The sequence below is a fragment of the Macaca mulatta genome, chromosome 9 (genome assembly GCF_049350105.2).
Source record: "Macaca mulatta isolate MMU2019108-1 chromosome 9, T2T-MMU8v2.0, whole genome shotgun sequence".
Taxonomy (NCBI): Eukaryota; Metazoa; Chordata; class Mammalia; order Primates; family Cercopithecidae; genus Macaca; species Macaca mulatta.
In genome coordinates this window covers 122567287-122638673 of record NC_133414.1, presented here as the reverse complement: position 1 = coordinate 122638673, position 71387 = coordinate 122567287, and the positions used below count along the sequence as shown (strand labels likewise).

At 48.5% G+C, this 71387-nt stretch overlaps 1 long non-coding RNA gene across 1 annotated transcript; it reads left to right on the top strand.

Annotated features, from left to right (window-relative positions):
• The first annotated feature begins 13550 nt into the window (after nucleotides 1-13550).
• On the top strand, nucleotides 13551-30786 carry LOC144331347 (uncharacterized). The gene is made up of 4 exons (XR_013398409.1): nucleotides 13551-13892; nucleotides 17386-17549; nucleotides 24427-24510; nucleotides 30614-30786. It is a non-coding gene; the product is annotated as an uncharacterized LOC144331347 (long non-coding RNA).
• The last annotated feature ends 40601 nt before the right edge of the window (nucleotides 30787-71387 follow it).

Here is a 71387-nt window from a genome sequence, read left to right as displayed (position 1 = left end):
GGGGCCCGGCCCTTTCAGGCGCTGAATGCTGGGGACTCTGTGGGGGCTTCAGGGTCTCCCCAGAAGTCATGACTGAGCTCTGCTTTTTTTGCTCCCCCTACTTTGGTATATGCATTTCCTGGGGCTCCTGTGACACAGTACTACTAACCACGTGAGTGGCTTAAAACAGATATGTCACTCTCACAGTTCTGGGGCCAGCATTGAACTCAAGGTGTCAGCAGGGCTCCCGCCGGAGGTCCTGGTGGAGGGTCTGCTCCAGGCCACGCTCCTGGCTTCTAGTGGTTGCCGGCAGCCCTGTATGTTCTCTGCTTGTAGAGGTATCACTCCTGTGTCTGCCTCCATCTTCACATGGCGTTCTCCCCTCCGTGTCTTCTGCGTCCGTTCTCCTCTCCCTCTTTTTTTTTTTTTTTTTTTTTTAGATGGAGTCTTGCTTCGTTGCCCAGGCTGGAGTGCAGTGGTGAAATCTCAGCTCACTGCAACCTCTGCCTCCCAGGTTCAAATGATTCTCCTGACTCGGCCTCCCAAGTAGTTGGGACTACAGGCGCCCGCCACCATGCCCAGCTAATTTTTTTTTTTTTTTTGAGATGGAGTCTTGCTCTGTTGCCCAGGCTGGAGTGCAGTGGTGTGAACTCAGCTCACTGCAAGCTCCGCTTCCCAGGTTCACACCATTCTCCTGCCTCAGCCTCCCTAGTAGCTGGGACTACAGGCACCTACCACCATGCCTGGCTAATTTTGTGTGTGTGTATTTTTAGTAGAGATGGGATTTCACCATATTAGCCAGGATGGTCTCGATCTCCTGACCTCGTGATCTGCCTGCCTCAGCCTCCCAAAGTGCTGGGATTACAGGCGTGAGCCTCCGCTCCCAGCCTCTACTCTCTCCTTATAAAGACTCCAGTCATACTGGATTAAAGGCCCACCCCACTCAGTATAACCTCAAATTAATCACATCTGCAATGCCCTATTTCCATATAAGGTCACATTCTGAGGTTTGGGGAAGGACATGAATGTTGGGGGGATACTGTTCCACCCAGGACACTTGGGTTGCCCATCTGCCTCACTCTTTCTCTCATCTTCAGCTTTTCCTCCCTCTTGCTCTGCCATTTAGAGAGAGGACGCCCTGAACCCAGGCCTGAGCTTTCAGGGAGGGGGAGGCCGCCATTTTCCCAAGAGCTGGCTGACTCCCAAGCATTCGACTGTAAATTAGAAAACCCAGTAAGAGGCAATCAACGTACAGCTTGGTTTTCATCCTGTATAGAGTACCAGAGGCCTATGGGAATCAAAAGGAAAGCTCTGAACTCCCGCCCAGGGTAAATGTACATGCAAACACGCACAACTCTCAGTGGTGACACAGCCCTTCCAACGCCCGTTTGTCCTGGGACTCCAGAGAGGGCCTTCTCCGGGCCAAGGAATTTCTGTCTGGAGCAAAAGGAGGCCCCAGTGCCTCAGCGCTGTGCTGCCTGTGAGGTCAGGGGTTGCCACGCTGGGTGAGGACTGGGAAGGGTTTCCTTAAACCAGACCAGCGTCAGTGTGTGTGTGCAGTCACAGGGTAGGCATGGACAGCGGATGGTGGAGGTATTCAGGAAAAGGGTGGGGTGCTCTGCTGTGGTGTTAAAATGGTTTTTTTTCTTGGCCCTGTAGCCACCGCCCTCCAGATATTGTTGAAAAGAGGCCCAGAGAGAGCCTGATGCTGGATTTCCAGGCATTTAAAGCAGAGGTTCTAAGACGTATTGTTAAAGGGAGGGAGGAGGGAGTTGCCCAACATAACCTCTTCCCATTATCCTCTTTATGTAAAAGCACCCAGACTCTGTCCTTCTGTGTGTACAAATAAATGTCCCTAAAGGTCCTGAAGGGTAAACATCAGGTGTCAGTGGCTGCTTCTGGACAGGAGTTAGCATTGAGGGCATCAAGGAAGGACTTTTCCTTGTTGCTATCTCTGTTTTGGTGTGGCTTGAATGTTTCCAATGAAAGTAGATTCAAGTGATAATTGTGTGTTAAATTAAAATCTTTTCAAAGAAAGGCTCTTGATGTTCTGGGAGTTTCAGATCCCTTTAAGAAGTTCCTGAAAACCACGGTCTATCTCTCCCCAGTGCACCTGCTCACCACAAGAATCCCCAGCCTGAGGGAGGGGCAGACCCCTGGCCCTGAAGCAGACCAGCTCCTTCTTCCGGAGAAACCCACCTGCTGCCACCAGCCAGGCTACTGGGATTCTCCTCTTCCCCTCTCCCCACTCCACATCCAGGCACGCAGAAAATTCTAGCTGAATTGTTCTCCCGACCAGTGGTTCCCAGACGGATGGCATCAGAATCATCTGGGGGCTGGTTGGAATGGCATGTTGGACCACCCCTTTACTTTTCTAAGATTTGCTTTTCTAATGAGGGTCCAGGTATCTGATATGATGGATCCTCCCACCTCACTTTGAGAACCACTGATCTAGGTAAAGGGCATTAACTGTGCCTTCCGAGGTTCACCTGGACTCTGGAGAGGGGTTCCAGCTGGGAACAAGGTTCATTCCTCTCCTGTGTGGAGGTGAGCAGAGGAGCATCCGTGGGAACCACCTGGGGATAGGGAAGAGGGAAAATCGTTCTCTTAGGAGTAAGGCTGATGAGATGCTTTGCACTGGAAGACTGCGATTGTCTCAATGAGAAGGTACCCGGGGGACCCCTCATCACCTCCCACTCCTCAGGACTGGAGGGTTAAGAGGTATGAGCAGGTCCTTCCAAGTCCCTCCCACCAGTTGTTTCCTGGGACTCTGAGCTCTGATCTGCTGTGCCCCCTCAGCTTCTCCTCACCCCTTGCCATTTTTTTTTTTCTTAGAGACAGGGTCTCACTCTGTTGCCCAAGCTGAAGTGCAGTGGTGTGATCACAGCTCACTGCAGCCTCAACCTCCTGGGCTCAGGTGATTCTCCCACCTCAGCCTCCTGCATAGCTGGAACTATAGGTGTGTGCAACCATGTCTGGCTAATTTTTTGTAATTTTGGTAGAGACAGAATTTCTTTTTTCTTTTTTAGAGATAGGGTTTTACCATGTTGCCCAGACTGGTCTTGAACTCCTGGACTCAAGAAATCTGCCTGCCTCAGCCTCCCAAAGTGCTGGGATTACAGGTGTGAGCCACCACACCCGGCCCTTCTCCTCACCATTGAGATGGAGGCTGGGCTAGCAAGGCTGGGGCTGGAGGTTAGGAAGGCCGGGGAAGGACCCTCCAGTCCCTCAGCTTCCCCGTGACTCCTTTTCAACCTCTGTAGTTCTCAGGCATGAATACACAGTCTTACATCACTCTCACCTCAAGGGACTGGATTGAACAGACTAGGTGCCCCTGGCACCTGGCTCAGCAACTGGTGTGGAATTGGCACCCAGTAAATGTTTACCAAAGAAAAGAAAGGTGGAACTCCAAAGTGTGAAGGAAGGAAGGGTTTCTGCAGTACTTTTCCACTCCCTTCCCTTTCTGCATCTCGCCCTCCAGCAAATCCCAGTCCTGTGGGTTCAAAGGGACTCAGCTCTTTTTTTTCCCTACAGTAACTGTGTTCCACCCTGGGGGAATTTTCATCTCAACTGAGGACTCCCAGTGCAGGTGACTTAAACCCCAAGGATGCAATGTCGGGCCTCAGGGCAAGTGAAGTTGTGCAAGGCCAGGATCCAGGAGAAGCAGAGTTCTAGTCCGGCCCTCCACCCCCAACTCATGTCAGATCCACCCTGCAGCATGTGCCTTAGGCCTGTGCAGGTGTCATAAAGATGCAGGTCCCTGGGGGAGGGGGACTCACTTTGGAGGAGCCTTGTATGTGTGTGGTGCTTCTGTGAATGAGCTCAGCTGCTGTGTACACCATCTTTGTCTGCCAGACTGCCCTAGGAGTGATGAAAGAGGGTCAAAATGCCAAATTCTTCCAGCAGCTTCTGAGATAAGAGCCCCTACCAAATTCAGGGGGTGGCAGAGTTGGCGAGTCTGGGCCTGAGAGAGAGAAAGAGAGGGAGCCTGTCCATTAGAAAACTCATTGAGAAATCAGCCCGATCCTCCCTGTCCCCCAATTTTTTTTCACTTGCTGGGGGGCAGGTGGTGGTGGGGAGTGACTTGTGGAGGAGACAGGGACAGCCAGAGCAGCTCTGAATCCCTGTTAACCCCTCAATGCCCAACTGCCAACAGTCACCAGGGACTTCTGATGAACAAATCCAATAATCCTCTCTCAGGCCTCTCTTCCTCCACCGCTGCAGATGTCTGCACTGGGGGAGTCCTTGCCTTCCTCTAATGATCGACAAGCACTTATGCAGTGCATGCTCTGTGCCAGGCACTGTGCCAGGCTCCTGGATACAAAGGGAATGAGTCCCAGCTCCTATTCAAGGAGCTGCCAGGGTGTGGAGAGAGCAAGGTGGCAACCAGCAGTTTCAGCACAGCACACCGTGAGTGCAGTGGCTGGAGAATTTTAGGAAGGAAGCAACTCCAAGAACTCCTCTTTCCACATCCACCCTGGGCATTCTCTCTCTCTTCTCCCGTTAGCTAATACCAGTTTATGTTCGTTGAGCTCTGGGAACTCAGATACGAGCTTGATATGTGTTCTCCATCTTCACCACAACACAGCACAGGTATTCACTGTGAACCCATTTCACAGGGAAGGAAACTGAGGGAGAGTGGCTCAGGAGCTTTCCCCAGGCCATACACATCTTCTGCCCCTTGAATGCCCTTCACTCCTAACTCTCTCATTGTGGCAAGATTCCTGCTCACCAAGGTTCTGACCTCCATTCTCTGTCCTCTTTCTGGTCACCCCTCCATGATATCATGTCCTCCCACACACTCAGCTGCCACCTCCTGTGTCTGGGTCAGAGGCTCCTGCAGCCTCCAGACTTGCACACACACTTCCTGCCAGCCTGCTGAGCAGCTCCACGTGGGCACCCTGCCAGCACCTCAGCCCTGCTGTGTCCAAGCCCACCATCTCTTCCATACTTCTCTGTGACTATGAATGGTGCCCCCTGCTCCTGGTTACCCAGGTGCCAAGCTGTCTGTCTTCTGCCTCCATCTGGAACACAGCAGACAGAAGGTATAGTGGGAGACCACTCTGAATTCTTTTGGTTGCAAGTGACAGAAAAGTCCTATTCAGACTGCCTTGATCAATAACAGATTTTTTTGAGTAGAGCTAGGTTCAGACACAGCTAAATCCAGTGGTTCAAATGGTTCTATCTATTCTTGGTCTTTTAGCTCACCTTATATTGGTTTCATGTTTAGTTCCCACGGGGTGGCAGAATGGCCATCAGTTCATACCCTCTTAAGGATAAGCAGAACAGACCGCCCTTCTTTTCCTGGTAAATCCTACACAAGTCCCGGGATTTGCCCTGTCTGCACCAACTAGAGTCTTGGGACCGGTTGCTGAGGTTAGAAGGATTCAGTTCTCTGTTTGGCCAGGCTGGGTCATGGGCTTCACCAGAACCAAATGGACAGAGAGTAGGAATGCTAATAAAGGCTTAAAGATACCCAAGGGCTCCATGAGATATATCCCTTCCGTGCTTGAGGGTGCTGGGGAAGGAGAGAAGAGGCCCGATTTGTCCTGATGATATTTGTGACCATTACTAGGTGAGATACATATCCAGAAGCTCTAAAGGTTGAACCTTAGAATCTACAGTTAAGACAGAGTGGGGTTTGAGCCTCAATTCCACTAATGTGTTAGTCAGGATAAGCTAGTAGACTGTGGTGATAGACAACCCTAAAAATTGTGATTAACACAGTAACCATTTATTTCTCCCCCATGCCACATGCCCCATGCAGGACAGTGGGGGCTCTGCTCCACACGGTCACTTAGGGATCTAGGTGGTTGGAGGCACCATTATCTTGCAACTGCACTGCCTGCACATCTCCACAGGTTCCATGCCAGGGGAAAGAAAAGACTGGAGAATTGTGCCTGGAGACTTTTCACTGCCTCAATTTGGAAGTGACAGACATTACTTCTGTTCATATTTCATTGGCTAGAACTAGTCATAGCCCAGCCTCCCAGGAAGAGGGTAGGTATGAAGGAAAGCATATGGAATAGTCAAAGAAAATTACCACTGCTGCCACACTCATTCACTAGCTGTGTGTCTGTGGCAAGATACTTAACCTCTCTGTGTCTTCATTTCCCCGTCTGTTTTGTTTGTTTTTATGGACGGAGTCTTGCTCTGTCATCCAGGCTGGAGTGCACTGGCATGATCGTAGCTTACTGCAGCCTCAACCTCCTGGGCTCAAGTGATCCTCCTACCCTAGCCTTCTGAGTAGCTAGGGCTACTAGCCTTGTTAAATTTTTTTGTTTTTTGAGGGGCTGTCTCACTATGTTGCCCAGGGTGGCCTCAAATTCCTGGCTTCAAGTGATCCTCCTGCCTAGGCTTCCCAAAGTGCTGGGATTACAGGCATGAACTACTTTGCCTGGACTCAGTTTCCCCTTTTTTGTTTGTTTGATTTTGTTTTGAGATGAAGTTTTGCTTTTGTTTCTCAAGCTAGAGTGCAGTGGTGCAATCTCGGCTCACTGTAACCTCCACCTCCTGGGTTCAAGCAATTCTCCTGCCTCAGCCTCCCGAGTAGCCAGGATTACAGGCATCTGCCACCATGCCTGGCTAATTTTATATATTTTTAGTAGAGATGGGGTTTGACCATGTTGGCCAGGCTGGTCTCGAACTTTTGACTTCAGGTGATCCACCCGCCTTGGCCTCCCAAAGTGCTGGGATTACAGGACTGAGCCACCGCGTTCGACCCCCATCTGTTAACGGAGGATTACAATAGTTCTTTTAAAAATGTTTTCTTTTTTAAAAAATGTAAATCTTTTTTGTGGGTACATAATAGCTGTGTACATTTATGGGGTACATGAGATCTTTTGATATAGGCATGTAATGTGAAATAAGCACACCATGGGGCATGGGGGTGTCTATCCCCTCAAGCATTTACCCTTTGAGTTACAAACAATCCAGCTACATTCTTTAAGTTATTTTAAAATGTACAATTAAGTTATTATTGACTATAGTCACCCTCTTGTGCTATCAAGTTGTATCAAGTGCTATCAAGCGCTATCAAGGTCTTATTCACTTTTTTTGTAGCATTAACCATCTCCAACTTCCCTCAGTCTCCCACTATCCTTCCCAACCTCCAGTAACCACCTTTCTACTCTCTGGGTCCATGAGTTCAATCATTTTGATTTAAATGTAAATTTTTTTTCTTGCCCCACCTAATGCCATCACGGTTTGATTTTTAGATCCCACAAGTAACTGAGAACGTGATGTTTGTCTTCTGTGCCTAGCTTATTTCACTTAACATAATGATCTCCAGTTCCATTCATGTTGTTGCAAATGACTGGATCTTATTCTTATTTAATAGCTGAATAGTACTCCATCATGTATATGTACCACATTTTCTTTATCTATGTTCCAGATCTTAGAGGAAAGACTTTCAGTTTTTCCCCATTCAGTATGAGACTAGCTGTGGGTCTGTCATATACGGCTGTTATTATGTTGAGGTATGTTCCTTGTATCCCCAGTTTTCTGAGGGCTTTTATCCTGAAGAGATGTTGAATTTTATCAAATGCTTTTTCAGCATCAATTGAGATGATCATAGGGTTTTGTTTGTTTTTTTTTGTTGTTGTTGTTGTTGTTTTTGAGACAGAGTCTTGCTCTGTTGCCCAGGCTGGAGTGCAGTGGTGCAATCTCAGCTCACTGCAACCTCCACCTCTCGGGTTCATGCCATTCTCCTGCCTCAGCCTCTGGAGTAGCTGGGACTACAGGTGCCCACCACCATGCCCAGCTAATTTTTTTGTATTTTTAGTAGAGACGGGGTTTCACCATGTTAGCTAGAATGGTCTCAATCTCCTGACCTCGTGATCTGCCTGCCTCAGCCTCCCAAAGTGCGGGGATTACAGGCATGAGCCACCACACCAGGCTGATCATATGGTTTTTATCCTTTATTTTGTTGATATGATGTATCACATTGATTGATCTGCATATGTTGAACCATCCTTGCATCCCAGAGATAATCTCACTTGGTCATGAGGAATGACTTTTTTCTAATGTATTGTTGAATTAGGTTTACTAGTATTTTACTGAGGGTTTTGCATCAATGTTCATCAGAGATATTGGCCTGTACTTTTCTTTTTTTGATGTGTCTGTGTCTGGTTTTAGTATCAGGGTAACATGGCCTTGTAGAATGAGTTTGGAAGTATTCCCTCCTCCTCTATTTTTATGAATACTTTGAGTAGGATTAGTATTAGTTCTTTAAGTGTTTGGTAGAATTGAGTAGTGAAACCATCAAGTCCCAGGCTTTTCTTCAACAACCAATTTATGCCTAGTGTTCCATTATTGGAACACTATGTTTGTGGCAGTTATTTATATCCTACTGCTCAAGGTCATCGTCAAGGTCTGATTTTTCACACACACAAAATTTGCAACCTCCGGCATAAATGGGTTAATGGGAGACTTTTTATTATGGCTTTGATCTCGTTACTTGTTATTGGTCTGTTCAAGTTTTGAATTTCTTCCCAATGTAATCTTGGTAGATTGTGTGTATCTAGGAGTTTGTCCATTTATTCTAGATTTTCCCATTTATTGGCATATACTTGCTCATTGTAGCCACTAATGATCCTTTGAATTTCTGAAGTATCAGTTGTAATGTCTCCTTTTTCATTTCTGATTTTATTTATTTGTATCTTCTCTCTTTTTTTCTTAGTCTGGTTAAAGATTTGTCAGTTTTGTTTAACTTTTCTCTCTTTCTTTTTTTAAATGTAACACTGTTTATTTAACTTCAAAAACATTTTAGCATTCTAAACATACAAAAAATGTTTCAAATCGTGTTTAAGTACAGAAAGCTCTTGAACTTTCACTGATGCAGTGGCTCTTCACTTTGCTGACAATGAAGAGTTCTACAGTTTATTTAAAAAGTAGTCCCAGCTACTCCGGAAGCTGAGGCAGGAGAATCACTTGAACCTGGGAGGCGGAGGTTGCAGTGAGCCGAGAGATCGCGCCACTGTGTTCCAGGCTGGGTGACAGAGCGAGACTCCGTCTCGGGAAAAACAAACAAACAAACAGCTTCTTATGCCAGCTGAACCCCACTTTGTCCACAGCTAAGATGGCAGCAAAATGCTATGTCACAATATATAGAAACCATACAACCTGAAACTAAATGGATGCCCACTGCAGAGTCAATAGGTCCAGCCTCAGTGACGCCCTGAGCTATGGCCCCTCCAAAAGGCATCTTCCCCACAGCCTCAACGCCAAGCAAAGAGCATCAAGAGTTTGTCCTGGTTGTTTTGTTCTTTTTACCAACTATAGATATATACAGTTGATAACTTAGGTTTTCCAGCCAATTACCATATAGTTAAGACCACCTTACAAATTAAAAAAAAAATGCCAGAAACATCTTTAAATGCCTTGTCACACCAACTGCAAAGCACACAGAGTGAGGAGAACACAAGAGTGCCTTTTCATTTTAAAAATGTTTGGAAATATGTACAACTTTGATACAGTTTCAGGGTGATCTGGACACCCATGGCCACTTCATGTAAACCACTGACAATTTCTAGAGCACTTTGAGAGACTACAATATGATCGTGATCAAATTTTGTAATTAAACCTAATGAGGGCAACAGACACTTCTCAAATAAGAAATGTGTCAATCACGGCCCTCCCCTACTCTAAGGTATTCACAAGGAGACAGATAAACAGGTATTTTTTGTTTGTTTGTTTGTTTGTTTGTTTTTAATTCATCCTCCTCCTCCTCTTCCTCTTCTCCCTGCTTGTCTTCTTAACCTTCCTCTTCCACATTTTTCCGGGCAACTTTAGCAGGACCCTTTGTGCCATCAAACTTTCCTTTTGACTTAGAGTCAGCAACATCCTTCTCATACTTCTCCTTCAGCTTTGCCTCCTGAGTGATGTAAGGCTGCTTTTCACTGTCATTTAAGCTACTCTACATCTCACTCAGCCTTTTTTTTGCCACGTCTCCAATAGAGATGCCAGGGTTTGTGGATATGATCGTGGAGCGGAATTCTGAACAGAACAGGAAGAATCCAGACTGGCATTTTGGGGACATTAGGATCCTTTTTCTTCTTGCCTCCCTTAGCTGGTCCATAATACTTCTTTCCGTGATCATAGTGCACTTTATCCACCTTTGCCATTTCATCAAATTTAGACTTCTCCTTCCCATACATTGTCTTCCACCCTTCAGAGTACTTCTTGGAAAATTCTGCAAAATTGACAGGGACCTCTGGGTTTTTCTTTTTATGTTCTTCTCTGCACGTCTACACAAAAAGGCATAAGCAGACATCTGCTCCTTGGTTTCTTGGGGTCACCTTTATCCATCTTGACTGTGTTGTTCACTAGTCTCAATTTTGTTTAACTTTTTGAAAAACCAACTTTTTGTTTCATTGATCTTTTGTATCTTTTTAATTTCAATTTTATTCATTTGCATTCTGATCTTTGTTATTTCTTTTCTTCTACTAATTTTGGGTTTGGTTTGCTCTTGCTTTTCTAGTTTTTTAAGCTGCATTGTTAGATTGTTCATTTGAAGTTTTTTCTCTTTTTTGATGTAGGCACTTTTAGTTATAAACTTCCTTCTTGGTACTGCTTTTGCTGTATCCCAGAGGTTTTGGCATGTTGTATTTCCCTTATCATTAGCTTCAAGAAGTTTTTTTCATTTCCTTCTTCCTTCCTTCCTTTCTTCCTTTCTTCCTTTCTTCCTTTCTTCCTTTCTTCCTTTCTTCCTTTCTTCCTTTCTTCCTTTCTTCCTTTCTTCCTTCCTTCCTTTCTTTCTTTCTTTCTTTCTTTCTTTCTTTCTTTCTTTCTTTCTTTCTTTCTTTCTTTTCTTTCTTTCGAGATAGGGTCTGGCTCTACCACCCAGGCTGGAGTATGGTGGTGTGATCTCAACTCGCTGCAACCTTGACATCCCACCTCAGCCTCCTGGGAATACAGGAGGAAATACAGGCATGTGCCATCACACCCAGCTAAGTTTTGTATTTTTTGTAGTGACAGGGTTTTGTCATGTTGCCCAGGCTGGTCTTGAACTCCCGAGCTCAAGGGCTTGGCCCACATAGGCCTCCCAGAGTGCTAGAATTACAGGTGTGAGCCACTATACCCGGCCCAATTTCCTTCTTAATTTCTTCATTGACCCTCTGGTCATTCAGCAGCAGATGGTTTAATTTCCATGTATTTGTATAGTTTCCAAAGTTCCTTTTGTTATTAGTTTCTAGTTTTATTCCACTGTGGTCAGAGTAGATGCTTGATATTATTTTAACTTTTTTGAATGTTTTAAGACTTATTTTGTGACCTAACATATGGTCTATCCTTGAGAATGATCCATGTGCTGAGGAAAAGAATGTATATTCTGCAGCTCTTGGATAAAATGTTCTGTAAATATCTCTTAGATTCATTTGGTCTATAGTGCAGTTTAAGTCTGATTTTTCTTTGTTGATTTTCTGTCTGGAAGATCTGTTCAATGCTGAAAGTGGTGTTGAGGTCTCCAGCTCTTATTGTATTGGGGTCTGTCTCTGTTTTTAGCTCTAATAATATTTCCTTTATATGTTTAGGTGCTCCAGTGTTGGGTGCATATATATTTTAAATTGTTGTATCCTCTTGCTGAATTGACCCCTGTATCATTATGTAGTGGTCTTCTTTGTCTTTTATAGTTTTTGTCTGATATAAGTATAGTGACTCCTGCTCTTTTTGGTTTCCATTGGCATGGAATATCTTTTTCCATCCCTTTATTTTCAGTCTATGTGTGTCTTTATAGGTGAAGTGTGTTTCTTGCAGGCACTAGATCAATGGGTCTTGTTTTCTCATCCATTCCGGCAGTCTATGTCTTTTGATTGGAGAGTTTAGTCCATTTACATTCAATGTTATTATCGAAAGTAGGGACTTACTCCTGCCATTTTGTTATTTACTTTCTGGTTGTTTTCTGGTTTTCTCTTCTTTCTTTCCTTCCTGTCTTCTTCTAGTGAAGGTGATTTTCTCTGGCAATATGATTTAGTTTCTTACTTTTTATTTTTTGTGTATCCATTGTATGTTTCTTGGTTTGAGGTCACCATGAGGTTGCAAATACTTTCTTGCATTATTTTTAACTTTGTTTCATCAGTTATATTTACATCTGTGAGAGCTACCACAAACTGAAGGTACTTTTTCATCAGAGTGGTTTGGTCAACCACCATGGCTCCTTGTGTTGCAACAAATGCCATTTTTCTTTTGAGCTGGTTTGTTTCTCGAGAAAAGTATCAGGTCCATGAGTTCAGTCAGCCCCGACCTCAATGGCCCAGCTCCCACAGCCCTAGCTTGTGACCCCCAGATGAGCCCTCACCTCTGTTGCTGCTCCACCGTGCACAGTCCCACCCCATACAAGAGTTCATTTCTTATAGGGACACCGCCAGGATTAAATTAGTTTCTACATTTAAGTGTCTCAGAAAAGTGCCTGACACATAGAAATAAGTCAATAAGTGTTAGATATTAACAATATTCTGCCACCCCTACTTAGGGTCTCTTCTGTACAAAGGATGTCATTGCAATATGAGTGAGGAGGTCAAACATCATTCAGTAATGTTCTGGTCTAGGACAAAATTTAGAACTGAGTAATTTTTGGCAAGTAGTTTGATATCTTTGAACCTCAACTATGTCTTCCATTAAAAACAGATTTCTGGTTACCTTTTAGGGTTCATGTGAGAGCTCAGTAAGAAAATGGTTGGTTAAGGCAATTATGCCTGCATTAAGCTATTTTGCCTACCACAATGGTAAAAATGATGTACACATTTTAAAGATTTGCATCAAGATTAAAATCAAAAAGGGGTTTCTGCAGCTCATCTCCACTTAAGCGGGAATTTCTGGGGACCAAGACCACTCTTATCCCTAGTCCCTATTTCCTGACCTCTCCAGATCTGCCCACAGGGCCTCTTTGGCATCTTGACAAAAGCACTCATTTGGATGCGGTTCTTTGTTGCAGTTGTCTGTGGGCACAGATGGTCTTTTCCAGCCAAAGAAGGACAGGAGAAGCGCAGGCCCATGTGTGACTGCATTGGTCTGCAACAAACAAGAGTCATTCATTTGGTCCTTTATGCATTCTTTTTTTTTTTTTAATAAGATAGGGATCTCACTATGTTGCCCAGGCTGGTCTCCAACTCCTGGCTCAAGTAATCCTCCTGCCTCAGTCTTTCAAAGTGCTGGGATTACAGGTGTGAGCTACTACCCCTGGCCATACATTCTTTCATTCAATAAATATTTATCAGTGGCTTACTCTGTGTCAGGCCTGTGTGAGAACCTGGGGTTCAGAGGTGAACAAGGGAGATGTGTCTAGTGAAACTTATGTTTTAATTGGGGTGGTGAGTGACAACGGTTGAGGAATCAAGTCATATCTTTGGAAACTGGTAAGTATTAAGAAGAAAAATAAGACAAGGCAATGCTGAGAAAGAGACTCTAGAGAGAGGGGAAGAGAAATGGCAACAAATTGGACAGAGTGGTCAGGGAAGGCCTCAAAGAGGAAGTGACTCAGGCAGCGCCTGCTATGAGACAGGAATCTGGCCCTGCAGCAACATGGGAACACACCATTCTTGGCACAGATGCCCTGGGATTGGAACGAGGAGACCAGGGTGCCAGGAGCTTTGTGGAAGGGGCAGGCAGAGGCTGAATCTTGGGACCATCCTTTCTTACCTTGCAGGGCCCAACACGTCCGTGTAGGGCCTTTTCCAGCAAGGCAGAGCCTACCCCCAGCTGACTCTGTGTCCCTTCCTGTGGTTGCCTCGCTGGTCCGGTCTCACTAGTCCCTCTGGCTCCCTCTGGCTACTTCCGGCTTCCTCTGGCAACAGGCTACTGGGGGAGATAAGTGAGAATTGCAACATGCCCTCTCCTTACCCTCAAGGAACTGGGAAGATAGAATCTCTATGGACCACACAAGATGACTGATACTACAGACTGGACAAGAGCGCCAGGTGAGGGCTGAGGGACAGGCAGTAAATATTTAATGAGGCTGAGTTCACATATCCTCTGCATACTGTATTAAAAGGGCAATCAGGAAAAGAAGGCCCTGCTTGTGTCCACCACTCCCAGACACTCGGTAGTAACAGTGGTCAGTGCTCTCCTTACCCTCACCCCGTTGCAGGGGAAAGGATCTCACAACCTAGCCGAAGGCTGACCACACTCCTCCGACTCCTACCTGGATGAGGGTCCCAGCTGGGGTCCAGGGACAGTGGTTGGGATCAATAGCATTTGACTACTGGTTTCTGTTAACAAGTGTTGACTGGCTACCTGCTTTGGGATCCAGTGAGCACAAACTGTCCACTAACCAATGGATTTTTTGAGCATCTCCTCTGTTCAAGCTCTGTATAAGGCACAGGGCTCAAAGTAAAATTAAATGCTTGGTTCCAGAAACCACATTAGCCTAGGTTTTTGTTTTCCATTTTTAATTATTAATGACAGTAGCTTCCGTATAGATATCAGAGAACTGTATCCTTCTAGTCATGAAAATCTTATTTTAGCCTGGTTTTTAAATATCATTGTTCCCTCCCATCTTTCCTATAAAGGGTTGTTAATTATATGAATTAATATATTTGTAAAATTTTATTGGGATTAGGTCCATAGCTTTCATTAGCTTCGTAAATTTTTTTTTAAATCATATTTTTCTTTTTTAGTTCAGAAAAAAGTCAAGAAGAAAATTAAAATGACCCGTAATCCTACTGCCCAGATAACCCCTTGTTTTCACTTTTTAAATGCATATGGAAAACAATTCATGTTCTAGAAAGATACAAAATGAGAATCAAAATTCTCTCACTGCTCCCTCCCCACTTCCGTTTCTCTTCCATAAAGGTTTCTTATATATCCCTCTAGAAAATGCTTAGTGCATTTATCAGCATTACAAATGCATTATGTACATCCTATTCTTAAAAGCTTCTCCCGGAGGTTAAGAACTATTGCTCTCTCTATGGTTGATTGTCTGTTTTTATGCTTTTTGCCCTGCTGATCTGCATTTTAAAAAATGACAGTAGGAGGAAACTGCTTTCTCTTTCTTTCTTTCTTTCTTTTTTTTCTTTCCTTCCTTCCTTCTTTCTTTATTTTCCTGTTTTTTGTTTTTTTAGAGATGAGGTCTCACTCTGTCGCCCAGGCATGCTGGAGTGAAGCGGTGCAATCATAGCTCACTGCAGCCTCAACCTCCTAGGCACAAGCAATCCTCCCATCTCAGCCTCCAGAGTAGCTTGGGACCACAGGCATGCACCACCATGCCTGGTTAATTTAAAAAAAACTTTCGTAGAGACAGGGTCTCACTGTGTTGCCCAGGCTGATCTCAAACTCCTGTACTCAAGTGATCCACCCACCTTGGCCTCCTAAAGTGCTAGGAATACAGGTATGAACCACTGTGCCTGGTCAAGGAACTCATTTTCTAATGCTCCTCTGCCTTGGACTAGTGGAGAGATGTCAGGAAGTTACTTTACCTTGCTGAGCCTCAGTTTCCTCATTCTTGTGGGGACTCAATGGCAATGTCAATGCAGAAAGGCCTGGGCACACGATAGACCTTCCATAAATGGTCAGTGCATTCCCTTAGGCCCTTTTGGAAGAAGGAGGGGCTGCCGGTTCTAAATAAATGTTACAGAAGGACCTGTCATCAGTTGCCCCTCAGAGTGACCTGTCACTTTGTTCCCAGCTACAGGAAGAAGAGTGTGGGAGTCCCCTGACTGGAGGTGACAGGGTCATACAAATTCCTCACCCTTGGTGTTGGCGCCCACCCCAGGTGCTCAGGCAATCCAGACCCTGGGAGACTGAGGCCATCTGTCCCTGGCTGGGAAGGAATCTCTGCCAACAGCTAAGACAGGCCCCTGATATACAGCCCCTGTCACCTCCCCCTCTTCTTTCTGGGAGTTGAGGCTTTAAGACCTCTGTGACCCCAGCGTCAGAGGGCAAATGGCTTACAGGAAAGGTCTCCAGTATCATCTGGGACCAGAGGCGGCTTGGCTATTGTCAAGCTGTGACCAGCCCCAGGAAGCCAGAAAGAAGGGCAGGACTCCAGTCCGAGGAGGTGGGGGCCGTGGTGATGGTAGATGATGGCAGAGGGTGGACGAAGTCCATTTGTTGTGTGCCGGGAAGCGCTGGCCACATTGCTCGGTCCTTGGCAGGCGTTACTTGCTGGGGCCTCCCGGCTGCACCCCCGCTTTGTAGATGAGGACTCTGAGACTCTGAGAGGCAAGCCACATTGCCCTTCAGGGAGGCAACGGCAGAGTCAGGACTGGCATCACCTGTGTAGTCCAGCGCTTATATTTTACTACGTTGGGCACAGGTAGACGTGAGGGAGGACACCAGACAGGACACCTAGAGCCTGGGCCACCAAGTGGCTGCCCACTCACAGGCACAGACACCCTTCTCCCAGGGTCCGCTTCTGCCAGTCCTGCTCTCTCTGTGTTCTCAGAGACTAGGTCAGCGCCTGGCGCATAGTAGGTGCTCAGGAAGTCTTTGTGGAACGAAGAAGAGAATGGACAACAAAAATGCCTTCTGGCCTAACTAGACTGGCCCACCCTAACTCTCAGGTGGACCCTCCCTAACTTGACGTGTTCTCAGGGCTCTGTGACAAGAGGTGCAAGCTTGGTACCAAGCTCCTAGGCAGACTTTGGAAAGAATCGCTGACCCAACTCTATTTGGTAGCCTCTTGCCAGGCCTCCTAGGAGGGACGGAAGCGCAGTGCCCAGCTAGGAGCGGGGCGCCAGACCCAGGCTGGTCTCTTCTTGCCAGCTGACCTTAGGGACTGACTTTGTCCCCACAGCTGCTGCGCTTTCTTCCCCGTAGCACACAGTGGGGGCTGGGAAGGCACTAAAGCCTGAAGGCTGTTGGAGGACCGCCCAGGGCTCTGGGCTGAGAGAGGAAGGGAGGAGTGGGCCAAAGGTCACAGCAGGTCTGCCTTTGTTCCCCAGTGTGGAGGTAGAGTCCCAGCTTCTGGAGGGAGTCACATGTCCATAAGGAAAGTTGGCCTGGCTGGGCACAGTGGCTCATGCTTGTAATCCCAGCACTTTGGGAGGCCGAGGCGGGTGGATCATCTGAGGTCAGGAGGTTGAGACCAGCCTGGCCAACATGGTGAAACCCCGTCTCTACTAAAAATACAAAAATTAGCTGGTCGTGGTGGCAAGTGCCTGTAGTCCCAGCTACGCGGGAGGCTGAGGCAGGAAAATCTCTTGAACCCAGGAGGTGGAGGTTGCAGCGAGCTGAGATGGTGCCACTGCACTCCAGCCTGGGTGACAAAGCGAGACTCCATCTCAAAAAAAAAAAAAAAAAAAGAAGAAGACTGGCCCAGGAGGAGCACATATTTGATAACAGTTAAGAGCAGTAATTAGGGAGCATTCGCCATGCATCAGACACAGGTGCTTTCCGTGTAATAGTCTCATTTAACTCTCACAACACACTTAGGAGATAAGTACTATAATTAGCATCTTTCTCATTTTACAGATGAGAAAATGGAGGTACCAAAAAGTGGGCTCTGAACCGTGGAGCCTGGCTCCAGAGCCCTTGTGTTTGACTACTGGGATCCACCTTCATTCTCACAGCCGCGTTTCCCGCAGGGCTGCTTTGTAAGGCCTCTTAGAAAAGTCCTCCCTGCCTCCACCATCCAGGTGGGCCAAGGTCATCTGTGAACAGCTCAAGGACAAAGCTGAGAAAGCCACCTCTGGGGGAGGGTCAGGAGGGCTGGGGGAGGAGGAGCCCCGGTGAAGATGTTGGCCTGATGGACACTGGGGGACAAGAGCAGAGTGTATGAAGGCACAGTGGCGTGGTGTGTTTTGTGGCACTCCCTTCGCTTAGGTTAGAGAGTGTTGTGTAAAGGGGAGGAGCTTTGAAAGATAAAACCGGAAGTATCATGCATAGAGAATTAGGGTTTTATCACTTGTCTGAGTGGCAGAGGCTGAGACTGGTGTTTTAGATGCAGTGATGTGACAGCTAGCTGAGAGTCACAGTGGTGGCCAGGCCCTGGGAGAAGTGCTGCACCTCCATTCTGTTGCTGCACCCTCTGAATGTCCTGTGAGACGAGGAATGGTATTCTTTCTTTCTTGTTTTTTTGAGACGGAGTCTTGCACTGTCGCCCAGGCTGGAGTGCAGTGGTGCTATCTCGGCTCACTGCAAGCTCTGCCTCCTGGGTTCACGCCATTCTCCTGCCTCAGCTTCCCGAGTAGCTGGGACTACAGGTGGCTGCCACCACACCTGGCTAATTTTTTGTATTTTTAGTAGAGACAGGGTTTCACCATTTTAGCCAGGCTGGTCTCGATCTCCTGACCTCGTGACCCGTCCGCCTTGGCCTCCCAAACTACTGGAATTACAAGTGTGAGCCACCGTGCCTGGCCAAGGACTGGTTTTCTTTCTTTCGGGAGCTCCTTAAGGCCTTGGAGCATCTTAGGAGCCCTGAACTTCCAGGTAAAAAGTCCAGTTCCTTTGCTGGAGAGGCCACGTGGAGACAGGGTGGCCCTGAAGGCTAGGAAGAGAAGCCCAGCCATCCCTGTCTTCCAGCTGAGCCCAGGCCTCTGCCAGCCACTAGCCAGCTGAGTGCAGTCATACGAGTGACCCCCAGCAAGACAAGCACAAAAACTGCCACATAAGCAGAGAAGAGCTGACCCCTGCAAGCTGAGTCCACGCTGCAGAGTCATGAACAAATAATTGTTTTAAGCCACTAAGTTTTGGGGTTTTGTTTTAACTCAGCAATAGATTTATTTTTATTTTCATATTTTTAGAGATAAGGTCTCCCTCTGTTGCCTAGGCTGGAGTGTAACGCATAATCATAGCTCACTGCAGCCTTGAACTCCTAGGCTCAAGCAATCCTCCCACCCCAGCCTCCTGAGTACAGGCACGTGCTGCCACACCCAGCTACTGTTTTTACTTTTATTTTTTTACTTTTAATAGAGATGGTGTTTTCACTGTGTTGCCCAGGCTGGACTCAAACTCCTGGCCTCAAGTGATCCTCCTGCCTCGGCCTCCCAAAGTGTTGGGATTACAGGTATGAGCTGCCACGCTTGGCCAGCAATAGATATTTGAGACAGAAATTGGGAAGGAAATTGACCTTGGAGATCCTGGATGAATGAAAACATGAAACCCTGGTGAGCCACTGACTGAGATGCTTTTTTTCCTTCTCAGGGAAGCTTTTCTAGGTGGATCAGGCCCAGCCTGGCTCACCCAGGTCACTTTGGTCACTTTTCTTTCTTCGGCCACCATTAATTACTCACATGTGTCTGTTCCCCAAGCCCTGGCAGCAGGTTCACCAGGAGAAGGGGCCTAGAGAGCTGTATTCTTTGGTCTTTGCAGAGCTTCAGCGAGAGTTCTGCAGGTAGCGGAGGCCCAGTGCTGTCTGATGCACACAAGTCAGCTTCCAGTTCAGGCCTTCATCCCAAGTGAGGTGGTAGTTGAGGCAAACCCTTTGGAGCCAAAGTGCCTGGTCCAAAGCCCAGCTCTGCCACTTGTTTGCTGTATGACCTCGGACAAGTCAGGTCACCTCTCTGAGCCTCTATCTCCTTATCCGTAAAGTGGGGAGAACAATGCCCGACCATGTGAAGGTAAATGAACTCCCATCTGTAAAGAGCCTAACACAGTTCCTGGCATAAGTGTCCCCATACATAGCCACATTCACCCCTCTTATCTACAAATCGGGTAAGCAACTTTAGGTTCCAACGTCCCCCTCCATAGGCCACCTCAAAAACCTTTTCTCCACGGGTCCAGCCTGAGCCTGAAATTCTGGCATCAATCATTGTTTTCGGTTATGCTTCTGCTCACCTGCAGGTCTGCTGGAGCGAGGCTGATGTTGGAGTGAGCTGCACTTCTCTTTTTATTTTTTTGGAGACAGGATCTCTCTCTGTCTCCCAGGCTGGAGTACCGTGGCATGATCAGGGATCACTGCAGCCTTGACTTCCTCAGTTCAAGCAATCCTCCCACCTCAACCTCCAGAGTAACTGGGACTACAGACATGTACCACTACAGCTGGCTAAATTTTTTGCTTTACTCTTTTTGTAGAGATGGGGGTCTCACCATGTTGCCCAGGCTTGTCTTGAATTCCTCGGATCAAGGGATCCTCCCGTCCCAGCCTCCCAAAGTGCTGGGATTACAGGCATGAGCAACCATGCTCAGCTCGTCTCACTTCTAGAATCAGAAGATCTGGGCTCTAGTCTCAGCCCTTGTGCCTGCTGACTGGAAGACCTTGGGCAAGTAGCTCGTCCTGTGTGCGGTGGTTCCTGCCTTGGCTTAGAGAATTGCTGGGAGGCTCCAGTGAGTACCCACAAACATGAAGGAACTTTGCCACTGGTATAGGATCAAGTGTGATCATCTCAATGATGACACTGTTTTTGGTCCTCTCAGTAGGAATTGGTTCACTAGAGCTATGCTGTGTAAAATAAAATAAAAATGAAAACACAAGTCTAGGCTGGGTGTGGTGGCTTATGCCTATAATCTCAGAACTTTGAGAGGCCAAGGATCACCTGAGTTCAGGAGTTCAAGACCAGCCTGGCCAACTTGGTGAAACCCTGTCTCCACTAAAAATACAAAAATTAGCCGGGCATGATGGTATATGCCTGTAGTCCCAGGTACATGCCTGTATTTGGGAAGCTGAGACAGGAGAATCAGTTGAACCTGGGAGTCAGATGTTGCAGTGAGGCGAGATCACATCACTGCACTCCAGCCTAGGTGACAGAGCAAGACTCCATCTCAAAAACAACAACAACAACAAACAAAACAAAACAAAAAACAAAAACCAACCAAACAAAAACCAACAAACACAAGTCTTCATTCTCATGAGCCACATTTCAAGTACTCAATAGCCACATGTGGCTGGTGTCCACCATATTGGACAGCACAAATAGAGAACATTTCCATCATTACAGAAAGTTCCATTGGTCAACACTGCCCTAGTGTTTTTCCAATAGGACAGCTGGTGACAGAAATGAGAGGGCGAGATGGGGGCAGAGGAAGCCTGAGCCCAGAAGGGTGGGCAGCATGGACATTTTGTTTGTTTTTGTAGACCCTGTTGGGCTGACTGGATTCAGGGATGGCCACTGCCCTCAACCTCCTCCCTGTTAACAGTCATCCTGGGCAGGTTCACTGGAAGCAGCATTTTCTCACTTTGAGGTCAGGGAGCCTAGGGCCACCTCCAACATGAAGTGGCCACAGTAGCCTGGGGCCAGGCTGGGCACTACATGCTGATTTATCGCCAGTCCTAGTTGTGCAGGGGTGGGCCCAAGGCTTGATGGGGCTCCTCCTGTCCCCGGTGCAGCCCGGTTGGACGGGCGTGGCAGGGAGCAGGCGCAGCAGCGCCAGGGCGATGGTACCTGAGCTCGGTGCGAAGGGACCAATTAGCGAGTCATGGGGTGCATCCCAGGACCCTGCTGCCAACCCTCGGAGGCTCTCTGAGTCCCAGATCCTCTCCCCATGCCAGGCCGAGGCACCGAAAACCCAGCCCGTTCATGGGCACTAGCATCAGCCAGTGTAGCTTGGCCAACAGGCTCTGTGGCAGGGGAGCCTGGAGAGCAGAAGGGACACATCAAAGGGCCCACTGCATGAGAGGCCCAGCTGGGAGCAGACCCCAGGGAATTCACATTTCCTGACTCATTTGATTAAGCTCTTTCCTGCCCACCCAAACAGACACGCAAATCGTATTCACATCTGTACACAAACAGACTCACATACAGGAGGCGCCCAGATATGCACCCATAGATCTGCCCAGAGATGGAGAGCAGACACACAGGCACCCAGACACACACAGCAGACGTGCCCTCATGGGTGCAGGCTCATGGCTGTACTTACACATGTGCAAGTGGGCCCAGAATTCATCCCTGTTCCCCTAAACCAAAAACACCTTCCATTAGCTGAAAGTGTAAACTGTGCGTCTTGCTGAACAAAATCAATCCCCAGGACCCCGTCTCCCTTGTGGACTACAAACTGAACCCCCTGCAGTACCGTGAGCCCCCACACCTTGCATGGAGGCTGGGGGAGGGGGCACCCAGCTGGATGCGTCACCTTCCTCTGCATTCAGCCAGAGGCTTGGTCTCTCTCAGGACAATGAGAACGTGAGAACACAACACCTGTTCTGGGGCTCTCCCAGGCATTCCTGGGAGGGCACCTTCTTCTCCCCCTCAGGCCCCCTCTCTAATCTTCACAAGAGCTTCAGTTTTCCCATGGGCCCCCCGTCCCTCCTGCCCTCTGAAGCAGTCAGGCAGCATGACAGGTGACAAATGAAAAGTCACTTTCTCGGCCAGGCATGGTGGCTCACACCTGTCATCCTAGCACTTTGAGAGGCCGAGGTGGGAGGATCGCTTGAACCCAGGAGTTCAAAAGTAGCCTGGGCCACATATCAAGATGCCATCTCTTATAAAGAAAATAAAGGCTGGGCGCGGTGGCTCAAGCCTGTAATCCCAGCACTTTGGGAGGCCGAGGCGGGCGGATCACAAGGTCAGGAGATCGAGACCACAGTGAAACCCGTCTCTACTAAAAATACAAAAAATTAGCCGGGCGCGGTGGCGGGCGCCTGTAGTCCTAGCTACTCAGGAGGCTGAGGCAGGAGAATGGCGTGAACCCAGGAGGCGGAGCTTGCAGTGAGCCGAGATCGCGCCACTGCACTCCAGCCTGGGCAACAGCATGAGACTCCGTCTCAAAAAAAAAAAAAAAGAAAAGAAAATAAAAAGTCATTTTCTCAGCTGGGCACAGTGACTCGTAACTGTAATCCCAGCACTTTGGGAGGCTGGGGTGGGAGGGTCACTTGAGCCCAGGAGTTTCTGACCAGCCTGGACAATATAATGAGACCCCATCTCTATAAAGTAAATAAGTAACTTTTTAAAAAGTCATTTTCTAATGAACAGGTGTGGACCAGGGCTGGGGCAAGCTGGGAGTGGGGCAGGTAAAGTTCCTAGAAGTCTTTGGGACTCTAGGGTGTCATGGGTTCACAGCTGAAACCCCGTTTTTGGCAGTTAGGGCTGCCAGAAGCCACGGCTGACCTCCTCCCTCCCTGCCCCAGTGCCAGGTTCACTGTCCACGTTAGCCTTTGTGAACTTTAGCCACCTGCCCAGGGCCAGGCTTTCTCTTAGAATCAGATTTTCATAAAGGAGTCTCAGAAAAAGACAGGCACCATCCTCTCAGCCCCAGTCTGGCAGACCCCCTACACTCCTTCCTGTAGTTCCTCGGTCTACTCCCAATTTTTTTTGTTGGGGGACGGAGTCTCACTCTGTTGCCCAAGCTGGAATGCCGTGGCACGATCTCACCTCACTGCAACCTCCACCTCCCAGGTTCAAGCAATTCTCCTGCCTCATCCTCCCTCCCGAGTAGCTGGGCCTACAGGTGCATGCCATCACACCCGGCTAATTTTTGTGTTTTTAGTAGAGACAGGGTTTCACCATGTTGGCCAGGCTTGTCTCAAACTCCCGACCTCAGGTAATCCACCCACCTTGGCCTCCCAAAGTACTGGGATTATAGGTGTGAGCCACTGTGCCCGGCCCACTCCCAAGTTTTTAACCCATTCTGCCTCAAAGCTGGTCAGCTATCAGTAGTATCAACTCCCATCCCCAAACCCAGGGGGAATTTAAAACCATAGGAAATATTCTTGTTGCCAACCCAGAGGGTTAAATATCTTCCTGCTTTGTGCCCTCTTAAGGCCAAGAGCAAATCTATTAAATAACAAATCACTTAAAAATAATAATTTTACCAGCCTGGGCAAGATGGCAAGATCCCATCTCTACAAAAATAAAATAAAAATAAACTAGCCGGGCACGGTGTCACATGCCTATAGTTCCAGCTACTTGGGAGGTTGAGGCAGGAGGATCAGGTGAGCCCAGAAGTTCAAGGTTGCAGTGAGCTATGACTGTGCACTGCACTACAGCCTAAGTAACAGAGTGAGACCCTGTTTCTAAAAAAAAATTAATTAATTAATAAAATAATAATTTTAAAATATGAACTAACATTACTTACATAATAATAATTCATTTTAAAATAATGGCTTGGTTACTCTGGGCTCACTGCTTATAGGGTAGCCCTGCTCTGCAAGGAGCAGTAAAAATATATAATAATAATAATAACAATAATGGCTATCACTGAAATGTAAGCAACAATATAAACTCTGCAAGGGTAGGTATTTTTCCATTTTGTTCACCAGTGGATCCCAATAACCTAGAGCAGTGCTTGGCATATTGCAGGTACTCAGTAAGTATTTGTTGACTGAAGTAGTTACTATTAGACACTATCTAAGTGCCTTTCAAGGATCAGTTTAATTAATTTTTACAACATTGTGAAGTGAGTATTATTGCACCCATTTTGCAGACTGAGGCAGAGATAAACTAAGAAATCCACCCAAAGTCACATACCTAGTAAAGGAAGACTTTGTGTCCAAGCAGCCTGCCCTAGGGCCCAGGCTTTTGATCACCAAGTCTATTGCCTTCCTTAACAGCAGTACCCTTAATAGCAATTATATTTCATTGAACTGTTTTTGTTTCGTTTCTCAGACAATAATTTATTGATGTCTGTGTCTCCTACCAGACTATGATGTCCGTGAGGTCAGAGGAAAGGGAGGATGTCTCACATACAGAAAGGGCTTGATCAAAATTGATGGAATGATAAATGGTATTTCCTTCTATCTCTCCATGTACTGTATATGTTATTCACCAAATGTCTTGAAAATGATTTGGGGTTGGAGGAAGGGACCAAGGGGTCAGTGGCTAGAAGCACAGAGTCCAGAGTCTGAAGTACTGTGTTTTAATTCCTGTCTCTATCCCTTTCTAGCTATGTGACCTTGGGCAAGTTACTCAGCCTCTTGGCCTCAGTTTGATCATCTATTAAATGGGGATAATAACAGCTTCTGCCTGCTAGAATTGTTGTAAGGATTAAATGAGATAATGCTTGATCCATGCTTGGCATAGTAAGGGCTCTGTAAATGGCAGCTGTTGTCACTGGTAATATGATGTTGGTGTAACTTCTGCTTGCCCTGTGTCTCATGTGAAACCAAAGCCTCCCATTAGCCCTTCCGCAGGCCACAGCCAGCAGCTTGTGGGCAGGTGCCCGCAGCAGGAGTGACCCACTCCTCCCCATCTGTCAGGGTGAATCCTCCACCACTTCCGGTCAGAGCTTACAACCTACTTATTAGGTTAATTAGATGCAGCACCTTTCCAAAGATGCCTTGGCTCCAGAGCCAGCCCTAACATCTGGTGAGCAGCTTGACAAGGATTTGGGAAATGACATGTTGTCATCAGCCTCTGGCTGAAGCAAGTGGGTTGAGTTGGGGGGCAGAGGAACCATCCCATTCCTCTTTAGGGATCACTGGATGGCTCCTGGGGTCTTCTCTAGGTAGGAATGCCAGATAAAATATAGGACACCCTGTTAAATTTGAATTTCAGATAAACACCAAATACTATGTTAGAATAAGTATGTCCCAAATATTACATGGAAAATACTTCCATTAAAAACTATTCGGTGTTTATCTGAAATTCAAATTGAACTGGGCATCCTGTTCGTTTGGTTTTTTTTTCCCCCTGAATCTATCAGTCCTATCTCTCAGGCATGTTGGAGTGTGAGACGAGGAGGGAAAGCCCAAGTGTTTGAAGGAGCAGGCACAGGCCTTGGTAGGGCCAGCTCTCTCTGAGCCCTGGCACCGGGAGCTCCTCTCCGGGCCTCTTGGGTCTGAGGTGAGGGTGCCTGGGGACCTATTGGAGCCAACTTCCTGCAGGGAGGCTCTGCGGGAGGAACAGGGCACTGCTGCCAACTCAGATTTGTTTGCACTTCATGGCCTCCTGGGGCACTGGCCCCCTTCCTGGTTAACATCCTGGATGGGAGAACCAAGAACAACAGCACTTTCCCTGGAGAGGTGCTGAAGTTGTTCCAGGAGCACCTTGCTGGGAATAGGCCTCGGAGGCCCAGCCTGTTGGGCCCCGGAAGACCAATCCCTCCTGCTACAGGAGGGCCCCCGAGCAGGTGCAGGGCTTGTCAGTTGTCACACAGCGTGCAGGTAAACCTAGAGTGTGGTCTGCAGACCTCCTGTTCCCATCCCCTACGTACATAGCTGCCTTTCTGTGCCATCAGGAGAGGAGCAGCTGTGGCCAGTGCAACTGGTGACTGAGCCCCTCTAACACAACAGGTTTCAAACTCAACCTCTCATCTGCCCTGTATTAGGCCATTCTCGCATTGCTATAAAGAAATACCTGAGACTGGATAATTTACAAAGAAAAGAGGTTTAATTGGCTTATGGTTCTGTAGGCTGTACAGGAAACATAGCACTGGCATCTGCTGCTGGGGAGGCCTCAGGAAGCTTCCAATCATGGTGGAAGGCAAAGCAGGAGCTTGTACATCATGTGGCACAAGTAGGAGTGGGGAGGGGGGGAGGTGCTACACAATTTTAAAGGACCAGATCTCCTGAGAACATACTCACTCACTACCATGAGGCCAGTACCAGGGGAAGGTGCTAAACCATTCATGAGAAATTCATACCCATGATCCCATCACTCCCACCAGGCTCCATTTCCAATACTGGGTATTACAATTCAATATGAGATCTGGGCAGGGGCACAGATCCAAACTATATCACTCCCCCTTCAATACATGGTACCCACCCACCTGGCTGTGCAAACTAGAAACCTCAGCTTAATCCTGGGTGTATTAGTCAGCTAGGGCTGCTGTAACAAACACCACAGACTGGGCGGTCTGAACAACAGAAATGTATTTTCTCACTGTTCTGGAAGCTGGATGTCTAAGATCAATGTGTTGGTAGGGTTGCTTTCTCCCAAGGCCTCTCTTCTTGGCTTGCAAATGTCCTCACATCCTCACATGGCCTTTCCTCTGTGCATGTGCACCCCTGATGTCTCCCTGTGTGTCCAAATTTCCTTTTCAGCTGGGCGCGATGGCACACGCCTGTAATCCCAGCACTTTGGGAGGCCGAGGCAGGTGGATCACCTGAGGTCAGGAGGTTGAGACCAGCCTGGCTGAGATGGTGAAACCCCGTCTCTACTAAAACTACAAAAATTAGCTGGGCATGGTGGCAGGCGGCAGTAATCCTAACTGAGGCAGGAAACTCGCTTGAACTGGAGGTAGAGGTTGCAGCGAGCTGAGATTGTGCCACTGCCCTCCAGGCTGGGCAACAAGATGGAAACTACATCTCAAAAAAAAAAAAAAAAATCCTCTTCTTATAAAGACACTAGTCAGGTTGGATTAAGGTCCACTCTAGCAGCCTCATTTTAATTTAATCACTTCTTCAAAGGTTTTATTATGGTGCAAAGTAATTGAAAGTAATGGCAAGAAACACAATTACTTTTGCACCAAACTAATATATCCAAATACAGTCACATTTGGGGTACTGGGGGTTAGGGTTTCAAGAAGTGAATTCTGGGGGTATGCAGTTCAGCCCATAATACTTGGCACTCCTGCCTGTCCCTTCTCCTGTGAGTCATTAAGCCCTGTTAAAGCCATTTCCTCTGTTGCTCCTCGATTTGTCCACACCCTTTCATTGCCACCTGAGCCAGGTGGCCCTCATCTTCCAGGCCAGACGGCTCTCCTCCTGGCTGGTATCTTGCCTCCACTTTCCCTTCTCCAATCCATTGTGCACCTAGCCGCAGAAGATACACAGCTCCACTCATGTCAATCTCTACCCTCCCATCTTTTAAATCCATCACTGGCTTCTTATTTTTAGGATCAAAATTGCCTTACTGGCTTACAAACCTCTGTGCGATCTAGCCCTGTCCCCTTTCCCAGCTCTAGTCCCTCCCGTGGGAATCCCACCATCCACGCTACAGCTGATCTGAGATCTGAATGTGAATCCAGCTCCTTCTTGCTTGGGGCTCTTCTTGCTAGCACAGGCTGTTCCGTCTGCCTGCCTCACTCCTCCCACCCCACCTTCCCCAGGCTTACCTCTACCTGTTCTACCTGTCCTCAGACCTCCACATAGGCTCCACTTCCTCCAGAAAGCCTCCCCTCATTCCTGCCAACCCTCAGGCTGGGAGGTGGGGGCTCCTCTTGGACACCCCCAGAACACTCTGTTCTAATGCTTTGTTTGCTAGCCTGCCTTCTCTGCTAGTCTTCTCTGCTAGTGGCTTCTGTGAAGGCAGGGGCACATTGACTGCTCTATCTGCAGTAACCGGTGTGGCCCTGGCACACAGAAGAGCTCACCAGTTATGAGTTGTGATTTTTTACTGTTAAATTTCTAAGCAACGTCAGGCTACAAAGCACTGGGGGGCAAAAGGAGTAAAAGGCCAGCCGGCCGGGCAGTTTTTCCGTTCTAGCCGGGCAACAGAATCACCTGTGTTGCTTTCCAGACATATCGATGCTCAGGCGTCATCCCAGAGATTCTGATTCCATTGGCTGGAGGTGGGCCCAAGAGTGGTACTTTTTGAATATTTTCCAATAGTGTATGTGCAGCTGGGATTGAGAGGCCCTGAGTGAGTCCTAAGACTCAGTTCACTGGGTCTCAGCTCAGTAGATCCTTGCTGATGGAGGTCCTCCTCTACTGCTGGTGGGAGGATGGGGTCTCCAGATGTTTACTCCTGCCCCAGCTCTCCTTCCTCAGGGTGTGGCTCCCTGGGCTGAGCCCCAGTGATTTCCTCCCCATGGAACCAGTCAAACCTCTCCCTACTGGCTCCTTGGGGAGGCAGCCAGGTCCAGAAGGAGGAGCAGGGGCTGGGGTCTAGCCAGCAGGCTGGGCCACAGGTCTTCTGCCAGAGCCAGCCCCAGGGGAGTTCAGTTGGTTCCACAAATATTTGCCGAGCACCCAGACTGGGTCAGGTGCTTTGCCAGTGGCGAATCTGGTAACCAAGTCTGGCTACTGACCAGCCCTGTACCCAGCCTTGGACTAGGGCTCAAAGAGGAGCTAGGTGAAGAGTACTGGTGGCTGGCTGTGAGCACTGTTATTCCCCAAAGTCACTTCCATGATCACCTAAGCAAAGGGGAAGGTGTGATCATCATGTCCCACCCCAGCTACCCTCTGTCTTTCCTATGGCCCAGTGTGGCCAGAACTGTTGCAGCAGAATCCCCTAGGAAGCTTGTTAAAAATACAGGTTCCTGGGCCCCACCCTGGAAATCTGATTCAGAAGGTCTAGGGTAGGGCCCAGTAGTCTAAGTTTTCAGCCAGTTCCCCAAGCGATTCTGATGCAACAGGTCACCAATGATTCTAGTGTATAGCTGCCTTTAAGAATCACAGCAGTCTCGGCTGGGCACAGTGGTTCACACCTGTAATCCTAGTACTTTGGGAGGCTGAAGTGGGTGGATCACTTCAAGTCAGGAGTTCAAAACCAGCCTGGGCACCATGGTAAAACCCTACTGAAAAAACAAAAATTAGCTGAGTGTAGTGATAGACACCTGTAATCCCAGCTGCTCAGGAGGCTGAGGAAGGAGAACAGCTTCAACCCACAAGGCAGAGGTTGCAGTGAGCCGAGATCACGCAACTGCACTCCATCCTGGGTGACAAAGCAAGACTCTGTCTCAAAAACAAACAAACAAAAAAACAATCACAGCAGTCTGATTTCCTCAGGTGGGTTTAATGCCTTTTTGGGGAAGGAAATAAGTGAACAGAAAGAAGTTTCTAGGCTCAGGAGACTCAGCCACAGCTGACTCTGACTGGCTTCACAATCATTGTCCCCCATTATTCACCAAGCACCGACCTGGGTGATTTGCTCAGTCCTCATCCTACCCTGGTAAAGCTGGTGTCATCCCCATTTTATAGCCCAGAAAAGGTCAAGTTACTTGCCAAGGTCATAGAACACAATGACTAAGTCGGGGTTCTGAGTCTGAAGTTGCTTACAGACCCCGGGGGAGGCAAATGGTGCAAAACACCACTAGCTCCAGGTGGAATGAAATCGATGCACCAGGGCAGGTAAAAGCCAAGTGCTCAGCAAGTGCAGAAAAAAAAGAGATTCAGGCTTACTGGGGACTGGTGGGGGAGGCTCCAAAGGAGGTGGTAACATTTGAGCTGGACGCTGGTAGAGCAATTCAACTTTGACATTCAGAAAAGGTAGGGAGAGAATAGCAGGCAGAGAGTGCAGCGTGAGGGGAGATGGGGAGAACATATAGTAGGAACAGCGGGTGGGCTGATGTGGTCGCAGCATGGGGTGTAGAAAGGGACACGGGAGTGATGACGCAGGAGAGGGCAGCTGGGGACTCTTTACTGGGTGGTCATTGGAAAATAGCCAGAAGTCTGAATGGGGCAAGACAAGGCCAATCTGGCTTTAAGAAGGTAACCCTGGTGACAGGTGACAGAGGGCTGGGTGGATCAGAGAGATGGTAGCTGGGTTAGGAGATGACTAGACCCAGCCAGGCAAGAACAGTGAGTCACTCTACTTCTCTGGATCAGTTTGTTCCTCTCTAAAATGTAGATAATTGTCCCTCCCTGACATCTGTCCCAGGCTGTGGTGAAGATGAAAGAAAAAGGGAGATGGGAAACAGTGTTGGGGAGCCCCAGGGGACAGAGGGAGGGCTTTGTAGGTAAGGGTCAGAACTGGGAAGCTGGAGGCTGTGTGACAATGATGTGCCCTGCCTGGTGACCCCAGTGGCATGGCTACAAGACAAAGCACTATCCAAACAAGATCCAGGCCAAGCATAGGAGGGGTTTCAGTTCCCAGGAGGCATCTGCATCTGAACTCAAATTGAGAGAGAAAGAGAAACCCCTCCAAACCTACCTGAAGCGGGACCACAAACTTAGCTGCTTCCCCATTTGAAGGGGTTCTAATGGGTGGAATTCTGTTTCCTAAAGGGCCTCAGTGACACTTGTCCTGAGTCAGCATCTCACAGAGGTTTCGCCAGCGCCAGCCACATCTCCAGCATGAAGGTGACTGTATGAGTGTGCCCAGTCCAATTCCTGCCTTAATAAGAATCACTTCTGTAAGAGAGAGGGCTGCTAAGGCCCTGCCTCCCTCCAACTCCATCCTAGCCTGAGTCTTAACCATTCTTCCAATCCAGTTCCACTTTGGGCCAGTGCTTAACGCAGGGTAGCACTTTTGAGCCTCGCAACTCTTGGGAGTGAGTTTTCATCCTAACATTCTCAGATGAGGAAATTTGGCCTCAAAGAGTCCACACAGGCGAGGCACAGTGGCTCATGCCTGTAATCCTAACACTTTGGGAGGCTGAGGCAGGAGGATTGCTTGAGCCCAGGAGTTCAAGATCAGCCTGGGCAACATGGTGACACCCTGTGTCTACAAAAAAAATACAATTAGGCAAATGTGGTGGCATGCCCCTGTCATCCCAGCTACCTGGGAGGCTGAGGTGGGAGGATTACTTGAGCCCAGGAGGCTGAGGCTGCAGTGAGCCATGATCCTGCCAGTATACTCCAGCCTGGGGACAGAAAAAGACCCTGTCTCAAAAACAAAACAAAACAAAGCAAAAACAAAAACAAAGACTCCACACAACTAGCAGGTGAAAAACTGTTCAAACTCAGGCCTATAACACTAAGGGCTGGGCCTGTCCCCACCAAATCAGTCATTCCTCAGACAGGCTGAGGTGTCCTCTATAGACGAAATATCTGGAGCTCAGAATACTGAGACACTAGTTACATAAAGGCAGGGTGTGAGTTGGTGAGCTCATAGAGAAAATGCTTCCTGGGCTGGGCGTGGTGGCTCACACCTGTAATCCCAGCACTTTGGGAGGCTGCGGTGGACAGATCACCTCAAGTCAGGAGTTCAAGACCAGCCTGGCCAACGTGCTGAGAAGCCCCGTCTCTACTAAAAAATACAAAAATTTTCACGCCTGTAATCCCAGCACTTTGGGAGGCCGAGGCGGGTGGATCACGAGGTCAGGAGATCAAGACCATCCTGGCTAACACGGTGAAACCCCATCTCTACTAAAAATACAAAAAACTAGCCGGACATGGTGGTGGGTGCCTGTAGTCCCAGCTACTCAGGAGGCTGAGGCAGGAGAATGGCATGAACCCGGGAGGCGGAGCTTGCAGTGAGCCGAGATCGCGCCACTGCACTCCAGCCTGGGTGACAGAGCAAGACTCCGTCTCAAAAAAAAAAAAAAAAAAAAAAATTTGCCGAGTGCGGCGGCACATGCCTGTAATCCTAGCTCCTCAGGAGGCTGAGGCAGGAGAATCGCTTGAACCCAGGAGGCAGAGGTTGCGGTGAGCCAAGATTGCACCACGGAACTCCAGCCTGGGTGACAGAGTGAAACTTCTGGAAAAGAAAAGAGAAGAGAAGAGAAGAGAAGAGAAGAGAAGAGAAGAGAAGAGAAGAGAAGAGAAGAGAAGAGAAGAGAAGAGAAGAGAAGGGAAGAGAAGAGAAGAGAAGAGAAGAGAAGGAAAAGAAGAAAGAGAGAAAGAGAGAAGAAAGAAAAGAAAAGAAAAAAGAAAATGCTTCCTGGAGGAGGCAGGAGGAGGGAACAGGGAGGCCAGTCGAGGCCTGGGCTGCTCTGGGCCCAAGCTCTGGGCTTTCTCAGTTCCCAAAGGAGTGGCTTTTCCAGAGAGACACAGTCTTGACCCAGGCCTGGCCAGTTCCCTCCTCCTACTCAGATTCTCCCAGGGTCTCTGGATTCCTTTCAATAGGACCCCCATGGAGAGGGGACAAGGCCTGAGTATTGAGGATCTGGGGAGGGGTTGAGACCCTGGAATCCTCCTCCACGTGTGGGTGTTTGGGCCTCACAGATCTAGAAGAATATACCCTATCCTGAGACCTTTGATGTCTACATAAGCCACTTGTTCTCACAATAGACAAATGCTACCTTCCTGCCTCTGCCGCTGAGGCCCCTGGGTCCTGGTGTGGAATGTGTGGGCCTGACCAGCCAGGGATGGGTTCCACTATTCACATTACTCAGAGACACAGTGGCCTCCTGGTGGAAACTTCCCCATTTGGTGGAGAGACCACACCTTTGTTTTACATTTGTGTAACCCTGACAAAAGGCTGTAGGTCTCCTGGGAGTATGACCCTGGCTGTGGAATGACCAGGCTTCCTTTTTTTCTCCTTTGGTTCTTCTTCTTTTTTAACCCTCCTACCTTCTCCTGCCCCCACCAGTTCCGAGTGAGGTCACCATTCCAATGACCTCTCTCCACCAAAGCCTTGCCAAGACCCCACCAGCTTCCTGCTGCATGCCTGACAGAGGAATCCCCACCCCTGGGCCCTCATTCTCGTAATCACAGCCCACTCCCTCCCCAAATGGGGCCAGAATTGCTCTGTTTGTTTTTGCTTTGGATTTTCTTAAATTTTTTGCTTTATGCGAAGTTACACATAAGCATAGATTTCTCAGAAATGTCTACAAAGTTAGTCATGAACAACTGCAGCCCTGACCCATCTCCAGGGTGGCCACTTTCAACTCTTGAAATGGATTCTTTGGAATGTTCACTTTCATGTCTCTAAATAACATCTCACATGGTTTCTTCTTGATCTGTGTAGTTTTAGGAGTTTTTTCTTGATTTCCTGCCCTGGGAGACGAGGAGTTCTTTTAGCTCCTGTTGCCTCACACCCACCCCCGCCTCTCTCTTCCCAATACAGCCACACCATAGAGGGTAATTTTGATTATATCGCTATTCTGTGTTGACCTTTTCTGACTATGTAAACACTATGGCCGGCTGAGCCATACGGTAGACTAGGATTATTTTTTCCACCTTTCTTTTAAATCTGGGTAATAACCAGCTCATGGGCAGCCTCAGACATCACAGCCTAGCAATGGTTTGGCTCATCTGACCCCAGCCACTGACATCACCAAACCAAACCCTTCACTGCTTCTTGAGAAACATCTGTGGTCAGGCTAATGGTAACTTTACCGAGAAGACATGGTCCAAAAACTCACTGGTATCGTCTTGTTTTATGTGTCACAAGAGGCCACCGAATGGCTGCTCTGAGGTGGATGCTGAGTCAGAGTGAGTGGTTTGAATTCAGCCTCTGCCCTCTGTGGCTGTGTGACCTTCAGCAAGTTACATATCCCCTGTGAGCTTTGGTTTCTTTATTTGTAAAATGAAATTAAAGGATGGAACTGCCTACTGATTGGGATAAACTGAGATGCACTAGTAATGTACAGAGCACATGGAAAGAATGACAAATGGTGGGCATTATTATTACGTTGGGTTAATTATTAGTAGGGGCTCTTTTAGTGACTATTTCAGAATGAAGAAACAACATGCTTCAAAAACATTCAGGGTCGGGCGTGGTGGCTCACGCCTGTAATCCCAACACTTTGGGAGGCCAAGGAGGGTGGATCACCTGAGGTCAGGAGTTCGAGGCCAGCCTGACCAACATGGTGAAACCCTGTCTCTACTAAAAACATAAAAAATTAGCTGGGCATGGTGGCAGGCACCTGTAATCCCAGCTACTTGGGAGGCTGAGGCAGGAGAATCCCTTGAACCTGGGAGGCGGATGTTGCAGGGAGTTGAGGTCACGCCATTGCACTCCAGCCTGGGCAACAAGAGTAAAACTCTATCTCAACAACAACAAACCCATTCAGGACTTTTAAAGTAGTTAATGGTCATGTGCCCCATCTCCCTAGGGACACAGTCCACTTGAGCCATCTCTGAAGAGCACAGTCTGTGCCCAGGCACTAAGCAGGGTCTTAGCCAGGCACTGGACAATGGAGGTGTAGATGGGTGCGATCCCTGGACACGAGGAAAGGGACTGGTCTTCCCCACTCCTCCTTATTCTGTTTTTTTGTAGTGTCACTCAACTAATTTGGGTTGTACTGGGGGCACCGTTCTCCAATAGGAACCTATGTCACGTTAGTCTCAGCTACCTCTGGTCGCACCTTGGAGAGGGTTGACCACCTGACCCCTTCCAGCCCCTTTCATGTTTATTTGGCAGGGGATGTTCATCATATATAGTATATGCTAATTTTAAGAGATTCAAACAGTGCAGAAGTATAAAAGAAAAAATTTAAAATCGTTTTTCTACCTTAGAGGTAAATACTGTTAACAGTTTGCCATGTGCCCTTCCAGGATTTTATTTTCTATGCTTTAAATGTGTGTGGGGGACCGTGCACAGCGGCTCACACCTGTCATCACAGGACTTTGCGAGGCCGAGGCAGGCGGATCACTTGAGCCCAAGAGTTCTAGACCAGCTTGGGAAACATGGCAAAACCTTGTCTCTACTAAACATATAAAAATCAACTGGGCATGGTGGCACACACCTGCAGTCCCAGCTTCTCAGAAGATTGAGGTGGGAGGATGGCTTGAGCCTGGGAGGCGCAGGTTGCAGTGAGCCGAGATCGTGCCACTGCACTCCAGTCTGGGAGACGGAGTGAGACCCTGTCTCAAAAAAATAAAAATGAAATAAATGTGTGTGTGTGTGTGTGTGTGTGTGTGTGTGTGTAGAATTAGTTCAAGTATTATATTCAGTTACAGTATATGGATATAAGGTATATATAGTAATAAAATAAGATCACACTGTACTTTCAATTCTGTGACTTGCTTTTTCGTACAATAGCGTCTCATGGACCACATTCCAGTTTGCTCTAGATATTTCTGGTAATGTACTGTGCATGTTTTTGTGGGTTGCCTTCCATTTTTACCAAGACAAGCAATCCTGTGCTAGTCTTGCTCTTACATATATCCTTTTGCATTTGTGCTAATATTCTGTTGAAAGTAGGTTTCTACAGAGTGAAGATGAGGAAAACAGCTCAGGGCTTACTCCTCAGCCATCATTCCGGGGCCTAGCCCCCTCCTCCCAGATGACACTCTCCAGCTTCCGTAACTACCCCCACCTCCCTCCACTAACCCACCACTCCTCCCAGGAAATGTCTAATCTCGGCTAGGCCAAGGCAACCAGGACGTTTCGTGTGGGGCTGAAATCATGAAACCTTACGTTGCTACTGGTTCTCATGGAAGATGAAACTAATTCAGCCACTGGGATCTTATGGTGCACATCCTCGTTTCAGCCCATGACCGAGCCTTTGCTGTGCCTTTACCGTGTATGAGGGTAAACCTGCTTGCGGATGAGAAATGATTACGATTCTTGCCTTTGACCTTTTCACAGAGCTCCTAGTTTCATAAAATGAGGAAACTGAAACCCAGAGAGGGAAGTGGCCCACGCAGGGTCTGCCCCTAGCCGCTGGGTCAGAATCTGGGTTTCTGGACACGGGCAGTGGGGATGGGAGTGGGGAGGTGGGAATAGGTCACAGAGGTGGGGGAGCAGAGCTATGCAACTGGCTCTCTGCCAGGATTTCCCATTCAATCCCAATATCCATGCTAGGAGATGGAGGCGGCATCATGTCCATTTTCCAGAAGAGGAAACTGAGGCAGATCTGGGTTTGAAACTAGAACTGTCAGACTTCTAAAACTCCCCATCCATCTTCCTCTGATTTCCAAACTATGACATCTGGGGTGCAGCTCCCAGGTTTGGGGGTCTGAGGTAACCAACAGCCCTTCCAGGTGTCCCTGCCCACCTCCCTCCCTAGGAGCACCATTCCCATGAGGACGCCGGCTCCTCTTCCCGGAGGGCCCAAACTGGAAGAACCCCAGCCAGGCTGCTGGAGGCTTTGTCTCCCCTCCACCCACAGACTTGCAGAAAGCCTGACAGACTCCCACTTCCAACAGAGTTGGAGCACGTGGGTCTCTGGCCTCCGCATCCATGGGTAGGCAACCCTGGTGACTTCTCAAAGATCACATAGCAGAATAGCATCCAAGTGGCAGGAAGAACCTCCATGTTCTCCTTTCCACTCCTTGGCTGGCAGATCAGCCTGTGCTCTGGGGAAAGGGACGAAGGCTCCTCTGGAGCAGCCTAAAGGGCTGGGGCTAAGAGAAGGCCCACGTGGGCTCCCCCATTCACTCACCCTCTGCACCATCTTGGGCAGGACCTTCTTCCTGAAGACTCCAGCCTCCTTCCCAAACCCAGCCTGGTTGCTGGGCACAGGCACTGTCAACAAAGCACTCCCCATGGGGCCAGTTCTTGCCAGGGACTGAGAACAATGATCCCCTGAGAGAAGCCTGTTACTCAAGGCTAGATTTCGGGGAGAAGCAGGGCTCGCTGGGAGCAGCTCCTGCTGGCTTTGTGTTTGAAACAGTTGTCAGGAAATGCCAACTGCTCCTTGGACCTATGGCCTCCTTCCTTCCTTCACACCTTTTGAAAAGGTGAGCTCCTGGAAGACAGAGCCCCTCAGACAAACCCAGCTCAGCCTCAGCTCCAACGCCCAGCTCCACCCATTCTGCCTGTTTTGGTGTTTCCCACCACCCTGGGCTGGCCAGAGCTCTCCAGTCTTCTCTCCTGCCCTTCCCCAAGCCGTTCTGTCATTTTCGAATTCTTAGTATTGTTTTTCCCTAATAAAAGCAACACAGGTTTACTGTTAAAAAAATATTACAAGCTGGGCTCAGTGGTTCACTACTGTAGTCCCAGCTACTTCGGAGACTGAGGTGGTAAGCCCAGGAGTTCGAGCCCAGCCTTAGCAACATAGTGAGAGACCCTTTTTTTTTTTTTTTTTTTTTTTGAGACAAGGTGTTACTCTGTCACCCAGGCTGGAGTGCAGTGAGGCAATCTTGGCTCACTGCAACCTCTGCCTTCCAGCTCAAGTGATCCTCCCACCTCAGTCTCCCAAATACCTGGGACTATAGGTAGGCGCCACCACACCAAGCTAATTTTTTAAAATTTTATTAGAGATGGGGTTTTGCTCTGTTACCTGGACTGGTCAGAACCCCTAGGATCAAGGGATCCACCTGCCTCAGCCTCCCAAAGTGTTGGGATTATAGGAGTGAGCCACCGCACCTGGCACCCATTTCTTAAAAGAAAAGACAAGACTGCAGAAATGTCTAAATCTAAAGTAGAGGAAGAAAACCAGCCCCCATCCCAGTCCCAGGCATACCGTATTATAGGATAAGCTCAAACTACACAGGCTCACCTGCACCTCATTTCTTCAAGGAGATTTCTTTGAAACAATAACTGATGGTGTCCCTTCCCTGTTTAAATTACTTCCGCAGCTTCCTACCATTCTCAGATAAAGTACACTCCTGATCTTGGCTATCAGGCCCTGCCGGCCTCTGCTTCAGTCTAGAGCCTCCCGCTCCCAGCCACACTGCCTGCTTTCAGGCTCCTGTCCTCCCTCTTTCTCCACCTCTTCTCTCCCGTCCTCTCTTTTCCCTTTTGCTCTTGCACAGGTGGAGCCCCAGTCCCCACCTAGAGTGCTGTTCACCTTCTGCTCCCCTTTTGGATCCCAAATGACTTCCTCTGAGAGGCCTTCTCAGATCCCCCTGCTGGTGGAAAGGCCTGCTCCCGCTTGTCACAGCTGCAATTTTAAATTCACATCTGACTGTTGGGCGGTCTTGCTTTCCAAAACCATCCAGTTCAAGATGAAACAATTTAAGGAGGCAGAGCTCTGTTTTGCTCAGTATTCTCTCCCAGTGCCCGGTACGTTGTGGATGCTCAATAAATACTTGGATGTATGGACATAGTAAGTACTAATTATCTGATTGCTTACATGGGCCAGCACAATGCTGGGCATGGGGGAACTCAGGGGATTAATACAACAAGGGTAGGTTCTCAAAGGCTGGAGGTTAGCAAGCTAGGGATAAGGCAGGCAGGGGTTTGGGTAAGTGCTAGAATGTGATGTCAGACGGTTACAAGGGCATGGCTTTCGAGGTCCTTTTGTGATGTTGTTAAGTCATTGCCTGATTATCTTCTCTACTGTTTCTGTTAAACACAGGCCCCTGGAGAAGGGAGTCTTTGCTTCTACTTTTCTTCCCTACTTCCCTGCAGCCCATGACCTCCCTTTTAGCACTTAGCCCAGGCCAGAGGTCTACAGAATGTGTGTATTAAAAGACTGGATGGATGGATGGGTGGGTGGGTGGGTGGATGGATGGATGGATGGATGGGTGGGTGGGTGGATGGATGGATGGATGGATGGATGGATGGATGGATGGGTGGGTGGATGGATGGATGGATGGATGGATGGATGGATGGATGGATGGACGGACGGACGGATGGACAGATGGATGGATGGGTGAAAGAACTAAAAAAGTCAGCAGGGCCTCACAGATCCTTTATTCTTACTCTGAGTTTTCAAATGAGAAACTGAAGTGTAAGAGAGGTGGAGTACATCCTTAGTCACTTCCTCTCTTTGAGAACTTATATGATTTTTTCTTTTCAGTCTATAAACATGTCGAAATATCCTTCACTCTAAACAAAACAAAACACCTCTTTCTTCCCTACAACCTTTCCCTTGAGCTAAGACTTCCCCCTTTCCTTTCACTGCCAAACTTCTTGAAGATCTTATAAAATTCACCCACTGGACTTCCTCATCTCCCATCACCCCTTGACCTCTAGCTTTTGGCTTCCATCCACATCACCATGGCAACAGCTCTGAAGTTGCCACTCACCAGAGACCTTCTAGGCCTGGAGCCCTTCCTTGGCCCAGGTAGTGTTTGGCACTGTCACCAAATCTTCTCTGAACCCCAGAGGCACTGCTCTGCACAGGGGACACTCTTCCTGTCCAGAAGGCTGCTTTCTTCTGGGACCTTTAATGGCACCTCTCCCTTCTAGCACCTTCCACCACAGCTCTGGCCTCAGCCCCTTCTTTGCTTTCATTCTGTATTCTCTCAACATTAATGAGTGCCTCTGGGTGCCTGGCACCATGATAGGCTCTTGGCTGCATCACCTTGTGTAATCCTCATGCTGACCCTCTGACACAGGTGTATTAGTGTCATCCATGCTTTACAAGTAGAGAAACTGAGAAGCAGTGAAGATAAGTCAATTGCTCAGTCCTACACAGTTGGTAAGTGGCATCTTTGGGACTCGAATAAAATCTTGCTGTTTTCAAGCCTGCACTCTTGGCTGTGAAGCCACAACTTTTTCTTAGCAGTCTCAGCCACACTCAGGCACCACATCTCTTTTTACAACTCTCAAATAACTGTTTTCAGAGGGGACCTCCCTTTGGAATGCCAGGTTTGCTCTTCCAAGTCCTGATGAAATTTGTTGTTAGATATCCTTTTAAAATCTCCAAGCCAGACTCCTCAGGTCTTTTGCTCTCTTAATCGAGGGGCAAATCCTTCCCTGCCACCCTCAGGCTCACCTGCAATGTCAGCCCCCACCCCTGCCCCTTGCCCAGTCTGCCATGATCTGTTCCTGTCTCCTCTTGCGTCTGACCCCCTCTCTGTGTGTTCTGAAACAGTCTGGTGCTCCCTGCAGTTCCATCTCTGCTGAGAGAGGACCCTCCCTGAATTCTTTTCCTTCATGTCCCTTTGACCAGTAGAAATCGTTTGTATCTAGAAAATAGGCAGACAGGAAATATTCTAAACATCAATAGTGGTTACTTCCAGATGAGGGGGATCCAGGTGACTTACTTTCACATCTGTTCAGTATTTTCCAAATTTCCTATAATGAGGATGTTTTACTTTATAATCAGAAAAGAACTTGTTAATTTCAGAAATTAATCTTATTCATCTGCCCTGCCCACTTCCTCTTTGAACCCCGTCTGTAGCCTATTCACGTGAGGCCTCCTTCAGGTCCCACTGGGGCTGCCTTGGCTACTTGAAAACCAGGCATTTGTTCACACATAATGATCCACTTGGTCCCTGCAGCCTCCTCCCCAGTGCTCTGGGTGTACCGGGGCACCCCACAAATGCAGGAGAAGCAGTTAAAATAGACATATTCAAAAGAATATTCATCAAAGAAGTAAGAGACTAGAGACCCTTTAAATGTCTATCCAGAGAGGCCTGGTTAAATAGCACATGGGAGGTCTAAGGGCTTGCCAATACTCCTTAGAAAGAAAGACATAGTGTGCAGTAAACCACCATGGCACACATTTACCTATGTAATAAACCTGCACAGCCGGGCACAGTGGCTCATGCCTGTAATCCCAGCACTGTAGGAGGCCAAGGTGGATGGATAACAAGGTCAGGAGTTCGAGACCAGCCTGGCCAATATGGTGAAACCCCATCTCTACTAAAAATACAAAAATTAGCCAGATGTGGTGGCAGGCGCCTGTACTCCCAGCTACTCAGGAAGCTGAGGCAGGAGAATCGCTTGAACCCGGGAGGCAGAGGTTGCAGTGAGCCAAGATCATGCCACTGCACTCCAGCCTGGGCAAAAGAGCGAAACTCCATCTCAAAAAAAAAAAAAAAAAAAAGGAAAGGAAAAGAAAAGAAAACGTACACATCCTGCACATGTACCCCTGAACTTAAAATAAAAGTGAAAAAAAAAGAAAGTCATAGATCCCAGCTGCCAATATGAACCAATTTCCAAAAGATGGTATTAAATTTAAAAAAATTCCAGTAAAATGTACATAGAATGTTCCTATTTATTTAAAAAATAAAAGGATAACCACACACACACACATATATGTACATATAGATATCTAGAAGATCTTTTTGGAAGGATCCTCAACCTGGTAAGAGCAATTGCTTTGGAACAGGGATGGGGGACAGGGCAACTGGATAAAAAACCTCAGAGGAGGTATGAGCATTGTTTCTGTTTACTTTTAAAAACTGTTTGCATTTACCTTTAAAAAAAATACAACCAAAGGGGTTGGGCGTGGTGACTCATGCTTGTATTCCAGCACTTTAGGAGGCCAAGGCAGGAGGATGGCTTGAGCCCAGGAGTTCAAGACCATCCTGGGCAACAAGCTGAGACCCTTATCTCTACAAAATAAATATTTAAATATTAACTGGGTGTACTGCTCGGGAAGTCGAGGCAGGAGAATCGCTTGAACCTGGGAGGCAGAGGTTGCAGTGAGCCGAGATCACGCCATTGCACTCCAGCCTGGACGACGAGGGAAATGCCATCTCAAAAAAAAGTTAGCCGGGTATGGTGGCGGGTGTCTGAAGACTCAGCTACTCAGGGGGCTGAGGTGAAAGGATCGCTTGAGCCTGGGAGGTCAAGACTGCAGTGAGCTGTGATCGTGCCATTGCACTCCAGCCTGAGCAACAGAGCAAGATCCTGTCTCCAAAAAACAAACAAACAAAAACATACAAAAAAAGAACAACAAAAAGCAACTTACAATTGGTAGGTTCGTAACCTACCCAGGAGCCCACAGCCATGAAGTGGGAAGACCCCCAGTCACTTTGTACTACTTCTGAGGCCTCCTCTCTACCCCTTTCCTTCTAATGCTTCCTTCCTGGGACACGGGGGTACCAAACAAAATCCTCCCAGTCCATCCCTGCAGCTGGAGTCTGGGCCCTATTCCAACAAGGATCCTTGTGCACTGAGGCCCCATGAGGTGGTCCCCAGCAGGAACTGCAGGCTGAGCATTAGGGACAGATTCCCCCAGCTCACCATGTGCCCCCTCCTAGGGGAAATAACTCCTCCCTGAAGCAGGCTGGTCACCACAGGTTTGTTGGCACAGGGTGATTTGCTGCACCCTCGCTGGGCACTCTTCTCAGGGTGGAGAGCACCAGCTGACATCAAGGTGGTGACTCAGCACCTTAGCAGCTGCTCCTCCAGAGGAAAAAGCCTTGCTGGCACGTGCCGGGCACAGTGGGTGGGATGTGGTGGGAAGACAGCCTGGCCTGGCCTGGCTTCTCCAACAGTGAGGATACTGTGGGCTTGGCCTTGGCCAGAGGGCTTTAGGCATCATTTCTCTCCCCCTGCATTCAGGTCCTCCCTTAGGGGGCAGAGATTGGACTGGGCACAGCCTTGCAGGCTGCCAGCCAGGGAGGAAATTGTCTTCAGCATAATAATAATTTACACTTCTTTATAGCCTCTTATCTGCGGATCTCAAAGCACGGAAAAACTCAGATGTTGTTTGCAGAGTGAGAATTTGCCTGGACCAAGAGCTCTGCAGCCAAAGTCAAGACCAGCCGAAGCCCTCTTGCTCACAAATGGGGCTCACACACTTGATACCTTACTCACCCAAGCCTGGGGGCGTGGCTTTGTCCCAGGCAACCCCCTGCTCAACCACAGACACTGAGAGCCATAGTCTTTGTCACTCAAGACCAATTCAGCCAGTGGCCAGAGCCACCTAAGAGGACTCCCCACCCGTTAGTGTCCCACTTGGTGGGCCAGGCTGGGATTGTGGGCAGGTGGGAGGAACCCTGGCTTGAGACCCAGTAGGCCTTGGTTCTCAAAGCTGTGGCCACTTACTGGATTGACGTAGCCCTTCTCCCACCTGGGCCTCTGTTTCCTTACCCAATAAAATGTGTTTGGAACCCTCCCGGGGTTGCAAACCATGCTGAACAAAATCTTGGCCTTTTCCAAGGGAGCTTCGTGGCTTTTGTCAATACTCAATTCAAATATAATTCCCAAAATATATTTTATTTATTTTTACTTATTTATTTTAAGATAGGGTCTCACTCTTTTGCCCAGGCTAGAGTGCAGTGGCATGGATCATGGCTCACTACAACCTCAAACTCCTAGGCTCAAGTGATCCTCCCACCTCAGCCTTCTGAGTAGGTGGGACAATAGGTGCATGCCACCACATCCAGCTAATTTTTAATTTTTTTGTAGAGATGGGGTCTCCCTATGTTGCCCAGGCTGTTCCTGGGCTCAAGCCATCCTCCCTCCTCAGCCTCCCAAAGTGCTAGGATTACAGGTGTGAGCCACCGTGCCTGGCCCAAAATGTATTTTAAACTACTTGAATATTTGTAATAAGCAGCACCATGCACATTTAGAAGTGATACGTGATTTTCACACACTGGAGCTCACCTCAGTTGTGTTCACACTGATTTCATAAGTAGCATGGTAACATGTTGGAAACTTGAACTTCTTAGAAAATACATTTAAATTAGTGGAGTGCAGCTTTTATTGTTCGCCTACACTGGGGTCCTGTGCCGGGTCAGATCTTATTTGGAAAAAGGGTTCTGTTTAAAAAGATGTCGCAGGCATTGGGCTCCCTCACCAGGAGGAGAGATAAGGAGAAGTGATAAGACCAGTGTTTCTGCAAGTGACTTCTGTGTCCCGCAACTGTGTTGGAAGATTTTCTCAGCAGACTGCAGAACATCTTATCTGAGCTCTGCTCTGAGCAGTGCAGACATTTGCAGGCAGACATTTGCAGGTTGGTTCTGGAAGCCACTGGTAGCTGACAGCTCCAGGCTGATCTGAAAGAGGTAGGGCCCGCTTCTGCACCAGGGCAGAAGAGTGAAGCCTTTCAGGAGCTGCTTGGGGATAAGAAACAAACATGAAGAACTCAAATCACGAGTTGCCCAGCTCCGAAGTGCCAGGCGACGGGCTGCACCTCTCACCCATGCAAATACATTTGTCCCTCACATGTACACAAGGAGGTTTAGCCTCATTTTACAGGTGAGGAAAGTGGTACACAAATAGTTTGACACCGACCAAGTTCTCTAGCTAGTGAGTGACAATTCTGGGAGCAAACTCCCAAGTCTGGGATGGGGATCAGAAACTCATCCTTTTAATGAGCACCCCAGGGGATTCAGGTAATTCTGATGCAGGTGGTCTACACACCCTTCTCTGAGAAATACTTTATTACATTATACTGGGTGCAGGGGCTGGATACAGACTGAAGTAGAAATAGTTCTGACCAACAGTGGCCTTGTCATCAGTGCCTTGTCATCAGCACCTGCTTTTTACCGACCTTTTACCTAACAGGTGGCTCTGCCTGAACAAGGTCTTAGAGGGGTCTCTGGACATCGGATACAGGCAAGCGTCTGCCCCTTTCTTTGCTTCTATTTTCACCTCAATAGAGCAAGGGATGACATCTCAGTGCCCTTCCTGCTCTCACTCCTGCGAATCCATCACCAGCCTTTGTGACCTGAGTACCAGCCCAGGAGCTCCAAGGTCGCATCTCAGAGTGGTAAAGGGTCTTGCTTGAGTCAAACAGTTAGTAAGTAGTGAAGCTTCCTTCAATCAGGCTGCTGGGCACCAGATCTCCACCATCTTAACTCCCAAGCAGTGGTGTCCCCAAGGACGGGGCCACATGGGTACAATAAGAGGTCATATCATCCACAGAAAAATTGCAAACAATAATAAACTGACTAACAGTGATGCACCAGCAATTCTAATCAATGTCAGTGATAAACAACTTCTGTCCCCGCCACACCCCCCACCGGCTTGGTACACCACCCACTGCAACCCTCTGCCGCATTCTCTCCTGGGGCTATGTGAGTCACTGCCCTGCAGTGAAGCTTCTCAGAGGAAGGAGAGGAAGGGACCTTGTTAGGGGTGGGGGTGGGGTCTCTTCAATGTGGTCCCCATCCGGCCACACCAGCTGTGACAAAGACACACAAGAGAATGTGGTCTGGGTGACTACAGGGCTCATTTACCTCAGGCTAAAAATAAGTGCATTCCCCGCAGCAGGTGGGTGACTCAGCAGGCCTGAGGAAAGCTTCTAGATGGAGGAAGCACAGTCCTGCTAGTTCTGGTTTCCCCCAGGTACCAGAACAACAGGAAGGGGCTGATGACGGAATTGTCGCATACATTTCACAACCCCTGCTGCGCCTCCCAACTTTCCCCTGCTCCCGTTCCTCAAACTCACTGTTCAAAAATTGCTGTTCAAAACTCCTGAAATTGCTGGTCCAGTTGAGAGCCCAAATGAGAGCCATGTGGCCAACTGCTCAAACTTACGGTAGCTTTCTTCCAGACCTTAAAGAGAGAGGCGAGAGAAGGTGTGTGCATGTATGTGTGTGTGCACACATGTGTGAGAGCATGTACATGAGAAGCAGGCCACAGAGCATCTATACTGGAGTCTGCCTTTGTCTCTGACCTCCCACCCTGGCCACTGGCCACGTACAGTAGAACCCAAGGAGGACTGCTGATGCTCTCTGATCATTTTCTACAATGCGTTATGCCCTGGGAAATGAAAAGTGCTCCCTTCTCTCCATCCCCAGACTATTCAGGAAGCAAGCACAGTCCTGACCTTCTAGATATATCTTCAGCGACTCAACAGAAGCTGAGGAGTGAGGCAATTATTTGGAGAATTCAGCCCCACCTCAGGCTGCTGTCTGAGCAGAGTGATTTAATGGGAAGAGGTAAGACTGAGCACCTGGACCTAGTTTCTGGTCCTGGTGCTGCCACTCATATGCTTTGTGACCTTGAGCAAATCAATTTTCCTCTCGAGTCTCTAGTTTCTTTCTCCTCTGCACATCCATTTGTTATTTCTTCAACACATATCTATTAAATGCCTACTGGGCCATGCACCTGAGTATACCATGCTAGATTCAGGAACAAGCAACTGTGGAGGACTGAAAATGTCCAGGAAGTCTTTGCACCTCCTCCTAACAAAAACTAGCACAACTTCTCCATCCTTTGACTCTGGGATGACCTCGTAACTTGCTTTGACTAATGCTGCAAAAGTGACCCTTGACTTTTGCTCTCGCCCTCTTGGAACCCAGCTACCACATAAGGAAGCCCCAGCCAGCCTGCTGGAGAGGCCACATGGAGGAGAACTGAACCTCTCTCACTGACGGCCTCTACCAGCAGCCATCAAGTTAGACTATGAAGTCCCAGCCAACAAGCCACTTGACCCAAAATGTAAGAGTGAACCCAGCCAAAACCATCTGGAGCAGAGACAAACCACCCTGCTGAGCCTTGACCGAACTGTCAACCCACAGAATTGTGAGCAATTACATGGTTGCAGTTTTCAGCTATTAAGTTGTGATGGTGGCTTGTTATCAATATAATTAATGTTTATTGACAATTTCCAATATGCAATTGACAATGCTAAGTGTTTTACATATATAATCTCATTTATTCCTCCCATCAACCATGTGAGGCAGGTACTACTATCTAAATATCCATTTTACATATGAGAACACTGAGGCACAGGAAGGAGAAGCAACTTGCTGAAGATCAAAAGCTGGGTAGGAGAGCTGCGATATGAGGCCAGGCAGTCCAAGCCTCAGAGCCTACACTGGTAATTCACCACTACCTTACATGGAACCAAACAGACCTGGTTCTTGCCCTCACAGAGTTTATTGTCTAGGTGGGAGACTGGCATTAAAGAAACACAGAAATAAATATACAAGCACAAATATTGATAAGTGCTAGGAAGAAGACAGATGCTATGGTGTGTTCACAGAGAAGGCCTCTAGGGAGGCCCGAGGGTGAAAGGAGCAACCAGCTGAGCGAGTTGGGGCAAAGACCAGAGGATTAGAATGTGATTTTGCAATTTCAGTCATCATAGATGTCCCCTGGGAAGCCTGGTAGAAATGCAAAAAAGACCTGGGCCTCATTCCCCAGAGGTTCTGATTTTTCACCAGTCACCTCCAGATATTCTGATTTGCTGGCTTTGCTTGTTTGGGAGCCTGATAATTCTTTTTGTTTTTGTTTTTCTTTCTTTCTTTCTTTTTATTTATTTTTTTTGAGATAGAGTCTTGCTCATTCGCCTAGGCTGGAGTGTAGTTGTACAATCTCGGCTCACTGCAACTTCTGCCTCCTGGGTTCAGGCAATTCTCCTGCCTCAGCCTCCCCAGTAGCTAGGATTACAGGCATGTGCCACCACACCAGCTAATTTTTGTTTTTTTAGTAGAGACAGGGTTTCACCATGTTGGCCAAGCTGGCTGGTCTTAAACTCCTGACCTTGTGATCCGCCTGCCTCGGCCTCCTAAACTGCTGGGATTAGAAGCGTGAGCCACTGTGCCCGGCCTTATTTTCCTTTTTTAAACGTGCCCCCCAGCTGATTTTTCTCACAAGGGAAATTTGAGAAGCATGGCTCAGTAGTATCGTGTGAACAGATTAAACAATACAGCTGCCCAGCCCCCATTCTGAGAGAGATTATGATCCATTTGGTCTGGGTTTTTTTGTTTTGTTTTGTTTTGTTTTTTCGAGACAGAGTCTCACTCTGTCACCCAGGCTGAAGTGCAGTGGTGTGATCTCGGCTCAGTAGAAACAGGGTTTCGCCATGTTGGCCAGGCTGGTCTTGAACCCCTGACCTCAGGTGATCTTCCTGCCTCGGCCTCTGAAAGTGCTGGGATTACAGGCGTGAGCCACCGCATCCGGCCTTGGGGTGAATATTTTTAAAAGCTCCTTGGGTAATTCTAATGTGCGGCCAGGGCTGGGAAGTGATGTTGGAAGATTCTCCAAGGTCCAAGGCTGCTGCTTTTCTCTAGTTCCTTGTAGACACCAGGGCTATCTGGGGCTTCTGAAGCTCTCCCTTTGGTGATTTAATACTATGGAGACCCAGAACAGAGCCTGAGGTCAACCTTTGCTCCAGACGGGGCTCTGACTCAACAGGCCCAGTAGACCCCCTCCTCACAGACTACCCTCCCCCCATAACATTCCCAGGGGCTCCCTCTGACTCCCACATTCCCTTTAATTTTCATTTGTTTTAAGGTAGGGAATTCCTTTAATTGCAGGGAGAAAATGACTACCACTTGCAAATATTTGCCTTCCTCTAGGGCCCTATAAGGCAGCTCCTTCATTTTATTCTCTCCCTTTGACAGGTTGCTCGGGGCCTCTAGGAGCAGTTTCCCCACTCTGTGGAGAATGATGCCTGTGGGGTGACCCGTAAGAAGGGCCCGTGGTGCCTAGATGGTTTCTTATCTGGCTTCCTCCTCTTCTTGCAAACAAGGCAAGAGACTTTGCTGGCGACGGAGCAAGACTCCATCTCAAAAAAAGAAAAAGAAAGAAAGAAAGAAAGAGAGAGAGAGAGAGAGAGAGAGAGGGAGGGAGGGAGAGAGGAAGGAATGAAGGAAGGAAAAGAAAGAGAGAAGGGAGGGAGGGAGGAAGGAAGGATGGAAGGAAAGAAGAAAGGAAGGAAGGAAGGGAGGGAGGGAGGGAGGGAGGAAGGAAGGGAGGAAGAAAGAAAGGAAAGAAAGAAAGAAGAAAGAAAAAGAAAGAAAGAGAAAGAAAAAGAAAGAGAGAGAAAGAGAGAGAAAGAGAGAAAGAAAGAAAGAAAGAAAGAAAGAAAGAAAGAAAGAAAGAAAGAAAGAAAGAAAGAAAGAAAGAAAGAAAGAAAGAAAGAAAGAAAGAAAGAGGGAAATTATCAGGCTCCCAATCAAGCAAAGCCAGCAAATCACCAGGAATGCCCCCTGAGGCAGCTTGATTTAGACCAGAGAGTAGGAAAGGATCCACTCTTGGCTTGGGGCCTGCCAGCCGTGGGCCTGAAGAAAGCTTGCTTGAGGCAAGGAGGCAGAGAGAGAAGGGTGCTGGCCCAGAACGCCACAGCCCCTTGACGAGTGGCGCAGCACGGGCTTGAGCATGCGGAGGTAGCGTGTTCACGGCACAGGTGTAAGAACTGCCTCCTCCTGACAGCCTTGTCCCTCCACTCTAGAGTGGCTGATGATCACCACATAGAGGATTGCCATGAGAACTCAGAGTTCGTGGTGGGGTCTGGGGCGTGGCAGGCACTCCCTAAAGGAGTTTTCATTCCTCTTCTTTGGGACAGACACAGAAATGAACTTGATGCCCGAGGAGGAAGACAGCCCCAGGAAATAGCCTTCTTTAGGGACTGGGACAGACCCCACTAGCTGCAGCCCATCCCTGGAGGCCCCAGCTCTCTCTCAAGTCCCCAGGAGCTGGAAGGTCAGCCCTGACCACTCCTCTCTGACACAGAGGACCCTCCGAGCTGGCCGTGTGGGAACAGCCTTGCCCACACATGATCCAGATGGTTGTCCAGAGGAGGGGATGGCCAAGGGAAGGGTGAGGCCTGACCAGTGAGGGAAGAATGAAGAGAATGAGGCACTGACTCATTCTCAGCCTCCTGCTCTAAGAAGGAAAAGGACTTATTTGCAGGTGGGGGTGTGGTTGGAGCCAGGCCAGAGGGTGCAGTGAGAAATGAGGTGCCTCTAGCTCATGGATAAATCCTCCTGGGAAGGGGGGCCAGTTTACGAAACCCAGCAACTTGATTGACAGTCTCTTCTTTCTTCTAACACATCCTTCTAACTGGGAGCGGTAGGAGGAATTCCAAAGACCAAGGCAGGCAGCGTTTCTTGGGTTCTACTGCACATCCAGCCCTGGGCCAAGTCTGGGGTGGACGCCATCCCTTCAGAGCGACAGGATGAACTTGGGGTTCAGCATCTGCTTAGGCAGAGCCAGTGTTGGCCACTGTGCCTTATTCTCTCTCCCCACCTTTCTTTCCTCCCACCCACCCCTACCTCACCAAGCCAAGTATGGACTGTATCTGGGACAACTTTTTCTGTGTAGATCAAACAGTTCCAAATAGCACAAAGGCAAAGGCACCTACAGGTTAGTAGTGGGCGGCCTGGGTATCTGTTTGTATGAGTTAATTTGCATGAGGGTAGATAGGCCTCTAAGGAGGAAGTTTGGTGAGAGGTTAAGGGTGGGGTACAGAGGAGCAAGGGGCCTGAGTCTCATTCTCTGTATTGCTGAAATGGTGGATGTGACTGAAAAAAAAATTTTTTTTTTCTTACTGCAAAAACGGAATGTATTGACTTCAGAATGGAAGTCCAAGGGGTGTGGCTGGTTTCAGACAAGACTTAATCAGGGCCTCCAAATGTCACCAAACTTCATGTTCTCTGTTATCTTTTGGCTCAGCTCTTCTCTCTTCTCCAGGTAACAGCTCTATCACTGGCTGGTTCCACCCCATGAGGGCAAGATGACTGCAGAAGCTCCAGGCCTCACATCATCTCACCAGGGCGAAGGACTAGTTCAAAAGTTCTGGAACTGAGTTTCATTGGCTCTGATTTGCCTGCCTTTGGTCATGTACCCATCCCTTAACCAATAACTGTGGCAGACGGGTAGAGGGTACTGACTGCAGGATCATAATCTCCCCTCCCAGATCTGGTGTCTGGGAAGGGGATGTGTATGGGGAGCCTGGTCATGGTGGGATGGGGGCAGTTTCACTGGAATCATATAAACTGGGCTGAGGCTTTTATTGCAAGTGAGTAAATGGGGACAGGCTAGCAGGAAACACTGGCCCCTTACTCGCTTTAGAGAGGGGGCTGCAGGGAAAAGCTGAAAAGGCTGCTTTGGAGCCCAGGTTACAAACTGGGACACACAATAGGGACAGGAGCTTTCTGCCTCTTTCAGTTCAGAGCACAAAACCGTTTTGCCCTGGTGGGGACTGAGGACTGCCATACTGGCCAGCACCAGGGGTCACACCCTTAAGTGTGACTTAAGTAGAGAAACGGGGGCCTCATGGAGCACCCCAGGCATGGAGACAGGCAAGGCCCTGCCTCAGTTGCCCAGTGCACAGTGGACAGCAACAAAGAGGTCAAGCGGAAGACACATTAGCAGGCTGGCCGCGGGCACTTACAAGACACCCGAGGGACTTCCGGAGATGACTTGGGCGGACTTTGGGGAGCGAGTCCAGTGAGGTTCCGTACCAGAGAGGAACGCAGCATCCCTGGGCCCTGTGTGGGAACATTAGCAGGCTGTGATGGAAAGAGCTTCAGAATGGGGACCAAAAAGGCAGATTCCAGGTGCCAGGCCACTTGTTAGCTATATGACTTGGGGCAAGTCATTCTCCCTTTTCTGGCCTCGCTTTCTTCCTCTGTGAAATGGGGGTGATGCACCCACCTCTGGTTGATGGGGGAATCTGGTGAGCTGGGTAGATGAAAGCAGTGGGGAAAAGCTAATGCGCCGCCCTCGGGGCAGGGCCTGCAACGCTTCCCATCCTGGTCACTGGTGGCCCTAAGGCCTAGACCCAGAGGCCATATATTTGTGCCCCAGAGGCATTCGCAGCAAAAGGAAAAGCATCCAGAGGAACGAGCCCCACAGGCGCCCTGTGGAAGCTGCTCCTCGTGGAGGCCCTGGAGGCGAGGCACTCAGGCACTCAGGCACTCAGGCACTCAGCCAGGGATGTGGGCAGCTCCCTGGGACACTCCCCTGCCCTTCCACTGAGTCAGAGGAAGGGACCCAGGCTGGGCACGAGCCTTGCAGGTTCTACTAGTTACTGAGGAGGGGAAGGGGCAGGGCTAAAGGCAGAAGGAAAAACACACAAACAACAGACACACCCACCCTCTCCACAAACAACCCCCTCCTAGAGGCCCAGGGCACAGATGCAAATCAAGGCCTGGGAAAGTGGAGTCACCTCCTCCGCACTAGGGAAGAGCTCCCCAGGCCTCGTCCACACTTCCTCCCCTAGCCTCTCCCTACCGCCCACATAGCAGGTCCCTTGGGCAGGGATTGCGTGTTTTCCAGAATGGTCTTGGTTGCAGGGACCCAGGCCTCCTCCAGCCCTTCTGGGTAGGTTAGACCCTCTACTCCCCAAATTTGGGTTTCCTCTGCTTCCTTCCCAGGGAGGTGTCTGTACTCACACCGCTGCTACCAGAATCAGTGTCCTAGAGAGCTGGCTGGGGAAAATGTCTTCTCTCTACCATGCTTGGCCTTTCAGGTCCACCTATTCATCAGCTGGTAGCGACTAGAAACATTCCTTTCCATATTTGCCCCAGGCCAGGCAGCTTGCCTGGACTTACAGGAGAGGGGCCGGTCTGCTCAGCCTGCACTGGAGGTCAGCAGAGGTCTCAGCTCCAGCCCACAGGGAACAGTCATTATGGTGGAGAAAATATGGGTTTGAATCGTCAGTTTCTGTGCTTCTTAGCTGTGTGACTTTAGATAAGTTCCTTCACTTCTCTGAGCCTCAATGCTCTTATCTGGATATTTTTTCCCTTTTCTGAATTCCTGCATCACTGCTCTCCTGGCAGGCATCTCTGCTAGGCAGTAATGACAATACCCACAGCTTGCTGTGAGGGCAGGGATGAGAGGGACAAAGCCCACGGCAGGGCTCGGTAGATGAACCTCCCCAGCTTTCCACACCTTACCACATGTTACTTTCCTATTCCATTCTCTTCTATGAAATGACTGGCTTGTTTGCTCAGCAGTCCTGTGTTGAGAGTCAGGCACCATCACACACTGGCGTGCATTATCTTCATCCCACAGCCCTGTGAGGCTTAAAGCATAAAGCCCATTTCAAGGGTATCCTGTGGCTCAGAGGCAGGGTAAGAGTTAGGAGGCTACCAGGGCATAGAGTCAGCATTTGATGCCCAGGCTTCAAGTTCCAGCAGGAGCCCAGCTCCACAGGTTTCCATGGACTGTTTCTCTGCCTGGAATGTCCTCCCATCTCTCTCTCTAGATATTGTCAGTCATTCAGAGTCTCATTCCTTCCATCTCCTCCAGGACACCTTCTGAATCAGTGAGGACACTTTTCATTGCAAGTGACAGAAACCTCCCTCCCAAATAGACTTAAGAAAAAAATGGGGGTTTGGGACTCAAGGAACCCCAAAACCCAGGTGATCTTGTTTAGTTACAGTTGGGTTCAGAGCTCAAACAATGTCATCAGTATTTTCTTTCTCTCCAAATCTTGTTCTACCCTTTTTTTACGAAGGCTGAGGTTTTGGGCTGTACAGGGTAGCAAAAGGCACAGCAGTTCCGGCACTTACGTCCTTACAAGTTTTCGGGATAGCGGAAGGAATGAGTCTTATTTCTCCAGAGCTCCTCAAACTTCGTCTTGGAATTGAAATGTATGGTCACTCTCTGGTCTAACTTGGGTCAGATTCCCATTCCCAAACCAATCAGTGTGTCCAGGGGATGGAGTTAGTGGATTAACTTAGACCTAAATCTCCTGCAGCTCTCGGGAGCTGCTGGTGGAGCTGGCTTCACCAAATGAGGTATGATTGCTAGACATAGGTGAATGGAAGCTGACCACAAAGCAAGATGTCCACAAGCCCCTGTTGACGTTTCTTCCCTTTTCTGAATTCCTGGTAAGCATCTCTGCTAGGCAGCAAACTCTCTGAGGACAAAGACCCTGTGCATGACCCTGAGCACTCAACAGAGCACCTGGAAAATGGGCACCAAACATGTGCTTTTCAATAGACCTAAGTATTTATTCAGAACTCAATGCACCTAGCTCTGAGCTAGTGGTATCAGTTAAGATTCAACTAAGAAGAGAAACGCTCTTGCGTTCTAAACAGGAGAGGTCTTGTGATGGGGTGTTGAATGGCTTGCAGAATCACTGGGAAGGTTGAAGAAAAAGACTCGAGGTTGAGCTTTCAGGAGTGACTGCCTTAGGCACACTGGAGAACTGAGCCACCAAGAAGGCTGGTAAGGGGACTGTGGTGGGGAGCCAGTGTTGTGTGTTGGCCATGGGGTTGGAGAGAAGTGTACAGATTTGAGGAGGTAAAGTCAAGTGACTTTGAGGGTGGATCGAGGCAGCAGAGTCTGTGGGTTAAGAGGCTGACTCTACCACTAACTTGCAAGGTAGATAATATCTCTGGGCTTCAATTTCCTTGTCTGTACAATGGTGATAATAACTCCAATTACATCATAGGGTTATAAATTATGTTTTGAGCTTTCTGGAGACCAGATGCTACTCCTGAGCTAGGAAATGCAGGGGGAGTGGGTGGGGTTTGTGTGGAAGAGGGTCCATTCCATTTGGGTTTCTTTTTTTTTTTTTTTTTTTCCTTTTTTTTTTTTGAGATGGAGACTTGCTCTGTCGTCCAGGCTGGAGTGTGCAGTGGCGCAATCTCGGCTCACTGCAAGCTCCGCCTGGTGGGTTCACGCCATTCTCCTGCCTCAGCCTCCCGAGTAACTGGGACTACACGCGCCCGCCACCACACCCAGCTAATTTTTTGTATTTTTAGTAGACACAGGGTTTCACCGTGTTAGCCAGGATGGTCTCGATCTCCTGACCTTGTGATCCGCCCGCCTTGGCTGCCCAAAGTGCTGGGATTATAGGCGTGAGCCACCGTACTCGGCCATTTGGGTTTCTTGACTTGATGGATCCTGGAAGGAATCGAACTGGGCAGCTCAGCAGGCTATTGAATGTTAGGTCCCAGGCTCCAGAGCAAAATCTGTGCTGGAGTTTTCCATTATATTGTGATTAATTCTGATTCACTCTTTTTAATGTGGGTGACGTAGCTCACAGCCTTCGCATGGGACTTACAGGCAGGGTAGTGTTCAGTCCCCTTCATCCTAAGTATTTCTACTTCACCAAGTGACAGCCTCTCTCCAGGAACCAGGAGCTTCTACTAACAGCCCTTTCTGTTATCAGATGCTGTGCTGAGCATGTACCTGGATTATCTCCTTTGGCCCCCAGGACACTCTGAGACAGCTACTATTATAGAAATGAGGAGAAATGAGGGAGGCCTCAGGAAGTTGAGCAAGTTGCCCAGGGCCACAGAGTCAACAGCAGAGAGCGGGTCTGACCTCCAAGCCCATGCTTACAGCTCATGTTGTAGCGCAGAACTTTCAGTGATGACAGAAATGTTCTATCTGCACTGTTCAGTATGGTCACCACCAGCCACAAGGGAACTAAGGAACTGAATTTGAAATTTTCTTCAACTTTAATTAATTTAAATTTAATAGCCACATATAGCTAGTGGCAACCATATTGAATAGCATTGACCTAGTCCTTCCGGAGGGCCAAGCAAAAACCCAGAACTTGCCCTCTGACCTTGTGGCAATATCTTCTCATTCAAAACAGTTCACAGTAAGGGCTCGGGCTCATCTTGAGTGAAACACGGTTTCCCCACAGGCTCCTGAGCTCCTCGATAAGGGACGTTCTAGCCCTTGAGGGTTAACTAGATATTTCCTGCTTCCCACAGTGTTCAAAGGTACCAGATGGGGAAGTTGGATGGGTTGGGAGGTGTGAAGGCCTCCTGGTGGCTTCCGAGATGGAAAAAGGAAATGCCCTTTTGCGGCATCCTGGAATACCAGGCTCCAGGCTGGCATCTCAAGCAATGGCACTGTTGCCTGGGAGACAAGGAGCACTAGGAGACCTCCCAGCGGGCGGCCAGCCTGCGAGCAGGGACCACCCTTGGAGGATAGCAACAGAAGCAAAGGGAGGAGTGGAATGGGGCATCAGGGGCAGAAGACCCAGAGGCACTGGGGGTGGAAGGGGCCAGGATGGGGCCTAGTGCAGATGGGAAGACAGAAGGGGAGGGAAGAGAAGGCCTTGGCCTTGGCTCTCAGCAGCAGGGTGAGGGGAAAGCAGGAACTGTGCAAACAGCAGAGTGGAGACTCAAGCAGGCTTTGGCAGAAGCAGTCCCTATGGATCCTCATCCATTTAGAAGTAAAAACTCTTATTGTAAACCAACCGCTCTTGTGATGCAACTGTCAGCAACAGCTGAGTAAGTAATTAGAGGCCTGGGAAGAGGCTTGCTGCCATATGACCTCGGCACCCGCCTCCCTACTGTCACCTCTGTGGCTGCGCCAGTGCCATACTTACTCTTCTTCCCCCAGCAGGACTATGTTCTAATTACATCTAGCCAGGCTCACCAGGAGGGTTTCCCATGGAATTTCATTTCCGGGCCTGTTGAATGCCAAATTAACTTTTAATCACCCTGGAGGTATTGAGTTTAATTACCCAGATTGAAAGTGACAAGGAGAACAGGATGTAGAGGGTAACTTTTTGGGGCGCTTCTTGGGAAGGCAGAACAATTTATTTCCAGGAAGCTGGGCAGTTGAGGGGCATGTCTATGTTCTCCAGCCACAGCGTCTGCATATTTGAGAGCCCACTATGTGCCCAGCCCTGCAGTAGACAGGGTCGGAGCAGGAGGGCAGAAAATGTGGCCCTGGAGAAGCCCAAGCTTGAGATGGAGAGAACCTCACCAGGCACAAAAAACAGGAGTAGAGAATAATACAAGACCCTCTGTCTTCAAGTCCTAAGTTGTGGCATGAAGCCTGTTCAGGGATTCACCTAAACCAGTGCTTTTTTTTTTTTTTTTTTTTTTACTACACCACCATGTCTGTCTACATTTAAAGCTAGTAGCTACTCTTTATTGCACATTTTTTATGTGATAGCCAGGTGTAGATACGGTCAACCTCACAGCCTTTCTGCCTTCCTGACTGGGCTTGGGTAATCTTCCCTTTGCCATAGGGCCAGGTGCCTGACTACCTGGTCAATTTGGCACATCTCATTTCCCTTGCCAGAGACTGGTGTAGGTGTGGGCATGGGATGCCATCCTAGACAAAGTGTTTTTAGAAATAGTCAGCTGAGAGGCCAGGCACAGTGGTTCACGCCTATAATCCCAGCACTTTGGGAGGCAGAGGCAGGCAGATCACCTGAGGACAGGAGATCGAGACCATCCTGGCTAACACGGTGAAACCCCATCTCTAGTAAAAATACAAAAAATTAGCCGGGCGAGGTGGCCGGCACCTGTAGTCCCAGCTGCTCGGGGGGCTGAGGCAAGAGAATGGGATGAACCTGGGAGGCAGAGCTTGCAGTGAGCCAAGATTGCGCCACTGAACTCCAGTCTGGGCGACAGAGCAAGACTCTGTCTCAAACAAAACAAAACAAAACAAAGAAAGAAATAGTCAGCTGAGTTGGGGATAGCATTCTGGGACTCAAAATGAGGCACACAAGAGATATTCCTTTTTTCTACCAGATGTTGTCGTGCCTTGGTGTGAGGGCTTGTGGCCTCTGGGTCTGTGGCAGCCATTCTTTTACCATGAGGGGATCCACCTGAGAATGCAGCTTACATTCTGAAGATGACTGAGTCGGAAGAACCTGGAAGCTGTTGAGCTGTGAATTATCCAACCCTGGAGCACCGTGCGTGAAGCCCGTTTCTTAGGTGAGATAATACATTCTGGCTGGGTGCGGTGGCTCTTGCCTATAATCCCAGCACTTTGAGAGGCCAAGGCGGGAGAATTGTTTGAGCTCAGGAGTTTGAGACCAGCCTGGGAAACATAGTGAGACCCATCTATACAATTTGTTTTGTTTTGTTTTTTTAATTAGCCAGGCGTGGTGGCACACACCTGTGGTCCTAGCTACTTGGGAGGTTGAGATGGAAAGTATCACTTGAGCCTGGGAGGTGGAGGCTGCAGTGAGCTGAGATCATGCCACTGCACCCCAGCCTGGGCAACAGAGCAAGACTCTGTCTCAAAAAACACAAAACAAAAAAGCACAACACATCCTGTGTGACTGCAGCTATTTAGGGTAAAGTTTCCACAAAGCTGTAGCAACCAAGGGCATCTTCACTGGGAGCCAGACACTGTGCTAAGTACTTTACATCGATTATCTTATTTCTGTGCTGCAGCAACAAAGACAAATTCAGCCTTCGTTCCTGCTCTCACAGGATGGAGTCCTGAGGTAGAGAATATGAGATAGCAGGTGTGGTGAGCTGAGGAACAATCCTGACCAGGAGGGTTCAGGGAAGGCTTGTTAGAGGAGGCAGTGTTTGAGCTGAATCTTGAAGGAAAAGGAGAAGTTGGGTGCTCAGCGAAGGTGGTGGAGAGGATACTTCAGGCATGGGACCCACGTGAGCAAATGCACAGCAGCTCATGGTAGCTGGGGGCCTTGAGAACCCTAACAGGAGGGAGTGACATCGGGGTGTGCCTCGGCCAGGCAGGGTAAGGCAAGCAAGGTACTTAGGGCACTTGCGCCAGCCTGAGAGTCAGCACCTCCTTACTTTTGTGCCTAAGCATTTCAACTGGCCCTGGAGAAGGGACTCTATCTGGAGTTACTTGGCCTTGGATGAAATCCTGGATCTCCCATTGATCGTATAAACTCTTGGCCTCAGTTTCTACCCTTGAGAAATGGGTCTAAGACCACTACCTCACAGGATTGTTGGAGGATCACATGAGTCAGAGAATGTAAAATTCCTAGCGGAGTTCCCGGCTCATGCTTGGTGGAAACTGAATTAGTTTTTAAAAAATAAATCATATGGTAAGAACTTAAAACCAAGATTTTCTTAAATGGCTAAAAGAATGACATCTCTAGGTTTTCCTATTCCCTCATGCCGGGGTGGGCAGGAAGCGAAGAGCACAGGAAGGAGGGAGTCAGAGGCTGACGGGAGTTCCTGCTTCTCCAGTCTTAAGAGTAAGAGCCAGTTTCAGGCCTATCAATGTCAACGGGAAAGGTAAATCCTGCTCCATCCAGGGCCAGAGGTAAACCCCCACCCCTTGCTCCACACCTCAGGGATGTGCCCCATGGGGAGGGAGGGAGGCAGGACCTCCAGCCTGTCTCAGGCTTCCTGAGAAGCCTTTGCCACCTGGGGACCCCTCCCTGCATCCTCCTCCTATGATCTCCCATCTGGGGCCTTGGAGAGAAGAGGCTGTTGGAATGCCTCAGGAGACATGGCATGTGTCCCAGCCAGAGCCATCTTGATAGCAAAGCTGACACCATAATCCCAATGCCTAATTGCATGCCTTCTCCCTCTCACCTTCCCAGCACAGTGAGGTTGCTGAGAAGAGAACATGACCACAGAGGCGAAGAGTGAATGGGTCTTCTTTTTCTGGGTTTCAGTTTTGTTTTGAGATGCGGGTCTGTCTTTGTTGCCCAGGCTGGTCTTGGACTCCTGGTCTCGAGTGATCCTCCTGCCTTAGACGCCTGAGTAGCTGGGATACAAGCGTGCACCCCCATGACTAGTGGATGGTTTAGTTGCCTGTGTAATACATCTCCCACAGCCCTCCTTATGCTACAGCTTCCACCACATACACATCCTTCCTTACAGTGACAGCAAACCCAGCTCCACGCAATGGACAACGATTGGTCTAAGCCAAGGGTCAACAAACTACGGCCTGAGTGCCAAATATGAATGCCCCCTGTTCTTTTATGGCACATGAGCTAAAATGGTTTTTAACATTTGTTTCAAATGGTTGAAAACATAAAAATAATATTTTGTGACACATGAAAATTATATGATATTGAAGATTTTTAAATTTTCAATGTTTAATTTTTATTTTTGTATAGAGACAGGGCATTGCTATGCTGCCCTCAAACTCCTGGTCTCAAGTGATCCTCCTGCCTCGGCCTCCCAAAGTGCTGGGATTACAGGTGCTCCTTTCTTCCCAGGCTTTCTTGCAATGAGGAGTCGGCACATGTTCCAGTTCTGTCCAAAGAGAACTAAGCAGAGGTCTCTGGGGGAGACCCGCATAAAAGCATTGCTTTTCTGAAAGAAGGGGACAGCATGGCTGGGCCCCGTCCTTCCTACTTCCTGCCTGAAGTGTGGATATACACTCTGGGGCCCACCCAGGTATCTTCTTTCAGAGCCCATCTCTTGCCAAAAAATGCAAAAACAGAGGGTCAAGAGTTCAGTCTGGAGGGCTGGGTAGGCTGGCTGGGGTCCAAGAGAGGGGGCCGGTCCACCCTGGGCGCCTGTCCAGAGGATGGGCTGCCTCTCACCTAGACCAAAGGAACCATTTGGTCTAGGCTGGACTGAAGAAGGGTTGTCCACTCCCAAGAACTTGTTCGATGACTCCTGTCTGCTGGCCCAACATTGACATCTGGAGGGCTGGAGGATGGACTGTCTCTGCCATGGAATCCTGGTGGCCAGCGCTTCCCCATGTCTTCTGGGCTTCCCTTGGTACCCAGTTCCTCCTGTTGTAACTGAAAGATAGTAGATAATCAAAATAATCTCGGATGGTTGGGTGGATAGATAAGGGCTGAATGAATGAATGAATGGAAAATACAGTCATTAAGAGGCTATCTTTCACACATAGGAGCAAACCTGTGAGGTCACAGACTATGTGTTATTATGCCCATTTAACAGAGAAGGAAACCGGGTTCTGTAAAGCTACTTGACTTTCCCAAGGTCACAAGACTTGGAACAGGTGAAGCTGGGACCCAAACCAACACTGCTTCAAGACCCTGGGCACAGGCCCCTCCTGTCTCACCTCCCCGGACATCACCTCCAGTCCATACTACACCCAATATATAGGCAAAGAACCTGCCATCATCTCAGCAAATCACGAAAGGAACTTTGCAATCTTTGCAAATCAAATGATACGGGTCTGGGAAGCTGCCAGGAACAGCCTCTCATCCACATCCCCCAGTTCTGCTCTTGAGACTGCCAACAACACGTCACTTCCTTAACAGTACATGTTTGTAGAATGAATGAGTTCTCAGTACATATTTGTAGAATGAATGAGTTGCCTTGCATCGGTACGAATTCCTCAACAAAATCCCGGAAATGCAGGTACGATTGACATCATGTTTCTTAGCATTGCAATAGAATGCAATGTGCATTCTGGTGGCCAAATGAGCCTCCTGCCGTGCTACAGAAGCCCATGATATTCATCACCACCATCATGCAGGATCAGTTATCACGCACACTTGCTGTGTGCCACTCACTCTTCCAAGCATGCTATGTGAATGGTCTCATTTAAACTTCACAACCAACCCAGTGGTCTGGGTAGTACTGCTATCCTCATTTTATGGTTGAGAAATTTAAGGTTCAGAGAGGTTAAGTAACTTGATCAAAGCCACACAGAGATATCAGAGTCAGGTATAAACCCAAGTTTTTGGTTTTTGTTTGTTTGTTTTGTTTTTTACCTCCAATAAGAGAGGCGGTGGCAGGGAAGACGTGTGGGATGGCTCTTGGGGGAAAACGCCCCCTCTGTAATCTGTATGGAGGGCGGTCCAGTCCGAGAGCTGACAGGAGAAGAGAGAGCTGCTGCTCAGGGAAGCAGAAGTGGGCGGGGACATCTCGTTTGGGCAGGCCTTTCCTTGTCCCGTGCCAGGCTCAGCCTTGGCATGCTCACCCAGTGGACATGACTGTTTGTGTGTGTTGGGGGGTGGGGTAAGGGCAGTGGATTAGGAGGGGCGGGGCGGGGCTACCTGGGTTGTGATTCCCATAGAGACGCTGGTGATTCATTGCCCCTTCCAGCGAGTGGGGCCTCGATCAGGATGTGACTTGTAGTAAACAAGTCACAAGTTGCCATCCAGGCAAGAGGGAAATGGGGAGGGGCGGGTGGTGTCTCATCCTGAGCCTGGGCTTCCTGGGCTTCATAAAGCACCTACCTGAGGCCCATCCCCAGGCTGCAGTGAAAAAGTTTTCTTTGCCTGGGGTGAGGCACAATGGAAAAGGTCACTGCTGAAACCTTCTGAAGTCTTTTTCCTGGAAGGTTCCAGGACCTCCATTGCCCTGGCCCAGAGGTATAACTACTCTAGCTTGGGCTGCGAGTCCTAGTGCCCAGAGAATATCTCTCCCAGGGCTTCTCAGAGGTATGCATAGATAAGTCAACCTATGGAGTTTAGAAGAGCTGGGCTGAAAAAGAAAAGAAAAAGCTAAATCAACCTGCACACCATTAATTGGCACCTACTCTAAGTCCAGCAGGGCCCAGTGGCTGACTTGGGATGGGTGTTCAATAAAGGTGTGCTGCCCGACTGAGTAACTGAACCGGGCTCATGACTCCAGGCCAGAGGAGAAAACAGAGGAGGCACATCCCAGCCTTCAAGGAATTCAAAACCTCGCTCACAGTAATAACACAATTCACAGAACGACTAAGTGTTAAATTGAGAGACTATCCCTCGGTGCTCTAGGAATTTTAAATGGGGGCTGGGACCTTAGGAAGGCTTCCTGGAGGAGGTGGACTCAAGCTGGTTGAGTGGGGAGGCTGGAGGTAGGTCTGAGTGTGAAGGGGGTTCAAGATGAACATAGTGAGGAATGAGGCAATTGTGTGATCCTTTGGAGTGGGAAGGTTTGTAAATATCCGGCCTGATGCCCACAGGCCTGTACCACAGTTACAGGGCTTGGTTGTGGAGGTTGACCCCATGCCAGGAAATCACTGAAGACAGCTATGTCTATTATTACCTGATTTTATGGGTGAAGAAACTGTCCCATTTTATGGTGAAGAAACTGGAGCTCTAACAGGCTCAGTAAATTATCTGAAGCCACATGGATACAAAGGGGAAGAAAAATTCGACCTGCACTCTTCAACATGTGGGCTGCTAGCCATGTGTCTATTGAGTTCTTGAGATGTAGCCAGTCCCAACTGAGCTGTACTGTATGTAAAAACAACACACCAGATTTCAGACCTAGTAAGAAACAAACGAAAACTATATAAAACATCTAATTTATAGCTCTTTTTAGTACTTATTATGTGTTGAAATAGTATTTTGGATATATTGGATGAAATACAATCTATCATTAAAATTACAGTTAACCTTTGAGCAACACGGTTTGAATTGAGAGGGTCCACTTATACACAGATTTTCCTCTACCTCTGCTGTCCCTGAGACAAGACCAACCCCTCCTCTTCCTTCTCCTCAGTCTATTCAATGTGAAGTTGCCAGGGATGAAGACCTTTATGATGAACCACTTTCATTTAATGAAGAGTAAATATATTTTCTCTTCCTTATAATTTTCTTAATAACATTTTCTTGTTTAATGGCAAGGCTTCTTCTGGTCAATAGCAGGCTAGTTATAGTCAAGTTTTTGGGGAATCAATGTTATTCTTGGATTTTTGACCTCATAGGGGTTAGCACCCCTAACCCCCTCATTGTTCAAGCGTCAACTGTAATTTCATTTGTTTCTTTTTACTTTTTAAATGTAGCTACTAGACATTTTTATTTTACTTATTATTTGTTTTTCTTTTTTAGGGACAAGGTCACGCTATGTTTCCCAAGCTGGCCTTGAACTCCTGGGCTCAAGTTATCCTCCCTCCTCAGCCTCCTATGTAGCTGGGACTACAGGTGCACGCCACCATGCCTGGCTAGAAAATTTTAAATTACATATGTGGCTTGTATAATGTCTCTATTGGACAATATCCCTGCCAAGTAGCAGCGCAGCGTCAGCAGACATCTCTAGAGACGGTGTATTAGTTCATTAGGGCTGCTGCAACAGAACCCCACAGATTGAGTGGCTTTAACAATGGACATTTATTGTCTCACAGTTCTGGAAATTTATCATCTCTGGCTGGAAGTCCAAAATCAGAGTGTTGGTTCCTTCTAAGGCTCTGCTTCTCCTCTAGCTTCTGGAGGCTTGCTGGCCATCTTTTGGGATCTGTGGCTTCTACAGCTGAAAAGGGTTATGAATGCGATGCTTTCCATCACCCTGGTTCCAACCCTGCCTTTGTCTTCACATGCTGTTCTCCCTGTGTCCACATTTCTCCTCTAAAATAGCAACACCCATCATATTGGATCAAGGACCCAACCTACTCAACTAATGACATCTACAAAGACCCTATTTCCAAATAAGGTCATATTCTGAAGTACCAGGGGTTGGGGCTCCAACATATGAATTTGAGGGTCACACAATGCAACCCATAGCAGATGGGGGACTTCCTCCCTCTCCAGGAGCCCATTCTATATTTGGATCATCCTGAATGATCTTCCTCTGGGGCCAGCCCGGAGATCCACCAAGGAGCCTCCTTAAAATCCCTTGCAAATGCCCAGCCCCACTCTGTCGGGTGGTGCCAGGGACCAGGGATACCCACATTTCTTTCCTTGGAGCCCAGGTGTGACGGGCCCCACCCTGGGTGAGACGTATCTGTTAACGATAACCACCTGGAGAGCAGGAAGGAGAAAACTGATAAGGGAGAGGAGGTTAAAAATAACCCATGAGCTGCCCGCATGACCTTTGCCCTTTGCCCTTTGCAACTTTGATTTACAAGCAGCACAACCAGCAGATCACCTGGGTCTATGCTGGCTGTAAAACCTCATGGTTGACGCAGCTTTCGACTCGGTGGCCTGGGAATTTCCAGTCCTGTGGTGTGACCGATACACAGAGGTCAGGCGGCTGTTTTTCTTTCTTTTTTCCCTGGCAGCCCTTCAACACCTTCCTAAGAGTGGGAGGGGTTCTAGTGAGGGCTCTGACTTACCCCTCTTTGTCCCTTAAGAGGAGGGAGTTGGCTTAGGAGGACTGCACTGTCCTTCAGAGCAGCTGGGACCCAGTTCAACCCCTGTCCTAGTGTGACTTGGGAGAGCTACAGAGTTTATTTCAGCCTCGGTTTTCTCATCTGCAAAATAGGAATAAGAAACAAGGTTTGCCCTGCTTGCCCTGCCAGGTGCCAGTGAGGAGCCATCTAAGAGGGCATCTGGGCCCTGGGGTGCAAGGAGGACTGAGGTGGTCGCCAAGCCTGCCCACACCTCAGTCCCCCTACCACATTGCACATACATGAAGTCTGTTCGGGGCCAGGTGTTAGTGCTTTGGGTTCCCCGCTGTCCAGGATGGGGTTCCCAGTGGAGCTGCATCAGCATCCCATGGGAGCTTGTCAAAAATGCAGACTCTCAGGCCCCACCAACCAGCTGAACCAGAATCTGCATGTTTAAACAAGATCCCCCAAGAGGTGAGTGTGCTCATTAAAGTTTGAAAAGCCCCACTTTGGTGGACATTGTTTTGCCTGTCTTGGACCCATTCCCCCTTCTTCTGGTAAAATTGATCATATTTTTTGGGGGGAGAACCATGGGCCCCAACTCTGGTCATATGTGCTTCAGTAGGGCTAATCCACTCTCCAGAACCCGGAGGCCACACAAGAGCAAGTCCTGGCCAATCCGAATCAACGCTGGAACTGTGGCTGGGCACAAGGAGCTCTCTTTACATGGCTGTTGTTCAGCTGTAGGATGGAGTCTGGAGGTGGGCTCCGCCATTTTGGTCATGATTGTGAGAATCTAAGAGTGGAACCCTCGAAAAGAGGAGTGGAAGAGGGTGTGTGTGTGTGTGTGTGAGAGAGAGAGAGAGAGAGAGAGTGTGTGTGTGTGTGTGTGTGTGTGTGTGTGTGTGTTTAAGAGACAGAGGAGGATTCCGGATCACATCTACTGAGCTTCCGTCTTTGTCCAAATTCAGATCGACTTCCTGGCTTTTCAGTGCGTGTAAGCCAATCATATAAGACCCAAGGAGCAGGTCTGGTAGAATATGATGACTCCTGCAGGAGGCAGGTAAGAGGATATCTGAGCAGGCAGATGACAAGGGATGAGAGTGTTAATGCTAAAATAACCGGCAGTGAAAGACATTTCAGGCAGGTGGTCCTACTTGAATTCCCCCTTCCAAACACATCTGTGGTACAGTGTGTCCCATTCCTGGAGCCAGGCCTGACCTGCCCAGCCTGCCTTGCCCACCACCCCCATCCCCAGGCTTTTGCTAGGAGCTCTGGACTCAGAAGCCCAGGCCAGCTTTGGCATCGCATTGCCTGGGCACCTCCCTGCTTCCAGGCTGGAGGCCCCAGGAGAGAGGAGGCTATGGCCCGGGGCTGAGGACAACAGCCGGGGCCCAAGGCTGTTTACGGAAAAGCCACAGCTCCATTGTATAGACCTGTAGACAGAAGGGTAAACTCAGAGGAAATGAGTTGCCTCGATGCACACGCTAATAGCCAGGTGCTCTGTCTACCCCGCCAGGCCCAAACTGGGTTCCCCAAGACAGTGACCAACCTTCCCAGTTTGATAAGGACTGAAGGGGTTTCAGGACATCAGCCAACCAGGATGAGTTTGATCGCCTATTCCCAGAGGTTTCCAGAGCGTGCGTTGGGACAGGCAGGAGTGGTAGGGTGGGAGTCCTGGGATGCCAGATCGGGATGGGAATCCCCCTGCCTCCGGGAAGCATGGGGTCTGCTCCCAGGGCTGCTTTCCCAGAAGCCAGAGCACCCTCGCCCCTGCAGGGCTTAGAGGGGGAGTACTGAGAAGGAGGGATGGAAGAATCTAGGCATGAGTATGCATGCGTGTGTCTGTGTGTGTAGAGATCTCGTGGGTGTATGTGTGCGTGCGCGCACGCCTATGTGTGAGTGGTCGTATGAGTGGCCAAATGAGAGGCAGTGCCAGATGTGAACCTGCTGGGTATGAAATGTGAGAACTATGATAATCACCTGTGGACTCCGTGGGCCAGGGCTGAGTGCCTGAGGGGGCAGGTGTCTGCGTGTGAGGGGAGGGCAGGCTGGGAGTCCCCTTTGCATCTATGAATCTGCCGTGCGTGTGCGCTGCGGGTGGAAGTGGAGCAGTGGGAGGTGTGTGTGGTGACTTACCTGCTGCCTATGGGAACTGGTTCTGTGTGGTCATTCTGTGAGTCTGTGTCGGCTCTGGGGGTTGTGATGGGAAGTATCGCTGTCTTCGTGACTCTGTTTGGGGCGTATGGATGAGCGCTGGGTGTGTGCGCAGGGGAGGAACCTGCTGCCTGTGGAATCCACGTGTGGGTCGGGGGCCTGTGGGCTGGGCAGCAAGTGCCCACAGTGATGTGAAAATACGGTGTCAAGTGTGAGCCCATTGAGTGGATGGACAAAGCTGTCCCTCCACACTCAGGCCCGGCATTGTCTCCCTCATTGTCTGCCCTGAGAGCAGCAGGAGTTCCCGTCCCAGGGCTCACATTGTCCTCAGTTAATTTCAGTTAATCCTGGTTAATATCCCTGCCTGGGGGAATTTAATGTGCTCCTTCGGGCTTCTTCCCCATTAGACCTTCTCAGAGTTAAGGAAGCAGCAAACTGCTTGGCAGCACAAAGCCCCTGGGCCACATTTGCCACTGTTTTTTAGAAGGAAAATTGCTGGCAACACTTCCATCCTCCGCTTCCAGAGAGAGCGGCTTTCCACACAGATGTGTCTTCATGCCAAGGCGGACGCTTGGGAGCACCCGACGCTTCCTCGGCATTGCCATAAATCTGGGGAATGTTAGAATGATAGAGCCACGTGGCCCAATTGCGAAAGGCAGGGGCGGGGGGATCTCCCTGAGCCTTTGTGAGAGGCTGAGAGGAAGCAAGGCAGGGAGGAGATAGGAGGAGGAGGGCAGGCAGGGAAGGAACGTCAGGAAAAAAGAGGAGGCAGGCAGAGGGGGCGCCCTGTCTGGCAACAGAGTGACATGGCTGAGTGCTGAGCCTCTAGCAAGAGTCTGGAACTAGGACTTGTTGGGAATGTGCTGTGAGCCTGAGGAAGGAGGGGGACAGGAAAAAGCCCACAGGAGAGGAGGGGTCCATAAGCTCTGCCAGGAAGCTACCACCAGGAGAGGACAGGGGAGGGGTCTCTCTCACCCATGCCCCTTTTGTGACTCCCAGATCTTCTCACCTGTGAGTTGTCAGGTTAGAAGTAAAAGCCTCACTGACTTAAGTGAGTCGCTTAAACTGCTTTGGACTCCACCAGGCACCAGCCCTACTCATTCCTGAATCCCTCATCCCAGCCAGAGATGGACCTCAGCAGAGAAAGGGTCTCACCCTTCCTGCCAACCTGAGAGGGTTGGCTAACACTGGGAGCAGACAGTGCTTACTGGACCACACCTCTTAAAACACAAAGCCTGCCATGGTCGACAGGGCCACTCCCCCAACACAATTGCCAAGCTGCTGGGCAAAGCGTTGCCAAATGACTTTCTCCCCATAAAGTCCGTTGGGGGAAACTTGGAGGAAATAAATTTCCTCTCAGTATGCCATGGATTGACTCAGGCTAGCTTCCCAGTGGTCCATAAAATAATAGCAACATTTATTGGGTTCTTGATTTTGTGCCAAGTGCTATTAAGTAGACCTTAAAGAGAAAGGCTATTAGCATCTCCATTTCTTAGAAGAGAGAGGGCAAGTAACTCTGCCAGCTCACATATACTGGGAAACCCCGGGGCCAAGATTGGAACCCAAGCAGTTTACCACCAGACCCCTGCCACAGGTGACCCTGCCTCTTGAGAAAAAGTAGTTTTTGATACCGGTGGGAGGGGGGTTAAGGAGAGTCCCCAGGAAGCTGAGCCACAGGGCGGGCACTCTTGGAAGACTTGAGCCCCAGAGTGGGCTCCCTGAGACAGCACCGCCAGGATTTTGGAAAAGTCGGGTGCAGTGGGGATGGTCCTAGAGGGAGAGAGCTTGGCCTGTAGAGTTATATCTGCAGGATAGGAGACTAAGGAAGGACCAAAACCCCGGGGGATGAGGGCTTGGGCCTGGGTTGACTGGCCAGTCAGTGCCTCCAGAGCAGCAGCTGTCCACAGAACTAACCCAGGTGGACCTCACTGCAGCCTGTCACTGGCGCCCCAAAGGTCCCTTGCTCTGTAGGCAAACCTGGTGTTCCAACAAGTTGCAGAGCCTGCACCCATCTGGAGAGGGCTCCAGGGCTGGGGACCAAAAAAGCTATGATCTCCCAGACAGGTCTTTGGAGGAAGAGCTAGAGAGTCCTTGGGTGATGATAGAAAAAAAAAAAAAAAAAAAAAAAATCCCAGCACCATTGTTTTACTTAAGGCTATCCTGAGATTCTGCCATATTAGTATACAGAGGCCCTCCTTACACTTTTCCACAGCTGCATAGTATTCTGGTGTGTGGACAGCCCATAATTTATTTAGCCAGATCCGTCTTAGTGAACATTTAGGTTGTTTCCTGTCAAGTTGTAGGATGAGTTCCTAGATATAGCAGTACCAACTAGAAGAGTGCAGGCCTTTATCCTTTCACTAGATGTTGCCACCAAGCCCTCCACAGAATGTTGGGCCAGTTTCTCCTCCCTGACTCGCCAACAGCATTAGCAAACATTTTGGTCTTTTGCAAACAGACAGGTGAAATACGGAGTCTCAGCGTAGCTTGAATTCTCATTGCTCTTATTAGAAGGTGGATGAGCACCTTTCTACGTTTAAGAGTCAGTGGTATTTTGTGTGGGGTTTCCATCTGTCCCTTCAGGAACTTTATTATTTATTTTGTTTTTCTTTCTTTCTTTTTAGAAATGGGAGCCAAATCCATTGGTGTAGATGATGGAATTCTAGGCAGCCATTAAAAATGATGAATACTAATAAAAGTAATTATAAAATGTATGGAGGGCACACTATGTACCAGGCCCAGTTCTAAGCACTTCTCACAAAACGACTTCTTTAATCCTCACAGTATCTTCATTCGACATGTGAGGAAATTGAGGCACAGGGAACTTGCGCAAGGTCACACAGCTAGTAAGATGCCTGTGACATAGTTAACAGAAAAAAGCGTGTAAGAAAATAGTACATGTAACTAATCTGTGTAACTTTAGGTATATACTTTTGTAAATAGATACTTCATTTTAGCACAATTAGTCTTATGATACTTTCTAAAATGTGGAAAAGTGTGTTTATTTTTCTAATACTGATTCGAGTTTTGTTTCCATATTGATTCTTTCCTTACTTGTTGATTTCACAAGAGAATAAATTATTCCACATACTCAAAAAAAACTGTAGTATGACTTCATTTTTTAAAATTTAAAAACAGATGCATGCATCCACCCATGCACACATGTATGTACCACAGAAGATATGTATCAGTGGTTCTTTCTAGGTCATGGTATTGGAGATGAATTTTATTTATTGATTTATTTAAGACAGGGTTTTGCTCTGTTCCCCTGGCTGGAGTGCAGTGTGCAATCATGATTCACTGCAGCCTTGACCTCCCAGGCTCAAGCAATCCTCCCACCTCAGCCTCCCGAGTGGCTGAGACTACAGGTGCATGCCCCACACCCAGCTAATTTTTGTAGTTTTTGTGGAGACAGGGTTTCACCATGTTGCCCAGGCTGGTCTCAAACCCCTGGGCTCATGCAATCCATCCACCTTGGCCTCCCAAAGTGTTGGGATGACAGGCGTGAGCCATTGCACCCAAACTCCATTTTAATTTACTTTCGTTTTTCCACAGTTACCTTTAAAAAAAGAGAAACATTGAACATATGCTATTTGTACAACAAGAAAAAAACCACGGTCTCATCTTTAGTCTTAGGGTGAGGTACCCCCATTTTAAGCCTGAGGTGACAAGTGGGGATGGCAGCACAGAACTGCAGCCAGCGCTGAGGGTTTGGGTTGGCTGTGGGGCCTTCCTTGTCTTGCAGTTGGAGGTGGCAATAGATCTTACTAGAGACCAGTGGGGTACCTCCCCAGCCACCTCTCAGGAAGCCATAGTTTTTGCCTGTTTCCGGAAGGTGGTAGAAACTGGGGCTGCTGTGGACACAATCCTTGCACACTCTACCTAATGATAAGACTCTAGAAAACATGTAAGCCTTCAAACCGAGCTGAGCTGCTCTGTTGGGACAAGTCATGGGAAATATAAAGACGCCCAGACGGCCCCAGCATTCAGGGATTGGGGCAGGTAAAAAAAGCAGTACAAAAATGATGATCTTGATTCAGACTATTTTTAATTGATGCGTAATATTTGCATATATTTATGAGATACATATGCTATTTTGTTACACGCATAGAATGTGTAATGATCAAGTCAGGGTATTTGGGACCTCCATCATCTTGTGCATTGATCATTTCTATGTGTTGAGAACATTTCAAGTCTTCCAGCTATTTTGAAATGTATAATATATTTTTGCTAATGATAGTCATCCTACTCTGCTATTGAATACATAGAGCTTATTCCTGCTATCTAACCGTGTGTTTATAGCATCAACCAATCCCTCTTCATCCCATACCACCTTCACACACACACTCTTCCCAGCCTCTGGTATCTGTCTTTCTGTGCCTGGCTTATTTCACTTTACATAAGGACCTCCACCTCCATCCATGTTACTGCAAATGAAAAGATTTCATTCTTTTTTTATGGCTGAATACTATTTGATTGTGTGTGTGTGTGTGTGTGTGTGTGTGTGTGTGTGTGTGTAGCATTGTCTTTATCCATTCATCATTTGATGAACCTTTATGTTGATCCCATAACTTTGCTATTGTGAATAGTGCTGCAATAAACATGGGGGTGCAGGTATCCCTTTGATACACTGATTTTCTTTCCTTTCCCTTGGATAAATACCCAGTAGTGAGATTGCTGGAACTAAAACTATTTTCAGTTTTCTGATAAATTTCCATACTGTCAAACAATTTTTAATAACACCCAGTGTGATCATTTTACGATTAAATGATGTTATAAATAGCATGTCTTACTATTCCTAAAATAACCAAATGACTACATTTGCAAGGGGGGGCTTTGAAATGTACAACAGTTATTTTTAAGGCTAGAAAAAATAAGTCCAAACATTAACAGTGGCAAAACAGAGACTAAAGTGGAAATGGGCTTTAGAAACAGATACACCTGAGATGAGCCCAGCTGTGTTTGAATTAGCCCTTCACCAAGTGGTTCAGTTTCCTTGGCGGGGCCCATATGATTGTGAGGGGCTGGGGGATGTCTGGAGGGGGGTGTCAGGGAAGTATGGAGCCCAGTTCCTGCCACAAGGTTCCCACCCAATGAATGGTCACTGTTATTACACAGGATGGTGGGCTTGTGGTTTGTTTTTTC